The sequence below is a fragment of the Solanum lycopersicum genome, chromosome 5 (assembly GCF_036512215.1).
Source record: "Solanum lycopersicum chromosome 5, SLM_r2.1".
Lineage (NCBI taxonomy): Eukaryota > Viridiplantae > Streptophyta > Magnoliopsida > Solanales > Solanaceae > Solanum > Solanum lycopersicum.
The window spans coordinates 5,413,677-5,485,765 of NC_090804.1; the positions used below are offsets into that span (position 1 = coordinate 5,413,677).

Sequence of the window (72,089 nt, forward strand, 5' to 3'; positions counted from 1 at the left end):
TAAATTAACATGAAGAAGGTCAAAGATACTCTTAGAGTGAGTTGTACTATGAGTGAATGGTAGTCTGGTCTGTCTTGCCATTGGACATATGGTGCAAGTGAAGGGCTGTCTAGCAGAGAACTTAACAGGAATGGTGGGTATGGTTTTCATCTTCACAAAGGGTACATGGCCAAGTCTGTTATGCCACAGTAGATCCACATCATCCTTAAGAGATTCAAGAGAAGCACAATTACTCAACACATTTGTATTCTCAGTAGATGAACAAACAGGTCTTACAGGAAGTTTATTGGAATTATCCACAAATGAATCATTACAAACTGGACTTTGAAAGGGAATACTCCTACAAACATGAGTTATACAACTACAAACAAGATCAGTAGATTGAGTAGCATTTTTCAAGCACCTTCCACACATATAGTAAATGCCATCCTTGCTACTACCAATTGCCTTAGGCCTCTTCACTAAAAGGGCCTGTAATAGACAGGTTGTATCAGAAAAAGAGATTATACACTTCATTGAAGACACTAAGGACTGTACTAAAATGAGATTATGCTTGAAAGAAGGAACATGCAATACTTTGTTTAAGATCATTTTAGGTGTAATATGTACATCACCAAACTCTGTCACTTTGACCTTGTATCCATTTGGAAGTGAAATGGGTATAGGATAGGGTAATGTTTGAATGTTTGTTAATGAAGATTTATTGTATGTCATATGGTTTGAAGCTCCTGAGTCAATGATCCATAAGTCTATGCTTGATCTAGAATATTTGCATGAAATGGTACCAAAATCAATAGAAGAAGTGCATAATATTGTACCTGCAAACTTGCTAGACTCAACATTATTCTTGGAATCCTCTCCTGAACTATCAATTTGAAACTGCTGTAACAAGCTCATAATGTGACCATATTGTTCCTGTGTAATAACAGCATTTGATTTACTGTTTTCTTGTGAGCATTCTTTCCCATGTGCATTAGCCACAATCCTTCTTCCTCTGAAGTTTTGATTATTGTTCTGCCTGAACTGTTGTGGATTGAACTGTTGTGGATTGTTTACTCTATTATTAGGAGCATTACTCTTTGGAGGGTATCCATGTAGTTTATAACACTTCTCCTTAATATGACCTTGTTTCTTACAGAAATCACAGATCAAAACACTTCTGTTATTGTTGTTACTCAATTCACCATTACTTGAAAAAGTAGTTCTATATCCTCTTCCACCTTGTGATCCTCTGCCAGCATTTGCATTTAGTGATACTGACTCCATAGGTGTACGACTGGTAGGCCTGTATTCTCTTTGTTTTTCCTCTTGAATCAACAGAGAGAACGTCTGTGCAGTAGAAGGGAGAGGACTCATCATGAGTATGTTACCTCTAATCACAGTGTAAACTTCATTTAATCCCATAAGGAATTGTATCAATCGTCTATCCTGTTCTGATTTGTGCATTCTATCTTTGGCGCCACAAGTACATTTACATGTGCATATGCTTTTGGTGTTCAAAGTGTTTAATTCTTCCCACAGGTTCTTCAATTTTGTGTAATAGACAGTGATGTCTAGTGTTCCTTGTGTTAAATCATCAATCTCCTTTTGAATCTGATATAATTTTGCACCATTTGTCTGATCATATCTGTCTTCTAGCTCCTTCCAACGCTCACACGAATTGTTAACATATTCAACACTATCTGCAATCTCTTTGGTAAGAGAATTCAATATCCATGAAGTTACCATATCATCACATCTCTGCCATTGACGAGCTTGTGGTGAATTCTCAGCAGGTTTTGCACAACTTCCATCAATAAAACCTGTCTTGTTCTTCACAGATAAAGCTCGTAAGATACCTCTTCTCGATGATCTGTATCCAACTCCATCAAATTGAGCTGGAACAAGTGGTGATCCTGGATTGTCTGAAGGAACGTAGAACACACTATTCATATCAATTCTAGTAGCAGTTGTTTGGCTTGTGACTTCTCTCATGGCAAACTGATGAATTTGGATTAAGAACCAGGATCAAACACAGATCCTACAATGACAATAACGAAGGAATCTACCCCTGCTCTGATACCATAATAAGAACTCACTGATGCAGTGAGTCAAGAGCTCCAATGGCTCTAATGAACTCAATGATACAATTTGATAACTGCCATTGTCGAAAGGAAGAAGAAGAGAGAAGCAATCTGTTTTCCTTTCAATTGTGTTCTCTTTCATCTCTGACTTCCTTTACATTATATACATGTGATTTAGAATTGCAGAAAAAAAATGTGATTACATTAGCTAACAATATAACCAATTAACTAACTAACCACGTGACTTAACTAACTAACCATGTGACTAACAATTAATAGGAAAGTTAACTAACTCTCCTTGGTATCTAACAATTCTCAATAGAAATATACATACTTGAATATATAACGATAGTCAAAATATTTAGTTAATTCATAATGATTATCTTCTAGGGAGTGTAATATTTTGAAACCCTAAGATTAAATTTTAACAAATAAACACATAATGACAACTAAGTAAATATGAAAAGAAGATTTGCGCTCAAAGTCTGGATAATCCAATATCTTTTAAAAGGAATCGATGCACTAATTCATAAGACCAGTATATAACTATCAACATTAACAATGGTTTCCCTCTAATTTAAAAAACATATACCTTCATCATGATTGGCTAATCATATGGCTCCATATCATTAGCATATAACTATCCAATAATTGATTTTTGACCCTAGGTTTTAATGTCTAACATTATGCATTGAATATACGTATAAAACTGCTAGTGATTAAATAATTTCACTCTACTAAAATAATATAAAATATTAATTGATTGGTACCTATTTTCATATCACGTTGTGAACCAAAAACGATTGAAAATTTTACTTGGAAATTCTTTACTTCCTTTGTTCTCCTCGTCGACGCCGCACAAGGTAAGTCTTCTGCTCCTCTTTATTTTTATTTAATTATGTATTAATAAAAATAACTTTTTATTAATTTATTTTAATACTTTAGACTTGACTCATTATTTTTTAATAATAAACAAATTACCCATAAACTAATTAACTGTAGTTATATGACTATTCAAAATTATCAAAAATGATCTTTATATCATCCCCTTGCAAAAAGATTCAAATATTTCTTCTATGGAATTGATATCTTTGTGCTGAAGTCTTAAATTGTTTGAAAAATGCCACATAGAAATGAAAGTATTCTAAGGATTAAAGTAAACAAGTTTGGTTTTAAATGGCATATGAGTTGACAAAAGTCTAGGTGTAGTGAAAGATGCAAAATTAGGGACAAGACCATCAACATAGAGACTAATTTCCAAGAATGGAATAAGATCATGAGGGTTCTTAATGAGTGAAGGGTAATTTTGTTCAAAAACAAGATATTTCATTTGATTCACTAAAACAAATAAAAGAAATTTTAATCAAGTGATTCCTGATCTAGGAGATGTGACAATGATCAGGGATGGAGCCACGTAGGTTTCAGGGTGTCCAAAAAAACGCTATATATACACGTAAAATTTTGATTTAATATTTGTATATATATAAAAGCTGGACTTGTGAAATACCTAAGTGAGATGCAGTGGAGTTGGCAATAGGTGGCGCATCCTTACACTTAGCGGGGTTCAATTCCCCGCAGGGTGTATCATTTTTCTTTAATTATTTTTAACTTCTTGAATTTACTTAATTAAAAAGAGATGCGTGAATTCCCTTTAACACTAATTATTTTTTTCCAATTAAAATTGAATTGTTTCCTTAAATTTTAATATCTTTTCACTATGAAATAATATTTTCTAAAATTTAATACTTTTTCCTTTCTTTTGGTAGAGTTAAGAGCAATTCCTTACACTCATCACTAAGTTCATCCTCTTGTAAACTTGGAGGAATTTGGGGAGAAGTTTGAGATTTTGAACATGTTTTAAAGTGTATAGAGGAGTGTTTCCTTTAGTTTGTGTGATAACAATAAGTGGATATATATAGAGCGCTCTCTCTCTTATATATATATATATATATATATATATATATATGTTGAATGCCTTGAATCGGACCCGCTACAAACAGAAAGGACGGGGGTTTCGCTGCCCGGTCAGCGAGTCGGGGGGTCCAGGGGGGCGACGCGCCCCCTGGCCTGGGGGTCCGGGGGGGGGGGGGGGGGCGGAGACGCCCCCGGCCCGACGGTATACAATGTTGTTGTATTGGGCCCTTAATTTTCTGTTGATTCTGTATGTTGGGCCCAAGTCTGTTAGGGCGTAACTTAGCACTATATATAGACGCTATGGGAAACCCTATTCTGTAATTCTGTTTTTGCCTCTCCATAATAAAACTGCTCCCTCTCTTCCCGTGGACGTAGCCAATTTATTGGTGAACCACGTAAATCTGTTGTCTTGTTTTTCGCGTTTATATTTTCTCGTATTATCTCAAATTCCGCACAACAATATATATATATATATATATATATTAATCTTTTTTGGTTTACAGGGCCCATCCGGAGGTGACGCTCCTAACATAATTTTTTCCCCATACATCAACTCAAACTCGAGACATATGATTAAGGGTGAAACACTTCTATCAGTGCACTATAACCCATGTTGGTGCTATATATAATCAATTATATTATTGTTATCACATGACAGATGATTTAGCTCTCTCTCTCTATATATTCAATTATTGCTATTACATTGCTGGTGATTTAGCTTTATATATATATATATTCAATTATTTTTATCACATGGCCGGCGAATCTAATCCTAGGGCTTGTCTGACTTTAAGATTCTTATAATTTAATAAAATATAAAGTCGCTTAAACTTTATTAGATGAGAGTAAGGTTTGTATTATTTTATGGTATAAGATTACATCTTGCTCAAAAATACATTAACACATTAAAGAATAATAAAAAGTTTGAGACTGTTAGAAATAAAAATATAACTCTAAATTCAAAGTCAAGAATTCTATACATCGAATGCTATAAATATATATATATTTTTAAATTTACTATTAGGTTATCGATCAACTCGTTAAAAAAAAACTCAAACCGTTAAGAACCGATATTACAATAATAAAAAATAACCCATTAAAAAAAAATTCAAACCGTTAAAAATTGATATTTCAATAATAAAAAAAATAATACCTTTAAACTAATACCTTTTTTTTATATTTGAATTATCGATTTGAATTCAATATTAAACCGACAAAAAAAGTTGTTTGCAACCACCCTTTAAGCGCTAACTTGTACTCATCATTAACTTAATTTATTCAGGGCCAATTTCGTAATTTGTTATAATGCATTATTGTTTCACTAATCCTTCAAGATATGCCTTTTACAATCATTTGAAATTTGAAATTTATCCTTAAAAAAAAAATAGAACTTCAAAAAATCAATATGATATATAATTAAATGGTGTTTTGATTTATTCTTTTTTGAATAGAAGTGAAAGAAATTGGACAAAACATAAGCATAGTCTATTTTTAAAAAATGTATATGACGCTTTGATAAGAAGTGCTTCCTTCCAAATAAAGCTCCGCATGATACGAATCTAATTTAACATACTTCAATACGAATACTAGACACCCTTAAAATCGAAAAGGAAAATAACCGCACTGTGAAAAGCACTTGTTTGTAACCAAATAAAGAAATATGATTTTATACATAGTTTTCAACAATTGAAGTTGTGAACATATATCGTCGTATGATCTTAATGTTACAATATTAATCTCAAATACTTCAATTCAACACTGACTTTTAAAACAAACAATTGCATTTAGTTGACATATAGAATATTAATGCTTAGTCAGATATACAAAAACTTTATTTCGGACTCTTGAAATTTTTGTTCAATAATATCATTGAGTTTCTCACTCATTTCTCTAGTAAAATAATTCTTCCAATCCCCGATTTCTCCTTTACGAAAGAACACTTTATTTTCTGCTCCGTCTGACAATTTCCCATTTGTATTCACCTCCAAGTTGCTCAAATTCTCAAAGCTACACATTCTTAATATTTCATCCGTCACTCCACAATTTTCTTCCTCTATGGAAAATGGACATTCCAAAAATTCAGCCAAGTGTTTAAGTTGAAGTTTGGGTTGCGCTTTAATTTCTTCATACATCAAGAAAAGTACTTTTTTAGGCTTTTCTATACTTTGTTTCCAATAATCCGATACGTGATTCCAAAACGGACCATAAGGGCTCACCCCTTACAAAAAGATTCAAGTTTTTCTTCAATGGGATGCATATCTTTATGATGAAGTCTTAAATTGTTTGTAAAATGCCACAGAGAAATAAAGGTGTCCTTAGGATTCCTACACAAGTAAACAAGTTTGGTTTTTGAATCTTGGACAGATTTCGGCAATGAAGCAAAGGGCATATGAGTTGACAAGAGTCTAGGTGAAGTGAAGGATGCAAAATTAGGGACACGACCATCGACATAAAGACTAATTTCCAAGAATGGAATGAGCTCATGAGGGCTCTTAACAAGTAAAGGGTGATTTTGTTCAAAAACAGAATATTTCTTTCGGTTCACTAAAGCAAATAAAAGAGATTTTAACCAAGTGGTTCCTGATTTAGGAGGTGTAACAATGATGATATCACTATCTTGAGCATGAAATTGTTGTTGACATGCAATCACACCTTGAATTGTTCTGGGCGATGCCCAAAAACCTTGATAGTTATAAATATATGATCCCATCCATCCTTTTTCTTTTGGTAAGATTGAGAAAAAGTTCTTACCCTCTTCACTTAGGCCCTCTTGATCTTGTAAGTGTTTGGGAAGAGAAGTTGTCATGGTTTTGATTTTCGAAAGTTGAGTAATTTCTTCTAGTTTGTATGATGAAGGTTTACTCATAAGTGTATATATAAAGACAAGTAGACAAGAAACTTCAAATAGAGCTCTTGTTTTACATTATTATATTAATAAAGTTGTTGTGGGGTTAGGTTAGAAAACACTTCTTTTTCCCTACTAATAATTGAAAAGGCAAAGCAAGAGAACTAGACAAAACACTTCAGAGATAGCTCTTGATTAGGCATATCCATGGGTAAATATTTTAATAAAGAATTTTTTAAAATTCATATATAGTAGTACTTGTTAGTTGTCTCTTTAAAAATTTTATCAGGAAAACTCAATTGAATAAAATCTTGATTAGGGAGAAAATAGTACATCACATATTTTACTATTATTGATTAAAATATCACTTAATATCTCGAAAATGATACATTCTGATCTTATATATCAATTTCTCAATATTGAGGTCGATAATGCCTTGAGTAATGATTAATGAACATGTAAAACAGTACCAATATATTACTAGTAGAATTTTTGTGATATATATGTTGTTGTTACATTAATCTCAAATACATATACTCCATTATTATATTTCAAAATAAATAAAATAACTCTTAATCAAATGTATGAAAATTTCAGTCCAGATCCTTGAAATTTTTGTTCAATGATATTATTGAGTTTCTCACTCATCTCTCTAGTAAAATAATTCTTCCAATCTCCAATTTCTCCTCTACGAAAGAACACTTTATTTTCCTCTCCAGTAGACAACTTTCCAGTTGTATTCACCTCCAAATTGCTCAAACTCTTAAAGCTACACATTCTTAATATTTCATCTACAATTCCACAATTTTCTTCCTTTATAGAAAATGGACATTCCAAGAATTCAGCCAAACGCTTAAGATGCATTTTTGGTTGTTCTTTAATTTCTTCATACATCAAGAAAAGTACTTTATTAGGATTTTCTATGCTCTTTTTCCAATAATCTAACATGTGATCCCAAAATGGACCATAAACGCTCATCCCCTTACAAAAAAGATCAAACATTTCTTCAAGGGAATTTGTATCTTTGTGATGAAGTCTTAAGCTGTTTGCAAAATGCCACACAGAAATGAAAGTGTCTTTAGGATTCCTACATAAGTAAACAAGTTTGGTTTTTGAATCCTGAACAGATTTTGGTAATGAAGCAAAGGGCAAATGAGATGATAAGAGTCTAGGTGTGGTGAAGGATGAGAAATCAGGGACTTGTCCATCAACATAGAGTGTAAGTTCCAAGAAAGGAACAAGATCATGAGGGTTTTTGATAAGTAAAGGGTGATTTGGTTCAAACATAGGATGCTTCATTCGATTCACTAGAGCGAATATTAGTGATTTTAACCAAATAGTTCCTGATTTTGGATTTGTAACAAGAAAGATATCACTATCTTGAGCTTGAAATTGTTGTTGACACGCAATCGCACCTTGAAGCAATCTTGGTGATATCCAAAAACCTTGATAATTATAGATATATGATCCAATCCATCCTTTTTCTTTTGGTAGGATAGAGAGCAATTTCTTACACTCTTCACTTAGGCTATCCTCTTTTAAGTATCTCGGAGGAAAAGTTTGAGATGTTGTCATGATTTTGAGAATTGAATATTTTCTTCTAATATTTGCGGTTTTATAACAGATACACACAAATACACTTAAATATTATTTCATACAATTCATGTGAGCTCACAATTCATATTTTTCATGTCTTTCTACGAGTAATAATTACTCATTCAGCTTTTAATCATTTCATACATTTCATGTGAGCTCACAATTCATATTTTTCATGTCTTTCTACGAGTAATAATTACTTATTCATCTTTTAATCAAGAGTGCGTATTAACGTAAGTGTCAATACTTAGTGTGACAGTCAAACTTCACTTTAATTTGTCTTGTCCTCTTTGTTGAGAAATGATTTCAATCATAACTCTTTTTATTTATTTATTTGATATTTTCTCTTTTTTACTTGTTGTTTGAACACTGAAATGTGATCTTTAAAAAAATGTAGTTACAAAGTTTTAAACAATATATTTTAAAATTGAATTGCGTATGAATATGCATTTAAATTGATTTAAAAAAAAAAAAGAAAATGAAAGTAGATTTGCTTATACATTACTATCTTAGGCCCTATGTACGAAATTATAATGATATGCTGTTATTTTATGAATGTATACCAATGTTTTAAAAGGCGGGGAGACATGAGACGAGATAGAAAACACAATATAACAATGCGCTTTATATAGGCGATGAATCTTTACATAGTTTGATCATCTTGTGATCATTGTTTCCTACTCGATTACTATACTACTAAAAACACTAATGTATAATACATTCAACTTCAAACGCAAAGTCATGTCCTAAGTTAACTAGACGATTAAGTGAAACCTAAGTTAACCAGTCGACTGAGTCCTATGCTAACTCAAAGTCATATTCACTTACAAAATGTCAGAATCCTATGTTGATTAGTCCTTTGAGATTTGAGTCATATGTTAACTCACCGTCTTCAACACTTCCCCTCAAACTAGTGAGAGGAGGGTCATCCACTCCTCGCTTGTCTAAAATCCTGTACTTGGTTAGTGGCTAAGTGTGAATGTCTGTAATGATCCAAACCGTCGTTATTTAGAAAAAGCAAAACTTTGAGCCACTGTCCAGATGCAACTAGGCGGTGACGCCACAACGGGGTAAGTTGGCTGGCGCCTGAGCGTGATAGGGGAGGCAGAGTGTAAATAACGCAAAATCTTAATTTCTCCTTCTTTCTAAAATACCTAATTTTAGATGTAAACCACCCAAGAAACCTCCCCCCCCCCCTCCAAAAAAAAAAAAACCTGCTCTAAGCTTAGGAAGGAGGGAGAAAAAGATTTCTAGCATAAGGAGATCGATGGATTGTTGATTTCCGGTGAAGATTACCGTCACGGAGCTCGGGAACAAGAATCAAAGGCAAGAACTAAGCTGCTTAGCTCCCAGGTAGGCTAGGTTTATTAATTGAATAGTTATAAATTTGTCACTTAGTGTGTAATATCTTGATCTTGGCGGTAGAATTCATGCATAGGCATTTGTGTATGAAAGGAGAATGTTGTAATGGTAGCCTAGGGGTTACCTCAGAAGTATAACATATGGGGAAGTCCTAATCAATGAACTAGGGTTAGGTGATGGTTGTTATTTCATGTTGTGTGATGTATGTTTGTCCTTGCTTCATTACAATACATGTATGTATACGAATGTTACATAATTGGATGAATGATGAGTATCATGAATCATGACTTGATTGTATGTATATTTGAGAATATACTTATGATTGTGGCTTGTTGAATATATCGGGTGTTGCATTCCGACTCATTAACTTGGATCGATTGCCATATTGCGGCATAAACATGGAATCAATTGCCACGTTCCTGCATAAACATGGGATCGATTATCACATTATGACATAAGCATTAGATCGGATACCACGTTTCGATACGCTAACATTTTGGGTGTGAATTTCAAGAGAGGACCATTGACTTGACATAATTATATAGCTTTGAGAATGTGGAATTGTTCATTGATCTTGATGTATATTTGGTTGGTGCATTATTTATGGATTAATGTGTGGATTGCGGTGTGGTAAGCTAGTTGGATATACTATTCATGTAGGGGATTGGGAATGGTTAGGTTTCCAATCTGAATGTGATACGGCAGGTAGAGACAAGGGTCAAGTGTCATTAAGTGCTACATTAGGAAGGTAGTGTTGGATATTGTCATGGCGAGTTGGAGGTGGTGTTATGTTGTATTTTGTACTGATACTATTCTTGCCATGTCTTTTGACATAGTCTTGATGCAGGATCAGTGATGTCTCATAAGTGAAGACAAAGATAATCTCCAGCAGCTTCCATATTTCCTTCCGTGTGATGAAAGTTGTGTCATTTACTTTTGTTGCATCTTGTACTCTTAATAGCTCTGTTACTTGGTTAGACTAGATCCCTTGAGGTGCTGATTACTTTACATGTATTAACTAGAATTGTGTTACAACCTCTTACTTATAAATCTTCATGAATTTCTTTCTATTTTCAGTTTTCCTTAATCTTTCGCATGTTTTAAATGGTGGAAAATTGAGGGTTCTCCTACTTAGGTGTTAGAGTAGGTGCTTTACAACCCGATGGGTCGGATCGTAGCAATGCCAGTATGAGAAATGACTGAAATACCTTTATTAATCTAAGCATGCAGGTTGATGGAAATGAGAAAAGTCTTGTTGTCAGCGTCATCCTAAAAAATGACTTCTACAATGCATGAATCTGAATTCAACCGAGCTTCAATACTAGTATAGAATACCACTGGGAAACGAAAACAAACATAACATAGCGGAAACATTCATTTCCATCGACAAAAAAGTAATTTTAAAAGTAACACAAGTTTCAATCTAATGAATTTCTAAGAGAGTTTTGAAACTTCAACAAAATTTTACATTTGAATATGGAAGTTTATATGAATCTTCCTAAAATATAATATAATAGTAACGATCTAGGTTGTGATGCAATTGTTGTGACTCTTTTATCCTTAATCAAAAATGTTGAATTTGAGCTCGTGAAAATGAAAAAAAAAGAAGGTCTTGTTGGGACTTGAGAGCATCACCCGAAAAAAAAAACGCCATACAAATACATGAATGCAAATTTAATCAAGATACAATACGAGTCCCAAACATCAATGGAAAATTATTATAAGAATGTGAGTTTAGACCGTCATCCGTCGGAACAAAAATAATAATTCTGATAAAAAATGTTGATGCCCAGGGTCGAACTGGGGACCTTCAGTGTGTAAGACTGACGTGATAACCACTACACCACACCAACTTCATGCTATTAAAAATCTACAATTTTCTATTTAGATATCAAATAAACAAGAAAAAAATAAAAATTATATAATATGATATTATTAGATGTAAATAAAACTATTACTAAAATGTTGCAATTTCTGAGGATCATTATTATTAAGATATTGTTAACTTATTGCATAACTTTGTTCTTTGGGTGAAAATTATATTTTCCAAATATGCTGACATAGATTTATACAAATAAAATTGAAAGTAGAATTGCATACACATTATTTTCTCAGACATTATTTATGAAATTATTTTAAATATGTTATTATTTTGTGATATTTATTTGTGCACATAAAAAAATAAATTAAAACTTAATTAAAAGATACATTTATATATTAGGGAAAAGGGTCTGATATACCCCTCAACTTTGTCATTTAGAGCTGATATACCCCTCGTTATAAAAGTGGCTCATATATACCCCTGCTTGTAAACAAATGGCTCACATATACCCTTTTCCTCTAACGGAAATGAAAAAAATATTAATTTTAATTTAAATTTTTATTATCTTTTTCTAAAAAATATAATCCTATATGAGTAAATTTAATCCTCGTCAAACATATTTTTTTGACTTTTTTTTGTTTCAATGACTAATTTATAATTATTATTTTGATAATCAAATTTATTTATGTTTCACGAATATTCTTGTAAAACTTATTGTAGATGACCAAATTTTTTATTCGAATACGAAATTTAATTACAATACACAAAAAAATAGTTTAATTTTTTTTCTTTAAACTAAGGAATGAAAGAAAAAAACAAAATAAGAATAAGAAACTCAAATAATCATAATAAAAGAAGTCAAAAAATAATTTTTGTATGAAAAAAATTAAAATATACCTTGAACTTTGATTGAAGAATCATATACACCCCTAAATAATTTTTTTAAAAAAATTAGAAGTAACAAATATAAATTTAAAACTAATTTTTTAACTTCCGTTAAATGAAGGGTATATGTGAGCCATTTTGTAACGGCAGGGGTATATGTGAGCCGTTTGTATAACGGTAAGGGCATATATGAGCCACTTTTATAACGAGGGGTATATCAGCTCTAAATGACAAAGTTGAGGGGTATATCAGACCCTTTTCCCTATATATTATGTCATTATTATTTAGAGAGGATAAATAATTAATCCTCTTTGCCCAAAAAAAAAAAAAGGATAACTCTTTGGATTTACGAGGATCCCAATGTGTAAAGATGTAACGGATTTTGCTTCTATAAATTCAAAGATGAATTTTGCAAAAACACTTTCACTACCAAAAAAAAAAGTCTTGTGTATCTCTATTTTCTCCCTATTTTGATTTCTTGGTATGTTTTTTCTATATAGATTTATTTTGATTTTCTTTGTATGTGTTTTGAAAGAGCGAAGTTGATTTTTTGATCTATTAAATAAGTTCTGGTTGATGATTAACTTGTTTTTATTTCTTATTTTTTTTCTCTATAGAAAAGGATCAAACATGTCTCTAGACTATTACATTTTAGCTCATTTATATCTTTTGATTAACCATTAACGTTGAATGTTTTAGAAAAACTATATAAATTCACATAACATTTAATAAAATACAATTTTAAATTGACCTCTAAAGGTTGAAATTTTCAATTGTTTTTTAATGACAAAACAATCGATCTCCAGAGGCCGATTTGTATTCTTTCTTGGCTCTAAAAAAAAAATCTCTGGAGGTCAATTTTGTTAAAAATATTATTTTTGTTCGATCTTTGTTTGCATTTTCTTGAGGACTTATGCCAAAAAATCTACTACAGAGGTTGATTTTGTAAGAAAAATATTTTTGTGGAATCGACTTTCAAAGGTTTTTAGCAAAAAATAAATTTAAATAGTATAAATATATATTTTTTTTTTTTAAAAAAAAACAAAGTTTGATAAGAGTTAGGGTTGAGTAAATTTAAAATTGAGTGAGTGAATTTATTTAATTGGGATCGGAGTACCCCTATTGTTATATGTGCTTATTCAAGTTGTTGATATGTGAAACTCAAACAATTGGGAAGCTATATATGAAGAAGTGTAGATCGATACTTAGATTGAATTTTCAATTGAATTGTGTGGATTTAGATTATCTTTGTTAAATGTTGTTGAAATATTAATTTAAAAATGGAGTAGGAATTATATATTATTACTATAAGATTTGTTATTTAATATTTATTTAATACACGTCTAGTTAGAATTTATCTATACTAGTTCATATTATTATAGGGTTTCTAGTAAGATTTATGGAACTTAAGAATCGTAGAGTTTATGAATAAGATATTTCGTTTAAATATTTTTACGTATTTTATTTATTTTTTCTAGGCCAAAATGGAAAATGGGCATGCTCAAAGGTCAAAATATGAATGTCTTCTTTTTGGTATGTTATCTTTTTAAAATTTAATTAGCGTTTAATCACAGATTTTGAAATTTTATTTACAAATATTTATTTGATCATGAAACTTAATTAGATTTTGAAAACCTGACCTTTAAATATTTTTCAAATTCCCAAAAGCTAGTTTAGACCAGTTTTGGGAATCCACACACGACAAATTAAATATTTTTTCAAGTAAAATGCATGTTCGAACACAATTTCCAATTTAAGGAATCCAAATTTTTAAGTTTCAACTTCAAAATTTGCGACGAAGTTGACGTCAAATCCGACTTCTTCATTTATTTCATCTTATTTTTATTTCGAAATTTACAGATCTAGATGACACTCTCTACCCCCTTAGTATTGGTCTAGCTGTTGATGTCACCAAGAACATTGAAGGTATAATCACTTGACATGTAATTCAAAAGTTTTAAAATAATAATTATCTAATTATGTCTCTAATTTAGATATTAAATTGCATCTACAGATTTTATGGTTGAAAAGCTTGGTATAGAACAAAGCAAAATTGTTGAGTTGGGTAATTTATTGTACAAGAATTATGGAACCACAATGGCAGGCCTTAGGGTATTTTTTTTAAGCATTAAATTTTGATCATAGAAAGAAAGTTTGATTTTTGACAATTTTTTATTAACTCAATAAGACAACTTGTTTATTTTTTGTAGGCAATTGGCTACAAGTTTGACTATGATGAGTATCATAGGTGAGTATTTGGACTTGATTATAAACTCACACTAATGTTTTATATTATTGAATTTAATGTTTTGAATGAAATGTCCCATATCGGAACGAAATTTTAAAGACTTGGGTAATTCTTTTCTTTTTAAGCTATTATCTAAAATATGAGATCTCACATTCATTTAACGTGGTATACAATGTGTGGGCCTCTCGACCGTGTGAAAGTTGTGAATATACTCTTCATCCATGATTGTGTATGCTTCATCTAGATAGTTTGTAAGCATGGAGGTGTTGAAAGAAATGTCCCACATTAGACGGATGAAATCTTGAAACTTTTTATATAGTTTGATAATTCTTGTTTATTTGATTTAGATTCGAAATTCATTTGATGTTTGATGTGCAGTTTTGTCCATGGTGAATTGCCTTATGAGAAATTGAGGCCTGACCCTATTTTGAGAAGTCTTTTGCTAAGCCTATCAATCCGCAAAGTTGTAAGTCCATAAACACAATCCATAAGTGTAAATATTATGTTTTTGTGAATTTTTTATTTGAACCATCTCGTATTTGTATTTTTAATCTGAACTATTATTCACTTTTTTTTTTTATCAAAACACACCTCAAATTAATAAATTCAGTATTCATGTGAACGAAATTTTGTGGGCAAATTAACTTGATTGTCACATGTTTTTTAGCTTCTACTTAGCTTGAAGGTGTGTTTTGATTAATGATTAGTGAATAGCGATAGTTCAAATAGAGAACGTAAATACCTAATAGTTCAGGTTGTAAACTAACAAAAATGTGAAACTTGAGGTGTGTTTTTGACGTTTCTAAATTATTATTTTTAATTTTCTTTTTGTGTAACAGATCTTTACTAATGCTGATGAGGTCCATGCTCTCAAAGTTCTTAATAAACTTGGATTGGAAGATTGTTTTGAAAGGATAATATGCTTTGAGACTCTTAATCCAATTGACAAGAGCAACGCTACTACTACTTATGGCTCTAATGAGATCTTTGATATTATTGGACATTTTTCTCAACCTAAGGCTAACTCAATGTTGCCAAAAACACCAACTCTTTGCAAACCTTCACAAGTTGCCATTGAAAGGGCATTAGAGCTTGCCAACATCATTAATCCACACACAACTGTAAGAGTTTTACATTCTGTCTGACTAAGTTTCTAAAATCAACTTATTTTAAAAAATACTTTTTTTGTTGTTAAAGTGAGACGATGTTTGTGTTTGACCAATAAATTTTAAATTGAGTTACTAAAAGTGTTTCTAAGAGTATTTTTCTCAAAAATATTACTATTGGGAAAAAACTAGAGTATATTCTCTAGAAACACTTGTTTTTTTTTTTGCAATAGTCTGGTCAAACATCTTGCTTTTTGAAGGAAAAAAAATACATACTTTTGACTTTTAAAAAACTTGTTCGAATAAACTATTAATATATATTCATCTCGAAGGATTTCTATTTTTCAGCTTTTCTTTGAAGATAGTGTGTGTAACGTTCAAGCTGGCAAACGTGTAGGTCTTGATACAGTTCTAGTAAGTACTTCTACTTTATCTGTTTTATTTTATATGATTTTTTTATTTTTTTTAATCTGTTTCATAAATAACAACACAATATTTATATATACAGAAATCCTTTTAACTTATCAATTTTATTTTTTTATCATTAACACAAGACACTCTTATAACCACAAAAAATCATGCTACCGTCAAAGTTGTAAGGTTTTTATATGATACGTAAATAAAAATTAATCTTTCTTAAATTACGTATCAAGTCTCATATGTTATATTGTTGGTTATAATTTTCAGGTTGGGAAGTCCCAAAAAGTTGTAGGTGCAGATTATGCAGTAGAAAGTATCCACAACATAAAGGAAATATTACCACAACTTTGGGAAGTTGAGAAGGTGGCTGAAGTTACCTACTCTGGTGTTGCTGTGGAGACATCTGTCATAGCTTAGATATATATATATATATATATATATATATATATATATATATATATATATATTCCAAATTTATTGTCAAATTGATTTAAATGATTATGTTGATGTTTTGTTGTCATTATTATCAGTTAATTAGTCTTGAATTCTATTTGGTTGAATTTTGTTAAATTCTTGTATTGTTATTTTTTATTTACTTTGCGTGTAATTATGTGCTAGTTAATCCTCGATGAACTTTCCGCACCACAAGAATTGCACACCAATAACTCAGAGAATGTTTTCTAAGAAGGGCTTGAAAGAAGAAAATGAAATAGGAACAATCGTGCTGGTCGTAATAAATCGACTTTCATGCTAGTTCTTGCTCCAGCATAAAAGTTTCATTTCAGGAAAGGACGACGTACTATGATACTTTCCGTTTTGAGTTTGCTTCACTTCCTGAGCCCTCGCCACTTACTGCGACAGCTAAATTAATATCAAATATCAAAACAAATAATTGCATTAATTTTATTGGCATATGGCATATTGATGCCTAATCAAATGTAAAGAAAACTTAATCCAAATTCTTGGAACTTTTGTTTAATAACATGATTGAGTTTCTCACTCATTTCTTTAGTGAAGTAATTCTTTCAATCTTCAACTTTTCTTCCTCGAAAAAAGACTTTACTTTCCTCTCCAAATGACAATTTTCCATTTCTATTCACCTCTAAATTACTTTAATTATCAAAACTACACATTCTTAATATTTCATCATTCACTCCACATTTTTCTTTCTTGTATGGAAAATTCACCTTTCAAAAATTCAGTCAAGCGTTTAAGCTGAAGTTTGGATTGCGCTTTAATTTCTTCATACATAAAGAAAAGTACTTTATGTGAATTGATGTAGATTGAGAGTATGAAGAAGAAGAAGTAGTATATTAACAGTAATCTAGAAGCCTTCCAGATTGAAGACTACAGCTGAATTAAGAAGAAAACAGAATTCCCTCTTTCTCTCCCTTCCTATCTACATATATATACATATAAGAGAATAGACTAACAAATTAACTAACTCCTAACTAACTTGTTTACTAATTACAATTATACCCTATTATTCAAGTAACACCTTCTTTAATACTCCCCCTCAAGTTTGAAGGCATGAACAAGTTCATCACTCCAAACTTGGATAACAAGTATTCATGTTGAGATTTTCCTAATCCTTTAGTTAGCATATCGGCTTCTTGATCCTTTGTATGTAGATACTTTGTCTCGACTAAACCTTGTTGAATCTTCTCACGTATGAAATGACAATCTAACTCAATGTGTTTTGTTATTTCATGTAACACTGGATTAGCAGCAATTTGTATTGCTGATTTACTATCACTGTAAACACTGATTGGAGTTTGAATCTTAGCTCCCAACTCTTTGAACAATTTAACTATCCATGTAATCTCTGCTATAGCACTAGCCATACTTCTATACTCAGCTTCAGCTGAGCTTCTAGAGACTGTGGCCTGTTTCTTTGATTTCCAAGAGATCAAAGATTCTCCCATCTTCACCATAAATCCTGAGACTGATCTTCTAGTGTGTAAACAAGCTCCCCAATCTGCATCACAGTAAACTTTTAACTGTTTGGAGCTCTTACTGGACAGTAATACTCCTTGTCCTGCTTGGTTTTTAATGTATCTTACAACTTTGAGAGCAGCATTTAAATGGGATTGTTTTGGCTGATGAAGAAATTGACTAAGTGTTTGTGTAGCAAAAGCAATATCTGGTCTTGTAACATTCAGATATAATAACTTGTCAACTAATCTTCTGTACATTATTGCATCTTCTAGTAACTTGTCTTCTTTATTCTCTCCATTCACATCATCATACTCTTTAGTGGTTAGTTTAACATATGGATCTAATGGTGTACTAACTGGTTTAGCAGCACCCAATCCTACTTCAGAAATGATTTCTAAAGTATACTTCCTTTGATGCATTACAATGCCTTCTTGTGACCTGGCAAACTCAATTCCAAGAAAGTATCTTAGATCTCCCAAATCCTTCATCTTGAAAGTATCCAGTAGTATTCTCTTTGTATCCTTTATCAAACTCAGATCATTTCCAGTAATCATCGTGTCATCTACATATACCAGAATTACCACCAAAGATACACCAGTCCTTTTTGTAAACAATGAGTAATCTAGATGACTTTGAACAAAACCAAGATTAGACAGTGCCTCTGTGAGTTTTACATTCCACTGTCTAGGTGCCTGTTTCAAACTATACAAAGATTTAATGAGCTTACACACTGGTTTCTCCCCCTGCACATTAAAGCCTTTAGGAGTTTGAAAACCTTGAGGTAGTGTCATATACACTTCTTCTAGCAGATCACCCTGAAGAAATGCATTTGAAACATCCATTTGATGAACATGCCATTTCTCAGTAGCTGCAAGTGCTAATACACTTCTGATAGTGACCATTTTTACTACTGGAGAGAAGGTTTCTTGATAATCAATACCTTCTCTTTGATTGAATCCTTTGGCAACTAATCGAGCTTTAAACTTATCCACTTCACCTGAAGCTAAATACTTGATTTTGAACACCCATTTGCATCCAATAGCCTTCTTTCCTGGAGGCAATGAAACAATAGTCCAGGTGTTGTTAGCATCCAAGGCTGAAATTTCAGAAGTCATAGCTTCTACCCACCTCTGATCAGAACATGCTTCTTCAAATGTTGATGGCTCAACATTATTTCCAAACTTAGACAGAAATGTTTGGTATGATATAGGTAAGTGATCATAAGCAACATATTTATCAATAGAGTAAGCTGGCTTGTCTCCAGACTTAAGTTTTGCAGTAGCTACATAGTCTTTCGTCCATAGAGCAGCTTTACTATTCCTTGTAGACCTTCTTTGTTCTGTAATGGACACATCTACTGTAGGCATATTAGGTCCATCCTCAATTGTAGTTGACTTTGTAGAATCAGTAACCACATCTGCTGAGAATGTGGTAGGAAATAATTGCCATGCTGTAGAAGATGGGATTGCAAAAGGAAATGTAGATTCTCTGAACAATACATCTCTGCTAAGAAAAAAATACTTGTTCTTCAGATCATATAGTATATACCCTTTAGTGTTTTCACTATAACCCATATGAACAGCAACTACACTTCTTGGTTGGAACTTATCCTGAATATACATATTCTTGGCAAAACATAAGCAACCTAATACTCTCAAATGTAGAAGTGAGGATTGTTGCTTATGAAACTTTTCATAAGGTGATTTACCATGTAACACTTGTGTAGGTAGTCTGTTTATAATATATGCAACACTTAAGACACAGTGTCCCCAAAATTTTATAGGAATATGACCTTGGTACTTTATTGCTCTAGCTACCTCCAAGATGTGTTTGTGTTTTCTCTCAGCTATGCCATTCTGTTGAGGTGTATGAATACAAGTTCTTTGATGTACAATCCCTAGACTGGTAAACAACTTGTTGCATTTTGCATTCACAAACTCTGAACCATTATCAGTTCTGATGACCTGAACTTTGGAATGAAACTGAGTTTGCACTAAACAAAAGAAATTTTGTAGCACAACACAAACATAACTTTTCAACTTGATTAGGAATAACCACAGCATTCTTGTACAATCATCAACAATTGTTACAAAGAATCTATTACCATCATATGTAGCAGTATTGAATGGCCCCCATACATCAATATGTAGTAGTTGAAAGACTTGAGTAGACATAGAACTACTATGAACAAAAGGTAATCTATGTTGTTTAGCTAGTGGACAGATTGTGCAAGTATTTTGTTGTGCGGAATTTGAGATAATACGAGAAAATATAAACGCAAAAACAAGACAACAGATTTACGTGATTCACCAATAAATTGGCTACGTCCACGGGAAGAGAGGGAGCAGTTTTATTATGGAGAGGCAAAAACAGAATTACAGAATAGGGTTTCCCATAGCGTCTATATATAGTGCTAAGCTACGCCCTAACAGGCTTGGGCCCAACATACAGAATCAACAGAAAATTAAGGGCCCAATACAACAACATTGTATACCGTCGGGCCGGTCCTTTCTGTTTGTAGCGGGTCCGATTCAAGGCATTCAACAAATCTCCACCTTGACTTGAATTCTCCGAACAGATTCTTCAGACACACTATGATAGTGCCAGGACTCCCCCTCTTCCTCAGAGTTGCCCCGCAGGGCAATTAACAGCTTCTGATGTTGAGCAAGTCCAAACAGTGTTGAAACTTGCTCTGTGGAACCGGCTTTGTAAACATATCAGCAGGATTATCAGCAGTTCCTACTTTCTTCACCTTGATTCTCTTCTCACTTCTCAGAAAATGATACCTTACGTCAATATGCTTGGTTCTCTCATGATGGACTTGATCCTTGGCTAGACAAATTGCGCTCAAACTGTCACAATACACCGTAGCCTGATCATGATGCAGACCAAGATCACTAACCAGCCCTTTCAACCAAATCCCTTCTTTTGCAGCCTCTGTCAAGGCCATGTACTCCGCTTCCGTAGTAGACAAAGTCACTGTAGGTTGCAAAGTTGCCTTCCAACTGACGACAGATCCTCCAAGGGTAAACACATAGCCAGTCATCGATCTTCTTGTGTCAACATCTCCAGCATAGTCTGAATCAGAATAGCCAGTAACTAAGCACTGAATATCACCTCCATAAATGAGACCAACGTCAGATGTACCTCTAAGGTACCGGAAAATTCTCTTCACAGCCTGCCAATGTTCTCTCCCTGGTTGCCCCATGAATCTGCTCACTACACTGACTGCATGTGCTAAATCTGGCCTTGTACAGACCATAGCATACATTAAACTTCCTACGGCACTGGCATAGGGGACTCGTGACATATACTCCTTCTCTTCTTCTGACTGTGGAGCGAACATGGCAGTGAGATGGATATTGGCAGCACTGGGGGTATCAATGGGCTTAGATGAAGACATGCCAAACCTCGCCAAGACCTTCTGAATGTAGCTTCTCTGTGACAAGAAAAGTTTCCTTCTCTCTCTGTCTCTAATGATCTCCATCCCTAAAATCTTCCGAGCGGCTCCCAGATCCTTCATCTCAAACTCAGCACTAAGTAAACCCTTCAGCTTCTGAATGTCATACTTCTTCTTTGCAGCTATCAACATATCATCTACATAAAGCACCAGATAGATGAATGAATCATCATTGAGCCTATTGTAGTAGACACAACAATCATATGAGCTCCGAGTATAGCCCAACTTCACCATATAGCTGTCAAACCTTTTATACCACTGCCTTGGAGACTGCTTAAGTCCATATAAGGACTTCTTCAACTTGCAGACGTGATTTTCCTTCCCTGGAACTTGGAAACCATCCGGTTGAGTCATGTATATCTCTTCCTCCAACTCTCCATGTAGAAACGCTGTCTTCACATCAAGTTGTTCAAGCTCCAGATTCTGATGTGCAACTATCGCTAGTAACACTCGGATGGAAGTATGTCTGACCACTGGTGAGAAGATCTCATTGTAGTCCACTCCCTCTCTTTGGTTGAAACCTCTGGCAACAACCCTAGCTTTATACTTGACTCCTTCTGCTGGTGATATCCCTTCCTTCTTCTTGAAAACCCATTTGCAAGTAATAATCTTTCTCCCCGAAGGCTGTATGACCAGATCCCATGTCTGATTCTTGTGTAGGGACTCCATCTCATCTCCCATAGCGGCAAACCATTTTTCAGAATCAGAACTTAAAATGGATTCTTTGTAAGTAGACGGCTCAGATGTATCTACCTCTTCAGCAACCTGCAGTGCATAACCCACCATGTCCTCAAAACCATACCTCGTAGGTGGCCGAACTCCAACCCTCCTTGGCCGATCTTGAGCTATACTCTGATGGATATCTGATGGCATAGATTCTGGAATATCAGTTTCTGTCTGTGGCTCTTGATCCTCCTCTTCAGGATCCTTTAAATCTCTCTCGTTCTGAATGACTTGAAACTCCACCTGTTTGTCAAGACTCCCAGTTTCTGACGTAGTTGTAGGCTTCACAATGGTTCTAAGCAGAGAACTTTCATCAAAGACAACGTTCCTGCTCATAATAACCCTCTTTTCTGCTGGAGACCAGATTCTGAAACCTTTCACTCCATCTCCGTAGCCCACAAATACTCCCCTTTTAGCTCTTGGTTCTAACTTACCTTCACTGACGTGATAGTAAGCCGTAGAACCAAAAGCTTTCAGATTTGAATAATCAGCAGCTTTTCGTGACCACATCTCCATAGGTGTCTTGCACTGTATGCCTGTATGTGGTCCGCGGTTAATCAAGTAGCAAGCTGTACTAACAGCTTCTGCCCAGAATCTTCTATCTAGCCCAGCATTAGAGAGCATGCACCTTGCTCTCTCCAGAAGTGTTTGATTCATCCGCTCAGCTACACCGTTCTGCTGTGGTGTATTTCTGACTGTACGATGTCGAGCAATCCCTTCATCCTTACAGAATTGATCAAATTCAGACCAACAGAATTCCAGCCCATTATCAGTTCGCAACCTCTTGATCTTCTTCCCTGTTTGATTTTCCATCAAAATTTTCCACTCCTTGAACTTCTGGAAGGCTTCACTTTTATGCTTCATCATGTACACCCAAGTCATCCTTGAGTAGTCATCAATAATGGACACAAAAAATCTGCAGCCTCCCAAAGACTCAACACGGCATGGACCCCAGCAATCAGAATGGATATAATCAAGTGTGCCTTTTGTTCTATGAATGGCCTTTGGAAACTTGTTGCGATGTAGTTTTCCAAAAACACAATGTTCACAAAACTCTAGGCTCTTAACCTTATGACCAGCAAGTAAATCCTCCTTTGACAGAATTTGCATCCCTCTTTCACCCATATGACCAAGTCTCATGTGCCATAACTTAGTCATATCCTTCTGGTGAAATTCTGACGATGCAACATGGGCTGAACCTGTAACCGTGGAACCTTGTAGAAAATACAAAGTACCACGCATGACACCTTTCAGAATCAAATTTGAACCCTTCCGGACCCGCAAGACTCCATCTTTTCCCGACCAGCTGAATCCCTTGCTGTCCAAAAGACTGAGAGATATCAGATTTTTCGTCATCAATGGAACGTGCCTGACCTCGTTCAATGTGCAGAAGCTACCATCATGTGTCCTTATCTTGATCGAGCCTGTCCCAACCACCTTGCAGACAGAACTGTTGGCCATCGAGATGCTGCCTCCGTCTACCTGCTCATAAGTCGTGAACCACTCTCTCCTAGGACAGATGTGATAGGATGCCCCAGAATCGAGAACCCACACATCTGAATGATGAGTGTGCTCATCCGCAACTAGGGCAATATCTTCTTCAGAATTGGTGTCTTCTTCAGCAACAGCAGCAGACACTGATTGTTTTTCCGATTGCTTCTTCTTCTTCGGACAATCAAATTTCCAATGTCCCTTCTCCTTGCAGTAATTACAAACATCATCCGGCTTTGCACCCTTCGACATCGGCTTATTTTTCTTTCCGCCGTTTTTCCTTCCCTTTCCGCTACTGGTGAACAGACCGGAAGGCTGTATGTCCGTACTTGTGCCGTTAGCCTTATGCCGTAATTCCCTGCTATGAAGGGCCGATCTGACTTCTTCCAGTGACACAGTATCTTTCCCAACAATGAACGATTGAACAAAATTCTCAAACGACATTGGGAGAGATACTAACAGAATCAGGGCAGCATCTTCATCCTCGATCTTCACATCGATATTACGCAATTCTAATAACAAAGTATTCAATTGCTCTAAGTGTTCCCTGAGTTGTGTACCTTCAGCCATTCGTAAACCGAATAGACGTTGTTTCAGAAGCAGCTTGTTGGTTAGAGATTTTGTCATGTACAAACTCTCCAGCTTCAACCACAGACCAGCAGCAGTCTCTTCATCCGAGACCTCCGTGATGACGTCATCCGCGAGACACAGCATGATCGTCGAGTGCGCCTTTTCCTCCAGAATCGCCATCTCAGGAGTAACGACGGCGTTCTTGTCTTTCGACAACGGCGCCCAGAAGCCTTGTTGTTTCAACAAGGCCCGCATCTTGATCTGCCATAAACTGAAACTGTTCCTCCCTGTGAATTTGTCGATTTTCACGTTCAAAGCAGACATCTCGAATTCTCCAAGAACACCGATTAACCGAGAGGCTCTGATACCAATTTGTTGTGCGGAATTTGAGATAATACGAGAAAATATAAACGCAAAAACAAGACAACAGATTTACGTGGTTTACCAATAAATTGGCTACGTCCACGGGAAGAGAGGGAGCAATTTTATTATGGAGAGGCAAAAACAGAATTACAGAATAGGGTTTCCCATAGCGTCTATATATAGTGCTAAGCTACGCCCTAACAGGCTTGGGCCCAACATAAGCGAGACCCCCGTCCTTTCTGTTTGTAGCGGGTCCGATTCAAGGCATTCAACATATTTATTTCCTTGGAACATTGAGTAACTAAGAATTTGAGAGCTTGTGTTAAGACACTAGGTGAAGTGTGGCCTAATCTTTGGTGCCATAGTAGAACTTTTGAATCCGATATGGATGAGGAAGTTTGAGTTTCTTTATCCTCTTCTGCTGTAAAAGACTGACTTTTTGCTTTGCCTCTACTTACTTTGTGAATAGGTAGATGATAGAGACCTGCATTTTCTCTACCAATCCCCCTCACCTGCCCACTGTAGAGGTCCTGAAATATGACAAAGTCAGGAAAGAAGGAAACAACACAATTTAGATCCTTTGTAAGCTTTGAGACTGACAGCAGATTAAACTTGAAATCAGGAATTAATAGCACATTTTCTATAGTGTCTTGTGAAGTCAAATGGCAAGATCCTGTGTGAGTAACTTTGACATTGTTTCCATTTGGCAAATATACTCTTCTAGGTCTATCTGATAACACTTGCTGTTGATAATCAAGTATAGTAGGTAAGGATGTCATATGATTAGTAGCTCCTGAGTCAATAATCCACCCCTGTTGTTTATTCCCTACTGTAAGAGCAATGTCATTACCTATTGAGGATGAATAATCTGAACTAGATTAGCATTTCCAGCATTGTTAGACTGTGAACTTGATCCTTCTGCTCTTCCTTTAGAATTTGTATGTCCAAGCATTTGAAGTATCTGACTGTACTGATCTTGGATAACACTCATTCCTCTACTATAATCACTACTGGCTACCTTTCCATTGTGACCTTGACTATAAGAGTTGTTGCTTGATCTTTCCTCTCTATTAGAACTATACTCTTCAGTGTATTTTTGTTCTTGATCATTACTAACTGCATTATGAGCTGTATGAAACTGCCTTTTGTCATTTTGATTTCTTCCTCTTCCATACACTAATCCTTTCTTTCTTCTTTCAAGACCAGGAGGATATCCATGAAGTTGAAAACAAACAGCTCGAGTATGTCCTGTTCTATTACAATAATCACAATACACATTTGGATCATAGCTAGGAACATTAGAAGGTCTTTGTTTGGGTAGAGATGAGTTTCTGGCAGTAAACATCGCATGCAATTCCACCTGCTCACTACTAGTGGTTTGAGTGATTCTACGTTGGCTTTCTCTTTCAATCAACATTGAGTAAGCCTTATTAAGTGAGGGAAGGGGTATCATCATCAAGATCTGGCCTCTAGCTTGATCATAAGACTCATTTAGGCCCATAAGAAATTTCAACAACTTTTGATTGTGCATAAACGTAATGAAATTTCTAGAACCAGGACACTCATAACTAGACATAGGGACCAAGCTATCATACTCTACTCACAGCTCCCTCAATCTAGAGAAATATACAGATATAGTGCCCATACCTTGACTGATTGTAGCAATTTCTTTGTGTAATTGATATATTCGACTCCCATCCACTTTATCAAATCTTTCACACAGTTCCTTCCATACCTCTGCTGCATTAGTTGAGTAAACAATTCCACTAAGCAACTCTTTTGATACACAATTCATAATCCATGATAGAACAATGGCATTGCACCGTTCCCACAGATTCTTTAAGTTTTCTCCATACGCTTCTTTCTTGCAAGATCCATCGATGAATCTTAACTTGTTCCTTCCTAGAATGGCTATTTTCATAGCTCTGCTCCATACTGAGAAGTTTTCTGATCCAGATAGCTGGATCGAAATCAACATAACACCTGAGTTATCAATGTTATTCAAGAACAATGGATGATTATGACTCAATTTTTCTGGGAGTTCATTGTCAACGACGACTGCCATTGTTGCTTCTTCAATCTTCCCAATCTTCCAGATCTAATTTGAACCAGCTTTGGTTGAATCTACAGCTAGCTCTGATACCATGTGAATTGATGTAGATTGAGAGTATGAAGAAGAAGAAGTAGTATATTAACAGTAATCTAGAAGCCTTTCAGATTGAAGACTAAAACTGAATTAAGAAGAAAACAGAATTCCCTCTTTCTCTCCCTTCCTATCTACATATATATACATATAAGAGAATAGACTAACAAATTAACTAACTCCTAACTAACTTGTTTACTAATTACAATTATACCCTATTATTCAAGTAACACCTTCTTTAATACTTTGTTGTTAAGTTTTTCTATGCGTTCTTTCCAATAGTCCAACACGTGATTCAAAACGGACCATAAGAGTTCACCCTCTTGCTAAAAAGATCAAAACATTCTTCAATGGACTTGATGTTAATTTGATCAGGTTTTAAATTGTTTGTAAAATGTCACATAGAAATAAAAACGTCCCTAGGATTCCTACATAAATAAACAAGTTTGATTTCTCTTGAATCTTGGATAGATTTTGGCAATGAACCAAAGGACATATGAGTTGCCAAGAGTCTAGGTGAAGTGAATGACGAAAAATCAGGGACTTGACCATCAATATAGAGTTTGAGTTCCAAAAATGGAACAAGATCATGTGGGTTCTTAACGAGTAAAGTGTGATCTTGTTTAAAAATAGGACATTTCTTTCGATTCACTAAAGTAAATAAAAGTGATTTTACCCAACTGGAGATATTGGGTATTTGAATCTAAAGAGAAATTAAGAAAAATAATCGAATTTAGGCGAATTGAAGTTGGATAACGAAGAAGGAAAAAGTCGGGCAGGTTTTGACACACAAGTCCGTGTCACGGGCTTGTTTTCTAGTGCACAAAAACCACCTCTGCTTTGTGTAGAGGACGCGGAATCCTCTGTTTCTAAATTAATTTCGCGATAAAATATTTAAATACATATTTGCATCGCGGACTTGCTCTTAGACAGTGATTTCTTAATCATTTCTCATGTTAAACTATCTAAAACACATTCTTAAATGTCACGAAATCTTTCACAATCACTAATCATAACCTGGAATTCATAATTCATGATTCAAATTCAAGGTAGAATCTTCAAGTCATTTTAAAAAGTCTTACAAATTCTTTAAACTTGTTTTAAGTCTTAAGCATTGAGTTCAGTAAGAGTAAGAGCAAAGTTCATTTCTTCAAAAAAATATATGAGAACAAAGTATTTTCAAGAGTTAAAATGTTTTCACATTTAAACAGAAAAGGAAACATCGATTTTCAAGAGAGATTTCAAGCTAGGTTTTTTAGTCTCCGTAAACCATGTAGTCATTGTGGGTACAACAGGTCATATATTTTAGATGATTCCTTGATTCTTTTTGGCATAGACTAGTAGATCCACTTAGTTGAGGCGTTCTATATCTCGACAATTTATAGGACAATTTTTGCAGCGTGAGCGAGACGTTGTAATACAAAAAATAGAAAATGAAAATTTGTTTTTAACTATTTCGATGATAATTGATTTTCTACCATGTGTTTTTCTAGTAAACTGATTCATGATTCAGTAAAAAATAAATGAAAAATATAAGTTCCATGACATAAATTTTTCACTCATTCGTAATAAGAAAAATCTTTATTTTTAACTGTGAGTTAAAAGTAAGCACTATTAATTAACTTATAATAATAACACCAAAACATCTAACATCATTCAAATCAATTTACAGGAAATTTGGAATATCCCATAACCATTCATGATTATTTTTCCTCCAACAGCAGCTAGTAAATAAGCACCTATATATATAAATATATATTCTAATTTCTGAGCTAACAAACTCGATACGTGATTTAAGAAAGATTAACTTCATATAATAACGTTACAACTTGATGTTGCCATGTTTTTTATGTGGTTATAAGTATCTCGTCAAAGATTAAAATACAATAATGTTAAGTGTTGTATCTGAAACTGAGATGCAATGTATAGCTGGGACGTTGAATAATGCATTTAAAATTGAAACACAATATATTAAAATATTTTGATATATATGCGAATTTTGCCAAATTTAAGAAAACTTTAGAATTTTAAAAGATTATAATATAATTGGCTTTTAATTCTATGAAATTTGCAAAAAAACAAAATATGTATAATAAATGAAAACCTCTATATTTTTGCTTTTAAAAAGAGAGATTCTTGAAGTATTAAAAATGGTACAATATCTTTCATCCACTTATTGACTTCAAAATACCCTTTTCATCCACCTATTGACTTCAAAATACCCTTCTCATCCATCTTTGAATTCAAAATTAACCACTTATTTAACGATTATATATTTAAACTATTTAAATAATTTTTTTAATACATGATACTCAACTATTATTATAATTTAATTTATTAATATAATTTATAAATTAATCTATCCCCCGTTACTAATTAAATCACACGCAATAACCCACCCCATTGTGATGCAGGGAAAAGTATAAAATAACCCCTGAAGTATTAGAAAGGTCACAAAGGAAATAGCCATTGAGAAAATGAGTGGGGCATATCCAAACAAATAGAAGTATGTAGTATTATAATATTCTAATTCAATTTTTAAAACTGGTATTTACGACATAAAAAGTCATCAAAAATTATGAAAGCTCATTTGTTTTCATGTGTGTGTAACACGCGTAAAATTAGCATAATTCTATTTGTCTATTTTTATTTGTTATGTTATATTTTTTAAAAGTCAATTTAACTAATTTTTTAAAATTTTAAAAATAATTAACATTGAAGTATCAAAATAAGGCAATTGAAAATGGACTAGCTTGAATCAAATTTAATTCAATTTCAAAAAAATAACTCATGAAATATAAATTATTCAAAATTAATACGTAATGAGATAATATATACTCTAGTTAATTTCCTTTAAGTTACGTGGGACACTTGACAAGATAAAAAAAAAGATTCCCATTTGAGAAAATAAGAATATATACTACAAAATTTGAATAATTGAGTGGAAAGCTAAAAAATTTGTAGCAAAATTCCAAGATTTGGTTTTGTGGCCATGGATGATTTGGGAGCTAGTTTTTTCTTTTTTTTTCTCTTGTTATTTTATGCTTGGTCCATATTATCTAACATGAGAAATATTTACAAATAAGCTTGGAAAATTTAATTTAATCTGAGTAGTATTGGAAAAAAATGAGTAATAAATTTATCTAAAATAGACAAGTAAAATGAGTATTCAAACAATATTTTATGTAACATAAATGTTATAATGTTGAATATTACAAATATTTTTTTCCATAAAGTCATAGTAGTATAGTGTCACAAGTTGCAATAATGCGTTTCATATCTAGCGAAGCAATCACAACATTCATGCCCTGAATAAAACGGTCGATGTATGCGGTGGCGGATTCAGAATTTTTATAAAGGACTTTTGGGAAAAAAAAGTAGTACTTAAGATTTGAGGTTCGAATTTCTTAATCAGTAAGTCAATCTCTAATCTTATATTCATGAGGTTCAAAATCAATATATAAACATAAAAAATTGTTAAAAATACCTTAAATATACAACTTAATTTTTTAACGAGGGGATTCGGATGAACCCCCTTTGCAAACTCTAAGTTCGCCCCTAGGTGTATAGTGTCATAGTAGGATAGTGTTAGACAGTTATTTTATATGTTATCACTTGTGTAAACCTCCCATATATTCTGAGTGAATTAGTTTATTTGTCTCTATATTTGTACTCTCATATTTGTATATTAGATCGCTCATCTCCTTTGTGGACGTAGGTATATTGACCGAACCACGTTAAATTTTTATGTTTTTTGATGTATTTCACATTTGTTTTCTTACTCATAATCTTTCAAAATTTGTTTTGCTAAGTTTCCTCATTCCATCTAATTATTTCGATTCTAACAAGTGATATCACATTCGAAAACATTTAATTTCCAAAAAAAAAAACATGCTTAAAATAACAAGAGAACAAAGAAGGACAAGCTTAATATATGAAAATAGCTCCCCAATCATCCATGACCACAAAACCAAATCTTGGAATCTTACTACAAATTTGTAGCTTTCCCCTCAATTATTCAAATTTTGTTTGTAGGTCACATTGTTATTTTATCAAACAAAGAATCTTTCTATTATCTTGTCAAATGTCTCACGTTAGTAATTATTAAAGGAAATGAACTATATATTATCTCTTTACATATTAATTTTGAATCATCTTTATTTCATGAGTTATCCTTTTTGAAATTGAATTGAATTTACTTAGAGGATTAGACTTAATTAAACATCGTTAATTTTTTTTATTTACTTTAGATGTGATTATGTGATAGTTAACCTCCATGATTAAGAAAAAAATCTTAAGTAAAAAAATTAATTTATATTTTATCATATTTTTATTTTTTTTTATTTTTATGTGTGTCAATTACTTTTCTAATTTTGATTAAGTTTCTTAGTGAAAATTTTGTCTTAAAATCTATCTAGAGTGAAGCAATATTAATCCAACACCTAACTCACATTAATCCAATTATACGTAACACACATCGAATCATATAATTAAAGGGACTACAATCACCTAACACTTTTTTAAATAATGTTAAATTCTTTTTAAATAGTGTATTTTGAAGAATGACTTAAAGTATCTTAATATTTTTGAAAAGGTTTAAGTCATCTGCGGCCCCTTAAAGTTGTCCACATAATTTACTTAGACACCTGAACTAGGACTTATACCTATTAAACACCTAAATTGTTCAAGACATGTGCCTATTAAACACAAAACGCTGATTTGGCAAAATAAGTGTACCTCACTTATTATTAGGCGCGTGAATAGATTCAAATAACATTTTAGTTTTATTTATTTTAAAAAAAATTGTACTTTTTTTGTTTTATCAAACACTTGACGTTAAAATTACTAAAAAAAATTGTTTAAAATTAATTTTTTTATAAAGAAAAGAAATTGACTCCACTTCCGGTCAAACTCTTCTTCCCTAACCTTTCTGCATTTCTTTAAAGAAATTGACTCCACTTCCAGCCATAATCTTGTTCGCCCAAACTTTCTGCATTTCTTTTTCTTTGTTATTTCATTTCTTTTCATATATATATATACTAATTGATAAAAAAGTTTGTTGCCCTCCGTCCATCTCTATTTTTGGCATTCTAAACAGACATTATCAGTCAAATTAAAATGTAAACTAATAAGTTTATTGTGAAAAACGATATCATAAATTCCATAGAATTAATTTGAATATTTTAGATTTCTCTTCGCTGATAATTTCAAAAAGATTCATGTCGATTTATTTTTCACAAGCATTTCAAAAATTACTTTGCTATGCACACAAATTGTAGGAGTAATAAAAAGAAAAGAAAAAAAGATGGTCCGCCGGAACAATCGAGAGCGATGAGTGGCGAGAAGAAGAACGACAAGGGTTTCAGTAGGTAGGATTAGATTAATTAGGGCTGGAAATTATTTTTATCTTTCAAAATTAAAAATTCATTTCTTAAGGTTAGATTGAGTTATTGACCACGTGTGACAATTTTATTGGTAACTTTATCAAAGTACTGCGTGTGAGTTACATCAATAATGTCTTTTATGTTGATTATCATTTTGTGTTCAATAGACACACATTTGTTAATATTAAAGTGTCTAATAGGTATTAAGTCTGGTTGAGGTGTCTAAATGAATAATGAAGACAACTTTAAGGGGCCGCGGATGACTTTGGCGTATTGAAAAATCCAATTAATTTTAACCCATGGCACCAACTCATATATGACGTTTGTGTGTATTGGTGAGCAATATTTTCTTATTTAACGTTTTATTTGACTAAATTGACATGTGATTTTATATGTGAGTATGAAAATTTATTAGTCTTAATTTATATTGATTAACCTATATATTATTATTGATTATGAAAACAAAAAAAAATTATTATTATTGATTCAAATTCACTGATAGTATAAAAGAACTTTTATTGTATGCAATGAAAGTCCCCTCTCTCTATATATAAATACACCCTCATGAGTAAGCCTTCATTATAAAAACAAAAAAGGAAACACACAATCCTCAAAAATCATGACAAAATCTCAAACCTCTTCACCAACTCCTCATAAATATTTACAAGAAGATGATGTAAGTGAAGATTGTAAGAAATTGCTTTCTACCCTACCAAAAGAAAGAGGATGGGTTGGATCTTATGTGTATAATTATCAAGGCTTTTGGGCATTACCAAGACTTATCCAAGGGGTGATTGCATGTCAACGACAATATCAAGCTCAAGATAATGATATCATTCTCGTTACGGCTCCAAAATCAGGAACCACTTGGTTAAAAGCACTTTTATTTTCTTTAGTGAATCGAAAAAAATATCCTGTTTTTGAAAAAAATCATCCGTTACTTGTCAAGAACCCTCATGATCTTGTTCCATTATTAGAACAAGATCTATATGTTGATGGTCAAGTTCCTGATTTTTCCTTGTTCACTTCACCTACACTCATAGCAACTCATGTTCCCTTTGCTTCATTGCCAAAATCAGTTCAAAACTCAAGAACCAAACTTGTTTACTTATGTAGAAATCCAAGGGACACTTTTATTTCTATGTGGCAGTTTACAAATAACTTAAGACTTGATAGTCATAGAGATACCAATTCTATTGAAGAAATGTTTGATCATTTTTGTAAGGGCGTGGGTCTTTATGGACCATTTTGGGATCATGTGTTGGGTTATTGGAAAGAAAGTATAGAAAATTCTGATAAAGTACTTTTCTTGATGTATGAAGAAATTAAAAAGCAACCTAAAATTCAACTTAAACGCTTGGCTGAATTCTTGGACTGTCCATTTTCCATAGAGGAAGAAGATTGTAGGGTTGTGGATGAAATATTAAGAATGTGTAGCTTTGGAAATTTGAGGAATTTGGAGGTGAATGTAAATGGGAACATGTCGGCTGGAATGGCAAATAAAAATTTCTTTCGTCGAGGAGAAGTTGGAGATTGGAAGAATTATTTTACTGTTGAGATGAATGATCGACTCAATCATATCATTGAACAAAAATTTCATGGATCTGGATTGAAGTTTGTGTATATTTGATTAGGCATTGATATGTTAAATGCAATGCCATATGTTAATTGAATGCAATTATTTATTTTGAAAATCAATATTGGGAGTAGTTTTATTGAGATTAATCTGTTTTAAAAGTTCACCTGTTAGAAAATTAATACGTACAATGACATATTTTATATTTTGAAAGTCAAATAGTTTAAGTTTGATTAGAAATTTGTGTATGAAATTTTCAATTTTTTTTGAAATGAAATTTATATATTTGTAAACTACGTAAAAAGTATTATGAGTCACAATAATTGATAACTCAAAATGTTTAAAAAATGTATGAAAAATTACTGTCAAAGATAAACTTGTTTGACTATTGAAATTTAAAAAATGACATATAAAATGGAACGGAGGTAATAATAAATTAATATTTTATTTATTGTGTCATGAACAAGTAATTTTTTAAATAAATATTTCACACCAAATCCCTCCTACTATAGTAGTACTGAAAATGAGCTTGGTTTTTATTTATTTATTTTGATTTTAAGTCCAACAATTATGGCTATAAATGTCAAATAAAAAATTGAATGCTCAAGAATTTACAAAATTGATCAGAATGAGTTTTCTTAAATATCTATAGAAGGGTGATTTTTTCTCTTTTTTTTTTTTTTTGCCACCATTATCAATATATCATTCTTGTGCAAAATTTTTGTTATTAGGAAATAAAGAAGAATGGCTTATGGCCTTTCTTATGAGAAGTATATGTACAATTCAAGTTCGAAAAATATTCAGTTACCTATAAATCAAATATATTTATTTAATTATTTTATTGCAAGTTTGTACATAGTTATAATGTAGATTTAAATGTAGTAATTTTAATCTTTATGAGGTAAATGTTCTATTATAAATTTTAGAAATAATTGTGTTAATTTCTTATTGGATTTTGATAATTCTTACAAGCTTGAAGAATACGTTATTATTAGTTATGTATCAAATGTGTAACTCTTTTTAAAATTAAATTGTAGCAAGTTTGTGTGTAGTTATAGTGTAATTGAAATAAGACTTGAAGAATACTTAAACAATAGCTGTATTTTGTTACTATATTTTAATTAATTTGTTGCAAGTTAATTTTAGGAATAATTATGTTAATTTCATATTGATTTTTTTGGATGATTTTGTACATGCTTCCGTAACAAATGAAATACTTTTAGAAAATATGGATATCTCTTTCATCTCAAAATAATTTATATATAATTAAAAATAGGCAAAAGAAGATGATGTGGAACTTTTCTTTGCCCGATAATTTTATTAATCTTTTTATTTATTTTTCTTAATTATTTTATTTTAATGATTCACTTTATCTCTATGGTTTGCCTAGTTTTTTAAAATCATAATCTAACTTTACTATTTGAGAGAGAATTATAACAAACTTTGAAAGTGCGTTGTTAAGAATTTTCAAAAAAGTTTTAACTTATGAAATCTTGATGGATAAATCAGTATCATTCATAAATCACAAGTATTTTAATTTCTTTGACTCATTTATTAACCTAACAGTTTTATTCTTTCTCCTACGAAAATAGAGTTTTAATATTATAGCAAGCCACACTTTAATATATCATTTAAAGAATTTTCAAAACAAGCAATGTTATAATTTATAATAACTATAGTAGTGAATCAAATTTTAAATTAATAATGAATTAATCAAAATGAGTCATCGCACTGCATGAAGCGCAGTCAAATTTACTGATAATAAAATAAGGGCAATCATATGTAAAGGAAATTGTCATGGTCTACTATTTGTAGATGATGAAGTATTAATTGAAGATATATAGAAAAATATTAATGATAGACTGGAGGTTTAAAGATAGTACCTAGGATTCGATAGTTGAAGATGAGTAGGACAAAAGCGAAGTTCTTAGAAGATAAGTTTAGTGAAGTAACTGACGAGACAAATGTGGAGATGATTATTAATATACAACTCATTCTCAAATAAGCAAAATTTCAAGTATTTTGGTCAAAGAAAATATGAAGATCAATGATGATGTTATACATGGTATTGGAGTAGAGTGATATGGATGAAATGGAGGATTAGCGAAAATGAGATGGATGCATGAGCATACTTGTTGGAGAGATAAAACTAGAAATGAAGGACGAAGTGAAATGACCCTCGTGGTTAATGTCACGACCAATTCACCCGGTTATAGGGGCATCTACCCTAACACTTAAGTAAGGGAAACCTCGTAACCCAATAGTTAAAAACATGCGAAAATTTAAAATAAACTGAGACTAAAGAGATTTTCAAGATTTATAAGTAAAACATTAAGAATTTTGAATTAAGACTGGTAAAGTAATTAAAAAATATCACGCTTCGACCTATATCCTGGACGTGGCTGGCACTCGAGAACCATTGTTGGCTCCAAATGAAGCCTTGACCTGGCTTACTTATTTAGCGAAAGACTCATTTAAGATAAATACTTTTAAAAAAAGTAAACCGTACTGCTCAAAATATAACCTAGAAAGTATTATAATAACATTCACTGTCAAAGTGGCAACTCAAGTCTCAATTTAACTGAAAAGAAAAGTAAAGACATATAAATTAAACATCAACTAACTCTGTCGATGAAGCCTCTAACTGTGTGGGATGTCGGGAAGATCCCCGATCATCGTAACAACTGAAACAAGCAAGCAATAGAATAAAACATAACCAACAAGATCCTCTGGAAAGCAAAGAGGCTCACCAACTGACTATGAGTGCTCCACTTGATTAACAAAGAGCTGGATGTTGATCCTGGTTATATGTATTTGCATCATAAGATGATGCAGGCGAACTAGTATCAATACAATAAATGTAAGAGTATGCGAGTGGAAATGCTAAATATAACATATGCTTGAAAAGAATCTGAAGAACTAACCTAACTGAACTCATTTCAATATATATTTTTTTTTTAAAATCAAATGCAATATAAAAAAAATTGTTTAAAACATGATGTCAACTTTTTTATGTATGCAAAGATATATAAAAACTCTGAAATGTATGTAAAAATACAAATAAATAGTGTATATAAGAATACAATTATTTCTATAGTAGTTTCTCTAATCGACAACTGCCACTTAAGAGCTATTGTGATGATACAATGTTTTGTCTCACACTATCAGAGTCGTCCTATACCTTGCCGAGGGTATAGAACATAAACTACTAAGTAGATCCACTAGTCTATCCTAAAAAACACTAAAGGAATCATCTAAAAGTATGATCTTTTCTACCAACGGTGGATAAATGGTTTATGGCGGCTCGGAGTTATCTGAACCCCATATCAGTGCTCAATACTACTCCCAAAATATACTAGTTCTTAATGTTTAAAATAACTTCTTTCTGTGATTTGAGATAATTATTCAAAATTTAGCTCAAACCCTATCTTGAAAGTCAGTTTCCTCTCTTACAAATTGTGAAAGCATTACTCTTTACTGAAAACTAGCCCAAATGCTCTTTTGAAAATCTCAGTTTTCTTTCTTGTTTAAATGTGAAAACATGTACTCTTTACTGAAAACTAGCTCAAAGGCTCTTTTGGAAATCTCAATTTTCTTTCTTGTTTAAATGTAAAAACATTTACTATTTGAGAATACATAGTCCCGATATACTCTTTTGAAAAGACTTCAATCTTTACTCTTTAGTCAACTCAAAAGTTAAGTCTTAAAACAAAGTTAAAACATTTATAAAAAAAAATTGAAAACTTTATGAACTTCTCTCGACTTAACTCTTAACTTCTTTTGACTTGACTCTTTACTTACCTTGAATTGTATTTATGGATTCAAGGATCATGATTTGTGATAGGAAAAATCTCATGATGTTTTGCAATAATTTTAGATAGTTAACCAGGAGAAACGATCAAGAAATCACTAAAAAGTTGCTCCGCGATGCGGAGGTGTATCTAAATTTTGATCGCGAAAATACTTTTTCAGGTAGCACAATCCGTGACTACTCCACGACGCGAAATGATTTTTTTCAAAACTGTGGGGTGGGTCCGCAACGCAGCATGCGACACCAAATTTGCCTGATTTTTTTATCTTCTTTTTCCAACCTAAATTCTACTACTATTCTCAAGTTCTCTTTATATTAAGATACCCACTATATATCCACACGAATCTAATTCAAACAACTCAAAAAAATAGTATTTAAACCATAAGAAACTCCTCAATCTCAACCTGACTCAAGAACGAAGATCAATTATAAGAACGACATTTAAGATTCATCAACTTTCAAATTTCTAAAACAAATTTCGCTGAAATAAACGTGATTGGCACGGGGGTGAATGAATCCAACTCTATGAAGAACTCACATACTTGTAGGGATTACTGATTGTTGAAATCTACAAGCGTTTCTTGAAGATCTTAACGATTCAGACTCTTTCTCCTATTTTCTCCTCTTTTTTTTCTCTTCTTCAAAAACCCTAACTAAGTTCCAAAAGATTAAATTGAATCCTATTAGTTTAGACCCCAAATTAATTACCAAAAACAAAAATTATTAATTGGGTGGTGAAAAGACCATAATGCCCTTTAAAAATTCGGATCGGACTTTCCTTATTGAACATCCAACTTCCAATGGGCATAACTTACTCATACGAACTCGAAATCGCGTAAACTCAAAGGCGTTGTAAAGATTATTCAAAGGTATTTTCTACCAAAATTTGGAAGTGCTCCTAACTCATCTTGAAGAAGTTATAGACATTTGTAATTGACCAGAAACTTAATTTTTCGTAATCTAAATGAATTTTCATATTTTCATTATTTCCAAAAATGACTATTTCACGTGCTTAGCTTCTTCCTAACTATTTCAAGTTGCGAGATGTTACATGAACACTCCAGGGATCTACTCTAAACAGGTACAAGAGCTACTAAGAGTACAACGCAAGATATGATAATGAAAAGACAAAACTGTTGGGTTTTAGCAAGTGTGAATGGGAAAAGAAAAGAGCAAATATCAAAAGTGAGGGAACTACTTTGGAGAGAAAATGAAAAGTCATTTGCAAAGTGCAAATGAAAAGTCATTTCTTATAAATTTGCAGGTAACGGTAACATTCCGAAAAGTTGTTACTCTTTCCGAAAAGTCATTACTTTTTGAAAAGTCGTTACTTTCCAAAAAGTAGTTATTTTCCTAACAGACACAATTTTTTGAAAAGTTGTTATTTTTTCCAAAGACACAACTTTCTGGATAAAATGGTCTGAACAGATTTCACTGATCAGACATGTTCCTTGCTGAAAATGGCTATAAAAGGAAGTCAATTTTTGATTTTTTAATCACTGAAAAAAAATTTCTTTCTCTACATTTATTTTTCTCTCAAATAAAATCAAAGTGTCGATCGACTGAGTCTGTGTGACTTGTTGTTGTTCTTAAGTTCGTTGAAGTTAAAGAAGTTTGAGGTACCGCTATTTCTTTAACAGGTTTAATCTGTTTTATCTTAGGAGAAATTAATCCATAACCTTGGGTACAGTGAGGGGATTAAATTTCTTAAGGACACACAGTAGTTTCTGTGGACTCGGATTAATTCTTCTATTTTAAATTTTTTCTGCTTCATCTTGTTTCTGTTTCTGTTTCTGTTCATTAACTTCATAAATACAAGTTATTGTAAGAATAACAATTTTATAACAATCTTAAGAAATTTAACAGTTTCTGTATTTGAGGTTTCTGGAGATTAAAACCTTTATGGTTTTCTACTCTGCTTGAATTTTTAAAATTCATTCGATTAACGATTAAAAGAACATAAAAACTTTATCGTTAAATCAGAAACAGTTTGTGTAAAGATTTGTTCTTTACTGTTAGTATTTTAAATACTTAATTTATCTGCCATTTGTGACAGAAAAAAATGACTAATTCAAGTCAAACAAATGTTGGAACAGTAAGTGCTGCAACAACAACGGTTGCACATAATCGTTCAAATGCTGCCTTAGCACCGGCTGAGAAACCTGCAAAGTTTTCTGGAGTCGACTTTAAGAGATGGCAGCAAAAGATATTCTTCTATCTCACTACGTTGAGTCTGCAGAAGTTCATCAATGAGAATGTTCCTGTTATGTCAGATGAAACTCCGGCTGATGAACGATTCTTGGTAACAGAAGCATGGACACACTCAGATTTTTTGTGTAAAAATTATATTTTGAGTGGTCTGCAAGATGATTTGTACAATGTGTACAGCAATGCAAAAACCTCAAAAGAACTCTGGGATGCTTTAGAAAAGAAGTACAAAACAGAAGATGCCGGAATGAAGAAATTCATTGTGGCAAAATTTCTGGACTTTAAGATGATAGACAGTAAGACTGTCGTCACCCAAGTTCAAGAATTGCAGGTCATAATCCATGATCTCCTTGCTGAAGGATTAATTGTGAATGATGCTTTTCAAGTGGCTGCAATTATTGAAAAGTTACCTCCATTGTGGAAGGACTTTAAAAACTACTTGAAACACAAACACAAGGAGATGACTATTGAAGATCTCATAGTAAGGTTGAGAATCGAAGAGGATAATAAGGCTGCAGAAAAGAGGTCACGTGGTAATTCAACAATATCTGGAGTAAATTTTGTTGAAGAAGATTCCACAAAATTAAAGAAAAGAAAGAAATCATTTGGTCCAAAAAGCAATCCTCCTAAGAAGAAATTCAATGGAAACTGCTTTAATTGTGGTAAACATGGTCATAGGGCTAATGAATGCCGGGATCCTAAGAAGGACAAGAAAAAGAAGGATCAAGCAAACTTGGCTGAATCCAAAGGAGAAATGGATGATCTATGTGCAATGCTTTCAGAATGTAACTTGGTTGGAAATTCAAGAGAATGGTGGATAGATTCTGGTGCCTCATGTCATGTTTGTGCCAACAAAGAATTATTTTCATCATATACTCCAGCACTTACAGATGAAAAATTATTTATGGCAAACTCCGTTGTTGCAAAGGTGGAAGGAACTGGCAAAGCCCTATTAAAGATGACATCAGACAAGGTGGTGACTTTGAATAGGGTCTCATATGTTCCAGAATTGAGAAAGAATTTAGTTTCAATTCCAGTTCTGACCAAGAATGGATTTAAATGTGTATTTGTTTCTGATAAAGTAGTAGTAAGCAAAAATGATATGTATGTAGGAAAAGGCTACCTTAGTGATGGCCTTTTCAAACTCAATGTAATTGCAGTTGATATGAATAAAGATTTTGCTTCTTCTTACTTGCTTGAGTCTAAATGTTTATGGCATGAACGTTTGAGACACGTTAATAACAAAACCTTGCGAAAACTGATTAACTTAAATATTTTGCCAAAATTTGAGTGCAATAAATCAAAATGTCAAATTTGTGTTGAATCTAAGTATGCTAAGCATTCTTATAAATCTGTTGAAAGGAATTCAAATCCTTTAGAATTGATTCACACTGATATTTGTGACATGAAGTCAACACCATCACGTGGTGGGAAACCGTATTTCATAACTTTTATTGACGATTGCACTAGATATTGTTATGTCTATTTGCTAAATAGTAAGGATGAAGCAATAGATGCATTTAGGCAATATAAAACTGAAGTTGAAAATCAGTTAGATAAAAAGATCAAAATGATCAGAAGTGATAAAGGTGGAGAATATGAATCTCCATTTGCAGAAATATGTTTAGAAAATGGAATAATCCATCAAACTACTGCTCCCAACACTCCTCAGTCTAATGGAATTGCAGAAAGAAAAAATCGAACTTTAAAAGAAATGATGAATGCATTACTTATAAGTTCAGGTTTACCACAGAACTTGTGGGGGGAAGCTATCCTTACAGCAAATCAGATACTTAATAGAGTGTCTCACTCAAAGACAAATGTAATTCCATATGAGAAATGGAAAGGCAGAAAACTCAATTTGAAATATTTCAAAGTGTGGGGATGTCTAGCCAAAGTCCAAGTTCCTATACCTAAGAGGGTAAAAATGGGACCTAAGACTGTGGATTGTGTATTCATTGGATATGCCGCAAACAGTAAGGCATGTCGGTTTTTGGTTCATAAGTCAGAACATTCGGATATTCATGATAATACGGTAATGGAATCAGATAGTGCTGAATTTTTTGAACATATCTATCCGTATAAAACTAGACTTGAGTCATCTAGTGGGTGATCTAAACAACCCATAGAAGAACCAAAAGAGAATGAACAAAATGAAGAAAGTCCAAGACGCAGTAAACGTCAAAAGACATCTACTGTATTTGGATCAGATTTTGTAACATTTCTTCTTGAAAGTGAGCCTCAAACATTCAAGGAAGCAATGTTGTCTAGCGACTCAACCTCTTGGAAGGAGGCTGTTAATAGTGAAATTGAATCAATCTTAAGCAATCATACTTGGGAGTTGGTTGATCTTCCTCCAGGGAACAAACCGTTGGGTTCAAAATGGATCTTTAAAAGGAAGATCAAAGACGATGGAACTATTGACAAATATAAAGCAAGACTTGTTGTCAAAGGCTTTAGACAAAAAGAAGGTGTTGATTATTTTGACACATATTCGCCAGTGACTAGGATTACGTCAATTCGGATGTTAATTGCACTAGCTGCAGTATACGGTCTTGAAATTCATCAAATGGATGTGAAAACAGCCTTCTTAAATGGAGAGCTTGAAGAGGAAATTTACATAGAACAACCTGAGGGTTTTGTAGTTCCTGGTAAAGAAAAGAAAGTGTGCAAACTTATTAAGTCACTTTATGGGCTAAAACAAGCACCAAAACAATGGCATGCAAAGTTTGATCAAACCATGTTGGCAAATGGATTTAAGATCAATGAATGTGATAAATGTGTTTACATTAAAGATACTCCAAAATCAGGAAGTTATTTTATGCCTATATGTAGATGATATGCTTATAATGAGCAAAGACATTGCTAATATAAAAGCTACAAAGCGTATGCTTGCTAGTAAGTTTGATATGAAAGATTTAGGAGTTGCTGATGTGATATTAGGAATTAAAATTCTAAAAACTCCTAACGGTCTAGCATTGTCTCAAACTCATTATATTCAAAAGATACTTGAAAAATTCAAATTTTTGAATTTTAAAAGGGCAAAGACTCCAATTGATGTAAATCTTCATCTTGCAAAAAATAAAGGCGAAAGTCAGTCTCAATTGGACTATGCTAGCGTATTGGGAAGCTTAATGTATGTCATGAATTGTACACGACCAGACATAGCTTGCGCTATCAGTAAACTGAGTCGATACACAAGTAATCCTAATCATAATCATTGGTTGGCAATGAAGAGAGTTTTGGGATACTTAGATTACACTCAAAACTATGCTTTACGTTACAACAGATATCCAGCCGTTCTTGAAGGATATAGTGATGCAAATTGGATTACTGGGTCAACTGAAACAAAATCCACAAGTGGATACGTTTTTACTCTTGCTGGAGGAGCAATATCTTGGAAATCATCCAAAAAAACATGTATAGCTCGCTCTACAATGGAGTCTGAATTCATTGCTTTAGACAAGGCAAGTGAAGAAGCTGAATGGCTCCGGAATTTCTTAGAAGATATTCCATTTTGGCCCAAACCAATGGCCCCTATATGCATACATTGTGATAGTCAAGCTGCAATAGGAAGGGCTGGAAGCATTATGTATAACGGCAAGTCTCGTCACATAAGACGAAGACATAACTCTGTGAGACAACTACTCTTTAGTGGAATTATCACAATTAACTATGTGAAATCAAAAGATAATGTGTCAGATCCACTTACAAAAGGCCTAAATAGAGAGGGAGTTGAGAAATCATCGACGGGAATGGGACTATGGCCGAGAACAAGTCATCGTGGCGGTAACTCTACCTAGAAGACTGGAGATCCCAAGATCTAGGTTCAAGGAGATAAAACAAAGTCATTGATGACGGTTCAACATTGTCAAAGGAAAAAATAAAATAAAATATTATTATTATTTTATGGTCCATTCTCATGATGAGACAATGTTTAGTAACTAGGATAAAGACATAAGGACTTTTTAATGGTTTCTAAGTTTGATACAAGGAATATCAAATGGTGTATCTATGGGATAACACATTTAGAAATCACCTATGTAAGTGTGAAGTGTAAGCCGCTTCAAGGAGAATCCGGTAAGGCCAGTTCTTTAAGCACTTACTATCCAAGATGTGTTCATGGCTGAAACGAACAAAACAATGAGAACTAAGAATAGTTCAAGGGTTGATTGTGTGACATATGTTGTCTAGGTATACACCAAAGCTCGACGGTTCAAAGATATCAAATCTACCGATTGACCGAGTATATCCGATATATGTTCACTACGGAAAGTTTAAAGGGAAACCTACTTATCCAGATGCAATTAACCTTTACCTACAAGACACACAAGTTTTTTCATGCATATGTTTTAACAATAGCCTTCCCCATTCATGTGGGGGATTGTTGGGTTTTAGCAAGTGTGAATGGGAAAAGAAAAGAGCAAATATCAAAAGTGAGGGAACTACTTTGGAGAGAAAATGAAAAGTCATTTGCAAAGTGCAAATGAAAAGTCATTTCTTATAAATTTGCAGGTAACGGTAACATTCCGAAAAGTTGTTACTCTTTCCGAAAAGTCATTACTTTTTGAAAAGTCGTTACTTTCCAAAAAGTAGTTATTTTCCTAACAGACACAATTTTTTGAAAAGTTGTTATTTTTTCCAAAAGACACAACTTTCTGGACAAAATGGGTCTGAACAGATTTCACTGATCAGACATGTTCCTTGCTGAAAATGGCTATAAAAGGAAGTCAATTTTTGATTTTTTAATCACTGGAAAAAAAAATTTCTTTCTCTGCATTTATTTTTCTCTCAAATAAAATCAAAGTGTCGATCGACTGAGTCTGTGTGACTTGTTGCTATTCTTAAATTCGTTGAAGTTAAAGAAGTTTGAGGTACCGCTATTTCTTTAACAGGTTTAATCCGTTTTATCTTGGGAGAAATTAATTCATAACCTTGGGTACAGTGAGGGGATTAAATTTCTTAAGGACACACAGTAGTTTCTGTGGACTCGGATTAATTCTTCTATTTTAAATTTTTTCTGCTTCATCTTGTTTCTGTTTCTGTTCATTAACTTCATAAATACAAGTTATTGTAAGAATAACAATTTTATAACAAAAACTCCCATCACATGGAAGGAAAGGTAGAAGTTGCTGGAAATTATCTTCGTCTTCACCTACGAGACATCACTGATCCTGCATTCAAACTATGCCTTAAAAGGCATAACAGAAATAGTATCAGTATAACCACATATACTGATAGCCATCATCGATCAACTAAATACCCACCGCATAATATACAAAATCAATTGGCGACACATGCAATAAGAGAAATTATTTCTCCACCTTATATTCCCTACCATATCAAAGTTCTAACCATACTTGTTTCGCTCTTGGTCATACCTAGTCATTATATCCCTTTTAAAGGCCTTCCACAAATAAATAGCACCAACCCGGTCAACACCCATGACAACCTATCCTTCACTCTCATATCTCTTCAACTTGTAATCTAGTATTTCACCTATCAAGGATTATTATTCCCAACTTTAACAACAATAAACCACGGCTACATTCTATCTAACAATGATTGCACCAGAACCCTTAACTTTTCCTTACCCGATTTGGTTCTCTACCATTCACAATTTCTTTGTACAACCGGATGCCTCCAATTCACCTCAACATCGCAACCCCCACATAATAGAACATAAGTAAGTAAATAAAATATTATAAACATGCAACATACCGAACGTATACCATATCGATTATCTCATTCTCAACAATATGCATTTATATATCAAAAATTCATTAGTTCTATCATGAAATTCAAATTCATAGTGTTAGTATACCGGAGCGTGATATTCGATTCAATGTTTATGTCAGAACAAGGCAATCGATCTCATATTTATGTCAGAACGTGACAACCCATCCAAGTTGGTGTGTTGGAACGCAACATTTGATGCATTCAACAAGCCATAATAACAATCACAAGTATATTCTCAATAATCATATATTCAAGAAGTGATCCAACGCATATAGTTATTCGTTCATACTCATTACAATTAGTGTGATCAATAACTCAACATTCGCATACATGCTTGCATCATAATGAAGAAAATACAAGCATACATCATACAATCATAAAATCATAACTATCACCTACACCCTATTCCACAAACTAAGGTTTTCTCCCACAATATACGTCGAATGTACCACTTAAGGATATACACATAATCAACCCTCGTTCGGCTGATGAAGGCCTAAGAATGAACTTTACGCAGTGAATAATAGATTTTTAACTACTCAATTAATAAACTTAGCCTACCTGGGCGCAAGAAATTCATAAAGAGATTGCAAATAACTTTTCTAATTTCGAGACGGCGGGACGGTGCATTTGATCGGAGATTCCCCAACTACTGCCATTCCGTTAGAAGTCTCATCCTCTTCTTCTCTCGAGATTAGAGCAACTTTAAGAGAGTTTATGGGGTGATTTACGTCAAAAATAAGTATTTTAGAAAGAAAGAGAAAATAGGATTTTGTGTTATTTACATTTTGTCTCGCCTATCTCACTCTGGAGCCTACTTACCCCGTCGTGGCGCCATCGCTCTAGCGGCATCTGGCCCGCCCTGGTGGGACCCAGTCAATTTTCCAAAGTTTTGTTTTTCCTGAATAACGATGGTTGGGGTCGTTACAGTTAATAAGATGAGGGAATCGAGATTGAGATGGTTGAACATGTCACTACATCAAAAGTGATCTTTAACGGCAATTAATTAGAAATTGCCGCTAAATATGTATTTTTGGTGGCAATTGACATTATTTGTATATGTACCTAAAGGATTTAAAGACATTGTATCTAATGACACTTAACTAATGTCCATAAAGATTTTAGCACTCTTTAATAATGTGTCTATTTATTACCGCTAAAAGTTATTTTTGTTGTAGTATGTGAAGATGAGATGGACATGTGACCTAGTGAGGAGGTGTGAGAGCTTGACTATGGTGGATTTAAGAAAAGGTAAAGGTAGGTCAAAAGAATACTGTTGAAATGTGATTAGACAAGACATGACAGACATGAAGCTTATAATTATTATTATTATTATTATTATTATTATTATTATTATTATTATTATATAATTACTATCATGCTATATAATTCTTATATTTGATTATTATATGTTGTTTATTTGCTTCGGTTATCCTACTACTTTTTTTTCATATTATCCTTTTCCCCATTGTTTTAATATAACTTCTTCATTACTCATGTATTTTATTTCATACCTAATTTTATATGCTTTAACCTAAGATTTATATAAAAAAATATGTATTTACCTTCACAAGATCAAAAGGATAAGGTTATATATAACTACTCTTTCTAATACCCTTTATCAAATTATCGTGAAAATAATGTTATTATTGTATTATTTTCACGTTCATCTCTAAATTCTTTTTTCTTTTTAATATTGGATAACAAGATGCAACACCTTCTTCCTAAGGCTCTTTCAATTTTCATTTCACATTACTAGCTACTTATCACTTTTATATTACTCTTTTTGTTTAACGTGACATAGTTTGATTGGATAATAAATTTTTTAAAAATATATAATTCAAAAATTATAAAATAAATTATAAATTTGAATAGGATAACATCTTGGCACACTAATTATTGTAAGACACTCACATTAATAATGCCACTCCTGAGTCTTCATAAAGAATAATAAGAAAAGTTAATTAAAAGTTGTTTGTAGAAAGACATGAAAAGCGTGAAGTAGAGAGCTCACATTTAGTGTATGATTAAGTATTCACATGAATAATAAGTGTATATGTGTGTATATATGTTATATAAATCTCAAATTTGTAGAAAACACTCAATTCAAAACAATGACAACATCTCAAATTTCTCCTCCCAAATATTTACAAGAGGAGCCAAGTGAAGAGTGGAAGAAATTTTTCTCTACCCTACCTAAAGAAAAAGGATGGATAGAATCAACTATATACAATTATCAAGGTTTTTGGTCATCATCACGATCAATTCAAGGTGTGATTGCATTTCAACAACAATTCCAAGCTCAAGATAGTGATATCATTCTCGTTACAAGTCCAAAATCAGGAAGTGTTTGGCTAAAATCACTTCTATTTGCGTTAGTGAATCGAAAAAATAATCCTATTTCTCAACAAGATCACCCTTTACTTGTCAAGAACCCTCATGATCTAGTTTTGTTCTTGGAACTTGATCTATATGCTGATGATCAAGTTCCTGATTTTTCCTTGTTCACTTCACCTAGACTTATGGCAACTCATGTTCCCTTTGCTTCATTGCCAAAATCAGTCCAAAACTCAAGAACCAAACTTGTTTACTTATGTAGGAATCCAAAGGACGCATTTATTTCTATGTGGCAATTTGCAAATAATTTAAGACTTGATAATCACAAAGATACCAATTCCATTGAAGAAATGTTTGATCATTTTTGTAAGGGTGTGAGTATTTATGGACCATTTTGGGATCATGTGTTGGGTTATTGGAAAGAAAGTAAAGAAAATCCTGATAAAGTATTTTTCTTGATGTATGAAGAAATTAAAAAGCAACCTAAAATTTATCTTAAACGCTTAGCTGAATTCTTGAAATGTCCATTTTCCAAAGAGGAAGAAAATTGTGGAGTTGTGGATGAAATATTAAGATTGTGTAGTTTTGGAAATTTGAGGAATTTGGAGGTGAATGTCAATGGAAAAATGTTGACTGGAATAGCAAATAAAAATTTCTTTCGTCAAGGAGAAGTTGGAGATTGGAAAAATTATTTTACTGTTGAGATGAATGATAAACTCAATCATATCATTGAACAAAAGTTTCAAAGATGTGGATTAAAATTTTTGTATATTTGATTAGACATTAATATGTTATAATGTGAACTTTTGGATATCGTTTATTTATTTTCAAAATCAATGTAAGAGTAGTTGTGTTTAGGAGTAATGTAACAAGAACATGCAACAAAACCTATATTGTTGCATTAATATATAACAGTATACATATCCGCACGTCACATAAAAAAAATCAACTTATGATTAATTTTATTTCATAAAATATTAAATAGTTCAATTATTTTTACATATTTATCCTTTATTACTTTTATGATGTATTAATACATTAACGTTTTCTCCATGTTAACAATTTATAAATTTTTACTTTTCGCATGAAATATTAAATATCATAAGATTAAGTGACATGATGATTCATTTTAAATATGTTTTTTTTGGCCTAAAAATTTTCAAATGTCTTTTGAAAGTTAAATTTATATAAAATTATAAATAATTTAATAACAATACAAAAATGTACAGAAAATTCAATACGTAAATTTAATTTATATAATTTCTTATTAATTATTAAATTAATCAAACATAAATAGTGAATTAATTACTTGTCGTATTATCTTTAAATTATTAATTTAGATATGTAATTTTTCATAGAAGAAAATAATAATTTATGTCTTTAACAATGATTAAATGTCGAGGAAACTTATCAACTTTTAGTATTCTAATTTAACAAATAATGGGTAAATTACTTTTATGACTATTATAAGATTTTCCATTGATTTTAGTACTTATACTTATTGTTTTAATAATATGTTTAATCTCTAGTTATTATTAGTTTTGGACTTGGTTAATCACAGAAAGATAATACTTACTACAAATCCATTTTTATTATTAATGGAAAGATATTGAGCGCGCATAATAATTCCTAATGTTCTATAAATAATAATGACAAAAAAAATTATGATACTTCTACAGTAAAGTAATTTTATAAATTTGAATAGATCTTATTCTTTTTTTTATTATCGTAGACATTGAGATTTTGTGGGAATATACAAGATGCGTTCAATTCGAATTGAGATTCTATATACTGTGTTCAAATCAGATAAGGATTTCATGGAGACTATTCAACCCTAAATCCTAGTTTATGCCTATATAAAAGGTACTAGATTCCCTTAAAAGACATCTCAAAAATTTCATAAAGAGAACAAGATCTCGAATACTCCACAAATTGATGGTTTATTAAGAGATCAAAATCTATATCATGAATTAGTGGCCCTCAAATCATGGATAAATCCTAGGAGAGTAGAATTTCTTCATATTTTAATTATATGATTTATTTATTTTCCATACGTTTAAAATTTGTTGCAAACAATTACTATCATCATTATTGTTATTATTTGATTTTGTTGTTGCTATATTACCACAAGAATTCTAAATAATTTGCCATATGATGTAATAGTTTTTTATTTCATAATACCGATAATCTAGTCATTTTAACGTTGAAAGTTATATTTGATAGAATTTTATTTTTAAAAATAATTAGATCTCTTAATAAAAACATGTTTTGGTACTTTTATTTATGAAATCGAAAAGGGGACAAATAGAATGTAGTATCCATTAAATAATTTATTTGATTATAATTTCAAAAATATTTTTAATTCAAATTGAAATAATACTTATTTTGTAATTGTAATTATTGAAATTACACATGATGTTTAATTTCTACTGCACTTCCTTTCAAAAAAAAATTTAGTGGATATTTAATTAGCTACACTTACAAAAAGTGAGAAGACATTTTTTTTTGATAAATTTATATTAATCATATACTTTTGCATTCAATCAAATAATTTAGAAGAAAAAAAATTCTGTTGGTTTGAATCTAAACATTACAAAATATCAGTTGGCTATAAATACAATACTTTGGGTTTGACAATTGACATTTGTTAGAAAAAGTTTTTACCATTATAATTTTAGAACAGTTTCATCTTAAATTCAAATAAATTTGTCTTTATTTATTTTATTATATATTGTAATTTTAAATTAGCTTGAATTTCAACTTCAAAATCAAAATGATCAAGTGATTTATTCCTACGTTGTCACTTGCCTTAATGAAAATGCATTTTCCTATCCTTTAAATTATACAAAATTGATAATACTTTTTTGGATGAAAAAATTTCTAAAGTAAATTTAGGAATTCACCAGTTATCTCAAAATTCAAAAAGATAATTGCATTTACATATATTTAAACTAACCGCACTAATTTAAAAGTATTAAAAATAATTAGAATGACAAACAAAAAACTTAATTAATTAATTTGAAAATCGTAGGAGAGAAAAACTAATCTTATAAATGTCAGTAAAAGGTAAAATAAATGTGATTCGATTTTAGTTATATCCTCTTTTTGTGAGTTTGCATATTCATCCATTTTAAAATTTAAAATACAAATTAAAAATAGTTTTCATGGAAATTTTATCTGATTTGCAATTCAAGTATATTATTATCCAAATTATTGTTTTTTTGAGTAGTACTGAGTACCGATATGGGGACGCGAGTTCATATTAACTCGAGCCCCCTTAATCCATGTAACCAACATGGATCGAAAAACTATAATACTTCATATATAAGTAAAGTTGAGTTTGTTATTGAATTTTTTTAACGAACTAAGTGTTTTCATTGTTTTACAAGCTTTTATATATTGCATGTGTTTTATTGCTTTATATTAAGTCACGTTATTCATGGGTTGAACAGAGTCAATATAAGTGTTCCTTCTTACTCTTTTTCAAGCTTAAGTTGTTAGCATTCCAACTTGCATACTCATGTGCCTTTTGCTTCATTGCCAAAATCAATCATGAATTCGAAAATCAAACTTATTTACTTATGTAGGAATTCTAAGGACATTTTTATTTTTCTACGGCATTTTGTAAACAATTTAAGATTTCATCACAAAGATACCAATTTCATTCATGAAATGTCTGATCTTTTTTGTGAGGGGTTGAACCTTTATGATCCGCTTTGGAATCATGTGTTGGTTAACTGAAAATGAAGCATAGAAAATTCTAACTAAGTACTTTTCTTGATGTATGAAAAAATTAAGGAGAAACCAATAATTCAGCTTAAACAATTGGCTGAATTTTCGGAATGTTAAAGAAAATTTAGTGTGGTGGATGAAATATTAAGAATGTGCAGCTTTGAGAATTTGAGAAATTTGGAGATGAATACTAATGGAAAACTATCAACTTTAGAGGGAAATAAGGTGTTCTTTCGTCAAGGAGAAATTATTTTGCTACAGAAATGAGTGATAAACTCAATCATATCATTGAAGAAAAGTTTCAAGGATATGGATTAAATTTTTCTTATGTTTGATTAAGCTATAATATGTTATTATATTGTCAATTGAATGCAATTATATATTTTGAAAATTAATGTTATAGGAGTTGTGTTCGCGAGTAATGTAATAAATATAGACAATAAAAATTCTAATGTTAGTATCAATACTATTTTAAACGTTCATTACTCAAATGTGTTGCAAATTTTGTAGTAAATTCCAAGTATTTCTTTGTTTTTTTACAAGAAGTCATGTTTTTGTTAATACTATAATAGTGTCAATGAGGTTAGAGACATTTTTTTTTTTGAATTGGAGATTATTTAATTCCACACAAATTACTAAAAATGTCAAATCATCAATTTAGGACTCAAATATGATGGTCTTTAGTTTTTGTTAAGATGTCCAAAAATATGTGTAAATTTATCCAATTGCTATTTTCTCATAATAATTCTATATAAATATAAAAAAATTTAACCAAATCTTGTTTTAAATGAAATCAAATTAAAGAAAATGAAGGGTTTTTCTTTTTCTTTTTTTTGGATTTGGAATTACCCTAAATGTTCGTGAAAGAAAGAGAATTGGGTCGAATTTATGAACAAAACTACATCAATTACACTAAATGGGCCGGCGTCTATATTGGGCCTTCAAAGTCATTGCGATAAAGTTGCACAAATAGCACTTCTACTTTATTTAATTTGTACACGTGTTTTAAAAGACTGTTGGAACTTGTTTCGGGGCTCGCTCTGAGGTGGGACTTTAGCAAAATGCCTTGAGACTCAAGTGTGAGATTTAGTTCTATAAGACTTACGCTCTAAGAATGCCTAACGTCAATGCTCGGGGCTCGCCTAACAGATCTTATACAAATTATATGTTAAAATCTTTAGTTCACACTGTTGACCCACATAATTTTTGAATAACTGATGATACTTCAAGAAAAATTTAATCTATAGAGATAAGAACATTGAGTGTAACTCAAATAACAAGTTGTTGCATCACATCTTTACTATTTGATAATATCGTGAAAGTGATTATACATTACGTAACAGTTCTTTTAAAAATATATAATGAAATTTTACTTTTTCACTTATCATTGTTCTTCATGGTTTTATCATAAATCTCAAAAGTTATCATATTTTATTTAGCTATTTGAAAGTGATTTTATTTTTATTCATCATTGAGTGATGTTTTTATTATAATATTGATAAGTTTTATTTGTTATTTCTTTTAGGGGGATGAATTGTATAGTATGATAAAAAAAATATTTTTGAAAATAATGGTTCTTTGATTATTAAAAAGTTAAGATATAAATTATTTATACTTGTATATTCATGTTAAAAGTTTTATTTTCTATGAGTTTCATTAATTATGTTTGTAATTATTTCAATTTTTGATGCATTTTTATAATTTTGTATTATTATACTATATTATAAATTAAAATTTAAAAAATTTATAGGACTTATGTCCCACGTCGTGAGGCTTATATCTCGCCCTAAACTAAGTAAAACTCCTCGCCTTACTCCCCGCCTTTTAAAACACTGATTTTTACATATTTTTGAACAAATTCTTTTAAACATTTATCACCTAAGAATATATGTTTTTTCATAATAAAAAAAAAGACACTAAAATGCTTGAACTTTACCTAAACTTTAATCACATGTATTTTCATTACAATAAACTTCACTCACATGACTAAAGTTGTTTAGACTTATTTTTGATAAATTTATTAACTTAAATAGTAATCTCAAAATTGAATAAATATCAAAGAAGTTATTCTCTCCCAAAAATCCATGATAATATATAGGAAAATTATTTTAAAAATAAATTCTATATTATCTTCCTTCCTATTGTGTGACTGGCATGAAAGTGAAATCCCATATGGAAAGAAAAATTCCAAAGAGAGGAATAAAGGTATGGTGAAGATCTTCTTGTATTAATATGAATCTTAGATTTTGTGGGGACTAAAAGGGAAAGGGGAGGGTGAATAAATATATTCGTCAAATAAGGCTCATTCGTTTTTTATTCAGATTCGTTATTTATAATAAATTAATAAATATATGATCAGTGGCAAAATTAAAAATTTTAATAAGATAATTTAAATTGTTATAAAGAATTTTGAACTATCTCTAATACTGTAATGAAAATTCCACTTGTGTCGATGAGATTCAAATATCTGTATATGTATCAAAATATGTTTTATGTCCTCTAATTTATGTGACAGCAATTTTTTATCAAGAAAATTCAAATGCACGATTTATACAAACCTACCTCAATAATAATTATCGCTCCACCGTTATTTATAATTTTTGTTCACACACATATATATAGAGTTTTATTATTTGATTATGATTAATGAATATATACTTCGAAGTGTTTGATTTGGAGGGTACTTTACATTTTTTAGCTAGTCAACATATTTATCTATGAAAAAAATTAACTTAAAACTTTTAAAAATGACTTTTTAGCGAAAGTAAAAAAAAATAAAATTTCATAAATAGTATATCAATCTTATATATTATATCTCGCACCTCTGAACATCTTGTGATACCCTCCTACCACCCCACCCAACCCACCCTCTCATCTCACTCATGTGTCCACACGTCGAACCCTAACCCTCGACCTCACTTCCCTTTACCCTTTATATTTATTCGCTCTATTTTTATAATATTTATCTAAATTACACGTATAAACATATTTATTTTTGTATACTTTTGATAAATGTCACTCTCAATACTCCACAGAAGAAGAAGGTAACCACATTCCCTTTTCCTACTTTATAGTATACTATTAAAATTTGGCAGGAATTAAATTCTGTTATGTATTTATTAGAGGGACACAAAAGGGATTCTCATCAGATTTTGTCTATCATTTCCTATTTATGTAACAACCACACAAATCTAGGGGGAACAAGAACTAGTACATTCCTTCTATTATTACTTTCTCACAATATCTAACTCATATGTTTGTTGCTTGAAATTACTCTCTCCGGTTGTCTTTACTTGTTCATATTTAATTTCGTACGTGTTTTTTAGGAAACAACACAGAAAACGATAATTTTACTGAATTACGTTCTACTCATTTGAAAAATAAGTAGAAAATAGTTCAGTTATAAATTATTTTTTAATTTTCTAAACTGAAACAAATATTAAACCTTTATATCGTGTACAAGACATATTTTTCATGATGACTAGTATGTATTATTATACATAAGTAAAACTTACGAAATATGCAAATGTTTATTAGTGCATGGATATCATGATATATATTTATAAGTGTTAGAAATTACACGTACAATACACACCTTTGCCTAACTTATAACAAAAGTTTCCTCATATAATCCCATATAATAGATGATGAAATTATTTATTTCATATTTAGCTAGCTATTTTTCTTGAAAAGGAAATAAATCGTTGCTATAAATTATGATATATTTATCTAAACTTAATTTAGACGAAATTGATATATAAAATCATATCTTTCAAATTGAGCATTATATACTTAAACATTTTCTTGAAAGTCGAAATGTATATTTGATTGGTTGATCAAAATAATTATAGCTAGCTAAAATATAATCTTAGCTAGCGTTTGGCTATAGATTTCCAAATATTCTTGGCAAATATTATTTGAGTGAAAATTTGGGTGAAATTTCACCATGTGTTTGGCCATAAAATTTGGGAAATATATTTCACCTTTTTAGAAAAATATGATTTATACACACAAGTTTTAAAAACTATCAAAACTAACTAAAAGTTTGTATTACAAGTCAATTGAATGTTAGTTACAACAATAATGTCCATGACAATGAAGCAATGTGTTAATTTGGAGTGAGTGCAACAAGAATTATTCCATACATCGTAAAGTAGATAAAGTACATGATTTTGTTACTTAAAGCCAATTTTTAATAATTTTCATTAACAATCATATCATTATTTAATATTCACTAAATATTTCATCACTATTTTGGTGTTCACGTAAAAAATGATGTAATACAACGCAAGCAACTACTAGAGAGGGTGTTTTTGTAAAAGATAAAAGATTGGGGTAAAATTTTAATTTTTAAAATATCCCAAATAATGATATTTGGTCCAAATACTAGAAAAAACTAGTATTTGGAAATTTGGGATATTTGTCAAAAAAATTTGCCAAATAATGACAAATTGTATGGACAAACATTATTTGCCAAATTTATACCTATAAATATAAAAAAAATGGATTCAAAAGAAATTCACAATATGTTAATAATTGAATTACTCCGCAAATCGTAATCATAGCCTATATTTGATCAAATTTTAAAAAGTCAATAATATTTAATTTTTCTTGAAATAAATTAATCAAATAAGATCCACTACTTTCTTTAAAAATATTTTTTGAATTTTCATAATTTGTGGCTTTCGTTTAAAGCAAGGTAAACATTCTTCAAAGAGAAAAAGATTATGTCAGAAATTATAGACAAAGACACGTCATTTTTAGATTTCTGACGTGGATGATGAGCTGGCAGACAAATCTAAAATGTCCCTTGACTAGTACGAACAGGCAAAAAAAAAAAGAATAATTAATTAATTTTGAAGAAAAGTTAAAAAGAATAAAATGGTCCATAATATAATAACGTGAAAACTTAATATAAAGTTCTGCTCAAAATACTGCCACAAGTCACGTGTGTTAGTGTGATTTTCAAGATCTAGCATGAGTAACTGTTTTTTCGTAATAATATTTACTCACTCCGCTCAAAAATCTCAAATTATCTATCGTATTTTTTTTATATCGGAATTTCAAATTATTTATCGTATTTTCTAGAATCTCAAATTATCTATTATATTTTTTTTATATCGGGATTTCAAATTATCTAGCGTGTTTTTCTTTATATGTTTGATTAAGAAAATAATATTGTTATTGTCAATTTCACTTTTTGTCACGATCCAAATCGGGCCGCGACTGGCACCCACACTTACCCTCCTATGTGAGCGAACCAACCAATCTAAACCTTAACATTTCAATATAATATCAACAGAAAGTAATGCGGAAGACTTAAACTCATTAATAAAATCAATTCAATAACTATTATTATCCCCAAAATCTGAAAGTCATCACCATAAGAACATCTATGATCAATTTACTAAACTAAGAGTATTCTAATAAGCTAAAAATACATAAAAGCTAGTCCATGCCGGAACTTCAAGGCATCAAGACATGAGGAAGAAGATTCCAAGCTAGAAACATTAGCTCACCCTGAAGATCCGATGTGACGAAGACTGACTAGAGTTACTGTTGAGTCGAAGATGACGGCACGTTTGCTGCACTCCACAATTAAACAAGAAGAAAACAATAAAAGTAGGGGTCAGTACAAAACACGGGTACTGAGTAGATATCATCGGCCAACTCAAAATAGAAAACAATATATACCAAGTAATATCATAAAATCAACTATGATACTCAACATGTAGCAACAACAAGTACTATATCATTAACAATTACCGTCAAGTTCACACATGAGAACTCAAGCCTCAATACCATACTCATTTGGGAATTATGTTCATTAGATTGAGTATATTAACATCTTTCAAGATTCATTATCTTTATTTCTCTTGTGTCGGTACGTGACACTCCGCTCCCTCATATTCATTAATCCTCTCGTGTCGATACGTGACACTCCGATCCCCTACTACTATGTGTCGGAACGTGACACTCCGATCCCCTAAATCTACGTGTCGGTTCGTGACACCCGATCCCCTAAATCTACGTGTCAGTTTGTGACACCCGATCCCCTAAATCTACGTGTTGGTTCGTGACACCCGATCCCCTAAATCTATGTGTCGGTTCGTGACACCCGATCCCCTAAATCTACGTGTCGATTCGTGACACCCGATCCCCTAATCTCATTCTATCAAATCATCAAGTCTTCTCCCTTACCAAGGCATCATCAATCTCATCACTTTAGTTCATCAAGCCTTCTCCCTTACCAAGGCATCATCATTAAAAAGAGATTAGGTTTTTATCAAGATTTGGGATTCAATAACTTCATCATGCTTAATATAATCTCAATTATATAATCACGTTCATGCATGCATACAATTAAGCACATAGCAGGGTTTACAATACTAATCAATACATATCATTCTCTATTAAGAGTTTACTATGAAAGCATGAAAACCATAACCTACATCCACCGAAGATTTCGTGATCAAGCAAGCAATTCCTCAAGCTTTGTTCTCTTCTTTCTCTTCTTTCTCGTTCGACTTTCTCCCTCTTTCTCTTGTTCTTTCTATTTTCTTTATTCAAACCCTCTTTCTTTTATCCTAATTAGTATATAATTAAGAATAAAAGATGGCAATAATAACACACTAATTAACTTAAGGTTACCTCTTTTATCCCCCAAGAAATTGAGTTATTAATATAAACCCACGAACTTTATAATTAAGGCAGGAATAGTCAAAAACGTCCCTTAAAATGTGCAAAGAAATTCGACCCAAACTAGGATTACACAGCCTACGACGGCCCGTCGTGCCTGCGACGGTCCGTCCTGCAGGTCGTCACAAGGGTCAGAGACTCAATTTCCACTGAAAAATCTGTGACGGTCCATCACGCCTGTGACGGTCCGTCCTGCCATTCCGTTACGAAGTTCAGAGAGTCGATTTTCAGTACCCAATTTCAGATTTTCTAAGTGTTTTGAAATGAGACCATGCGACGGTCCGTCGAGCCCATGACGGTCCGTCGTGGGGTCCGTCGTCTCAGCCTGTTTTTCCAGAATTAAAATTTGCTGCTCAAAACGACTAAATAGGTCATTACAATAGATACCAATTTACCCATCGTTCGTCCCCGAACAATCACAAGAAGGAAAACAAGGGCGAAAAGGAGTACATGAATCTGTAAACAGATGTGGATATCTTTCTTGCATATTGGCCTCCTTTTCCCAAGTGGCTTCTTCAACGGGTCGATTCTTCCATTGAACTTTGATGGATGCAATCTCCCTTGACCTCAACTTGCGAACTTCTCTATCTAAAATAGCAATAGGCTCCTCCTCATAAGACAAATTTTCATCAAGCAGAACTGCATCCCAACGAATGATGTAGTTTCCATCCCCATGGTATCTTTTCAACATAGACACATGGAATACCGAATGCACTACGGACAGCCCTGGAGGCAAGGCTAACTCATAAGCCACCTCCCCTACTCGCTTAAGTACTTCAAATGGTCCAATATACCTTGGACTTAGCTTACCCCTTTTACCAAACCGCATCACCCCTTTCATTGGCGAAACTTTCAACAAGACTTGTTCACCCTCCATGAACTCTAAGTCTCTAACCTTTCGATCTGCATATTCTTTTTGCCTACTTTGCGCCACTAGAAGCTTTTCTTGAATAGATTTCACTTTCTCTATCGAATCCCTCAAAAGATCAGTACCCCAAGGTCTAACCTCGAATGCATCAAACCAACCAATGGGGGACCTACATCTCCTACCATACAATGCTTCAAATGGAGCCATATCAATGCTTGAGTGATAGCTATTATTGTATGAAAAACTCCGCTAAGGGTAAGAAGCTATCCCAATGGCCACCAAACTCTATCACACATGCGCGAAGCATATCCTCCAACACTTGAATCGTTCTCTCAGACTGACCATCGGTCTGAGGATGGAACGCAGTACTAAGGTCCAACCTAGTACCCAATTCCGCGTGCAACGTTTTCCAAAACTTAGAAGTAAACTGCGTACCTCTATCTGATATAATGGAGAGTGGAACCCCATGCAATCGCACCACTTCCGAGATGTAAAGTTTGGCCAACTTCTCTGCATTGTAAGTCACCTTGACCGGAATAAAGTGAGCAGACTTAGTTAACCTATCAACAATCACCCAAATGGAATCAAACTTTCCCAATGTCTTTGGAAGACCAACCACGAAGTCCATTGCAATCCTTTCCCACTTCCATTCAGGAACGGGCATTCTCTGAAGTGTTCCTCCGGGCCTCTGGTGTTCATACTTTACTTGCTGACAGTTTGGACATTTGGCAATAAAATCCACAGTATCACGCTTCATTCTACTCCACCAAAAGTGTTGCTTTAGGTCACGGTACATCTTGGTTGCACCCGGATGTATCGAATACTTTGAACTATGAGCCTCTGTAAGAACGGTTTTGATCAAATCATCGACACGGGGTACACACACCCTTCCCTTAATCCTCAAAACACCTTCCTCATCGATCATCGCTTCTTTAGCCTCTTCTTGCAACACTTTATCTTGGATTCTGCGCAGTTTCTCATCATCAAACTGTCTTCCCTTAATCTTGTCAAGAAAGGAAGAACTTGCCTCCACACAAGCCAACAATCCTCCCTTCTCATTTACTTCTAATCTCATTAATTTTTAGCCAGAGTCTGAACCTCTCTAGCCAATGGACGTCTAGAAACTTGCAAGTGAGCTAGACTTCCCATGCTCCCTGCCTTTCTACTTAAGGCATCTATCACAACATTAGCATTTCCCGGATGATACAAGATAGTGATATCGTAGTCCTTTAGTAGCTCCATCCATCTCCTCTGTCTCAAGTTCAAATCTTTCTGAGTAAAGACATACTGAAGGCTACGATGATCCGTGTAGACCTCACACTTAACCCCATATAAATAGTGTCTCCATAGCTTTAATGCAAACAATACCGCAGCCAATTCCAAATCATGAGTTGGATAGTTACGTTCATGCACTTTTAATTGCCTCGAAGCATAAGCAATCACATTCTTCTCTTGCATCAGTACTGCACCTAAACTAGAATAGGAGGCATCACAATAAACAATGAAGTTCTTACCCTCTACGGGCAAGGTGAGAATGGGTGCGGTAGTCAACAAAGTCTTGAGCTTCTGAAAGCTTTCCTCACACTCATCCGACCATACAAATGGAACGTTTTGCTTAGTCAAGTTCGTTAGTTGGGAAGCAATAGAAGAGAATCCCTTGACGAATCGGCGGTAGTAGCTAGCTAACCCAACAAAGCTCCTTATTTCTGACACATTAGTAGGTCTTACCCAATTCTTCACTGTCTCAATCTTAGAAGGATCCACCATCACTCCATCCTTGGAAACCACGTGCCCCAAGAAGGACACTACATCTAGCCGAAACTCACACTTAGAGAACTTGGCATAAAACTTTTTCTCCCTCAATATTTCCAATACCATTCTCAAATGCTCCTCATGTTCCTCCTTACTTTTAGAGTATATCAGTATATCATCAATAAATACGATCACAAAAAGATCCAAATATGGCTTAAAAATCCCATTCATCAAACTCATGAATGCAGCAGGGGCATTCGTAAGACCAAAAGACATCACTACAAATTCGTAATGCCCATACCTGGTTCTAAAAGCAGTCTTTGGCACATCTGTTGCCCGTATTTTCAATTGATGATAACCGGATCTCAAGTCAATCTTAGAGAAGACACAAGCACCTTGTAACTGATCGAACAAGTCATCAATGCGAGGAAGAGGATACTTGTTCTTTATGGTTACCTTGTTCAACTGCCGGTAGTCTATGCACATCCGAAAACTCCCATCCTTCTTCTTCACAAACAAAACCGAAGCACCCCAAGGAGATGCACTTGGTCTAATGAAGCCTTTGCTCAACAACTCTTGAAGTTGGGCTTTTAACTCTCTTAACTCCGCGGGAGCCATTCTATAAGGGGGTATAGAAATGGGGCGAGTACCCGGTTCAAGATCAATACAGAAGTCAATATCCCTATCTGGTGGCATACCAGGAAGATCTGCAGGGAACACATCCAGAAACTCACGGACCACCGAAACCGACTCAATCGAAGGTACTTGGGTAGTGTCATCCTTGAGATGTGCCAAGAAAGCTAAATACCCTTTACTAACCATTTTCTTAGCACGAAGAAAGGAGATGATACGCACCGGATTGGAAGTGTAGTCACCCTCCTACACTAACGGATCTGTCCCAGGCTTGGCTAACGTCACAGTTTTAGCATTACAATCCAAGATCGCAAAATTCGAAGAAAGCCAAGTCATACCCAGAATTACATCAAAATCATCCATTTCTAAGATAACCAAATCTACATAAGTGTTGCTCCCCACAAAGTTCACCAAACAAGACCTATATACTTTTTCAACTACCACAGACTCACCCACCGGAGTAGAAACACGAATAGGCATATCAAGTAATTCACAATGTAAATTTAGAACATTAGCAAATGAAGAAGATACATAAGAAAATGTGGATCCAGGATCAAACAATACAGAAGCCATGCAATCACAAACCAGAAGATTACCTGTGATGACAGCATCAGATGCCTCCGCTTCAGACCGCCAACGGAAAGCGTAACAATGGGCCCTATCGTTTGTCTTTCCATTGCCCCTACCATGTTGTGATGTAGTGACTCCAGTTTGCCCATCACCTCGACCATTTTGGTGACCACCATTACCTCGACCACCACGTCCTCCAGAATAACGGCCTCTACCATGACCACCTCTACCTCTAGCTATTGGGGGTCTATAACTCTGTTTGGGACAATTCCTCCTAATATGTCCAGTCTCCCCACATCCATAACACTCTCTAGAGTCAAGCATAGGTCTCTCAGAGAAGTGTTGACCGGTCTGAGGTGGACCCCCAACTACAATCTGTAGTAAAGACTGAATGGGTCGAACCGAGAAACCTCCGGAACCCTGTCCTCTCGAGTAAGAACCATTAAACTCACCTCCCTTTCGAAACCTCTTTGATGTCGATGCCATGGTGAATTCATCTAGCTTCACTCCTTCCACCTCTACCACAAAATCTACCACTTCTTGGAAGGATTTTGCCGTAGCCGCTACTTGTAAGACTGAAATCCGCAACTCTGACCTCAACCCCTTCACAAAATGACGAATCCGCTCTTGTGGACTGAAACAAAGTTGAGTGGCATATCTGGATAGTGCACGAAACTTAGCCTCATATGCATTGACCGACATCCTACCTTGCTCTAGGCTCAAGAACTCATCCCTTTTCCTATCTCTCAAAGTCCGGGGGATATACTTCTCCATAAACAAACTAGAGAATGAGGCTCAAGTCATAGGTAGTGCCTCTGTTGGTTGACACTCAATATGTGACCGCCACCACATTTTGGCGTTCCCTTGAAAATGATAACTCACGAACTCAACACCAAACCGTTCTACTATACCCATCTTGTGTAGTAGCTCATAACAGTCAACCAGAAAATCATAAGCATCCTCAGATTCGGCACCCTTGAAGACCGGAGGTTTCAATTTCAAGAACTTACTGAAAAGTTCGTGCTGATCATTTGTCATTATAGGCCCAGTAGTCAGACGTGGAAACGTGCCTATATCCAATGAGGTATCCATACGAGGAGCCATAGTGGCTGCATGTTGTACCTCTGAAACCGGAGGTGTTGGTGCAGAAAACACTGGAGGTGCCTGACCCTGATAAGACAACCCACCAAGATAAGCGAGCACCTGATTTATCATCTCTGGGGTAGGCTGGGGTGGCAATCCCTCATTCTGCACTTGTTCATTTTCCCCATCCTCCCCTTCTCTTATCACCTCCTCAGTCGGTGGAGGAGTCACTGCCCTAGTATTAGATGGGCTAGGTGCTCGTCCTCTTCCCCTAGAGGACGTCTTCCCACGACCTCTACCACGGCCTCTTGCCGCTGCTCTTCCTCGAGCTACAGCCCCAGTGGCTGGCTCAGACGCACCCTGTCCCGCCGGTGCTGGTGTTGGTATTGGCGTAGTCGTTGCTCTAGTTCTAACCATTTGCGAAAGAGAGTGAAGATGGTCAGATACCAATTTGTATCACCTAGATACCAATTGGATTCAAGTAGTAGCACGAAAGAAATAAAGAAAGAATGGAATTTTCCTAAAGTCCTATAGCCTCTCAAAGAAAAGTAAAGGCGTCCCCCTACCGTTCCTTAAGACTCTACTAGACTCGTTCTTGTGCGATGAGACCAACGAACCTAAGGCTCTGATACCAAGTTTGTCACGACCCAAATCGGGCCGCGACTGGCACCCACACTTACCCTCCTATGTGAGCGAACCAACCAATCTAAACCTTAACATTTCAATATAATATCAACAGAAAGTAATGCGGAAGACTTAAACTCATTAATAAAATCAATTCAATAACTATTATTATCCCCAAAATTTGGAAGTCATCACCACAAGAACATCTATGATCAATTTACTAAACTAAGAGTATTCTAAAAAGCTAAAAATACATAAAAGCTAGTTCATGTCGGAACTTCAAGGCATCAAGACATGAGGAAGAAGATCCAGTCCAAGCTAGAAACATTAGCTCACCCTGAAGATCCGATATGACGAAGACTGGCTAGAGTTACTGTTGAGTCGAAGATGACGGCACGTTTGCTGCACTCCACAATTAAACAAGAAGAAAACAATAAAAGTAGGGGTCAGTACAAAACACGGGTACTGAGTAGATATCATCGGCCAACTCAAAATAGAAAACAATATATACCAAGTAATATCATAAAATCAACTATGATACTCAACATGTAGCAACAACAAGTACTATATCATTAACAATTACCGTCAAGTTCACACATGAGAACTCAAGCCTCAATACCATACTCATTTGGGAATTATGTTCATTAGATTGAGTATATTAACATCTTTCAAGATTCATTATCTTTATTTCTCTTGTGTCGGTACGTGACACTCCGCTCCCTCATATTCATTAATCCTCTTGTGTCGATACGTGACACTCCGATCCCCTACTACTATGTGTCGGAATGTGACACTCCGATCCCCTAAATCTACGTGTCGGTTCGTAACACCTGATCCCCTAAATCTACGTGTCGGTTCGTGACACCCGATCCCCTAAATCTACGTGTCGGTTCATGACACCCGATCCCCTAAATCTACATGTCGGTTCGTGACACCCGATCTCCTAAATCTACGTGTCAGTTCGTGACACCCGTTCCCCTAAATCTACGTGTCGGTTCGTGACACCCGATCCCCTAATCTCATTCTATCAACTCATCAAGCCTTCTCCCTTACCAAGGCATCATCAATCTCATTACTTTAGTTCATCAAGCCTTCTCCCTTACTAAGGCATCATCATTAAAAAGAGATTAGGTTTTTATCAAGATTTGGGATTCAATAACTTCATCATGCTTAATATAATCTCAATTATATAATCACGTTCATGCATGCATACAATCAAGCACATAGCAGGGTTTACAATACTAATCAATACATATCATTCTCTATTAAGAGTTTACTATGAAAGCATGAAAACCATAACCTACATCCACCGAAGACTTCGTGATCAAGCAAGCAATTCCTCAAGCTTTGTTCTCTTCTTTCTCTTCTTTCTCGTTCGACTTTCTCCCTCTTTCTCTTGTTCTTTCTATTTTCTTTATTCAAACCCTCTTTCTTTTACCCTAATTAGTATATAATTAAGAATAAAAGATGGCAATAATAACCTACTAATTAACTTAAGGTTACCTCTTTTATCCCCCAAGAAATTGAGTTATTAATATAAATCCACGAACTTTATAATTAAGGCAGGAATAGTCAAAAACGTCCCTTAAAACGTGCAAAAAAATCCGACCCAGACTGGGATTACGCAGCCTGCGACGGCCCGTCGTGCCTGCGACGGTCCATACTGCAGGTCGTCGCAAGGGTCAGAGACTCAATTTCCACTGAAGAATCTGTGACGGTCCGTCACGCCTGTGACGGTCCGTCCTGCCATTCCGTTACGAAGTTCAGAGAGTCGATTTTCAGTACCTAATTTTAGATTTTCTAAGTGTTTTGAAACGAGACCCTGCGACGGTCCGTCGAGGGGTCCGTCGTCTCAGCCTGTTTTTTCAGAATTAAAATCTGCTGCTCAAAACGACTAAACAGGTCGTTACACTTTTTGATATTTAAATTATATCAATTTTAATCAACATTATATATTCTTATTATATTAAAATAGAAATATATAATTTATAGTATAAATTTTGAATATTAAATTAATGTAATAGTATAAAGAATTAAAATGTATAATTTCTCTTTAATAGTGATAGATCTTACGATGTAAAATTAAAATAGTGTAATAAATATAGGGGAAAAGGATAATTATACTCCTAAATTATCGTAAATAATATTCAGATATTCTCTGTCGTACTATTTGGACATTGATATCCTTATCATTCAAAAAACTAGATTATATATATCCTTTACTCTAACAGAAGACAATAAATGTTTTACTTATATATCATTCAAAAACTAGATCATATATAGGGACACGTGGCGCAATCTTATCCAGATACTAATAAATGTTGAATCAGTGAATAAGATTATGACATATGTATATCCGTCAGTATAAAAAGTATATATGCTCTAGTTTTTGAACGGTAGAAGCATCAATGTCCCAAAATATGAAAGATGATATTTGCATTCCATTTACGCTAGTTTGAAATATATTTGTCATTTTTCTAAAAATATAATATAATAGTAATTTTAGCTTACATTTCTATATTTGATATTTCTTTTGAATTTCGAGTAATCTAATAATAATGTAATAGGGCTTTGACCTAGCTAGACAAATGTACTTTTATTATTTTCAAGATGGAACTTAGACAAATATTTAAATTAAAGTTTCTTTTTAATTAGGAGTTTATTATGAATATCTCTTGGTTAATGGTTTGGTAAGAGACCCTTTTTAAGTCTAAAACAGACAAATTTAGGGTAGACTATGATCTACGCTAGGTCCCTTTTCTAAATACTAAGTTAGTTAAAGTTAAATATTTAATAACTTTTTCTTTTCTTATCCTTTTGAAAGTTATATTGCATTTTCTTGAAAATTTATTCGTTTTGTCATGCAAATTTCTCAACAATTTATGTCAAAAAGTTTGAAATATTCATAATATTCTATATATATTACTTCAATTATGAGGCAAGAGACCAGTAATAAGTATTTTTTAATTTTTAAGATGAGATTTTATATTTGGTCTAAATCATCTTTATTCGTAAACATTTTATTTTTAAAGTAAAATTTTTTAATATAAATATAAATTCAGTCGAACCTCAATACAAATATCGAATATGAAAAACTTTATATTTAACTAAATAAATTTGTCGTGCTACTTTTTCTGTTTTTTTATGTCCTAGACATGCCTAAAAGCCAAGGTTGATTAGGAATATCACTTGAAAGTTGTGATCTTATTATATATATAAAAAATAAAAGACAAATTAACTGACCAGAAAAAGAACTCCTTGAACTAAAAACATTACTTTGCATCCTCAAATACTTATTTAAATTTACTAAAAGTGAAAACAGTTCAAAAAAAATTATTTTTCTCCATGTGCAACCTCACTGCAAAATATAAAAATAATTAGCTATGAAATTTATCGTTAAATAAAATAATTCGTAGCTAACATGTCATTTTGTAACTGTTACTAATCTGTCATTAATTATATAATTAATGATTATTGTTTGTGTAGTGATTGTTGATTGTTGTAAAAGGCGATTAAAAAAGAGTATCGACTTATTTAAGAAGAGCGAAAAGCAACGGATATTGTGAATAAAAATAGTACAAATTGGTGCAACATTTCCACATTAATTTTTTTTTATGACTTTCGAATTTCTGCTAGCTTTGTTGCATGTACATTTCAACTAATTTCTTGAGATACTTGTATTTTCACCAACAACAGTTCACCAAATAACTTTGTCGATAAGAGGCACCTTCTAAAGTGTTCATTCCTCGACTAGTTCAGCGGAATATCTGTCTTCTATTAATAATAGATATCGTATAATTTTATTTATGAGAGACATTTGAAAGTGCTTATTATGATATAAATAAATAAAATGTATGTCTAACTCTATTATTGACAATTATTCCAAGTAGGTGGAAAACAACTCTTCTCCATATGTATATATCCACTTTTAATTTTATTTCCTTCCATTATATTAAGGAGAATAATTCAAATACCAATGGTGAATGGAAGGCAAAGTATCATGTTTTCTTGTGGGACTTATTGTGTTTTTTTTTTTTTTGGTTGTGTGTATATATATATTTCATGTGTCTTACATATACCTTGAGCTTTACAAATCTACTTTATAATATAATGGAAATGTTTTTTTTCTCTTTTTTCCAAATATTATAAGGTCAACTCTTTTTAAGGATAAATTGTTAGTTTGTCTAAAGAATCTTTGTCTACACTTCATATGTTGTACACTAGACATGTTTTGTTGGGAGGGAGGATTTTCAGTAACTAATGTCTTGCTTCTAGTGGGGAAATTTCTAATAATAAAGTACTATATATTTACTGATTAAAAATAAATTGAGGAAAAAATGTTTTGTTTTGTTATGCCCCTATTAGACCATATAGCAAAAAAATAAAAATGGTGTGTAAATTTGAAAATCAAGGGGAAAAGATAAAAATTTAAAATAAGAAAAATGGAAAAGAATTGATAAAAATGTTTTTAAACCGTGTGAATTTAAACAAAAATGTCATATATCAATATATAGTTTAATATAAAATATTCTTATTGTAATTTAATCAAACACGATCGAGCATAGAGGCAGAATATCATGTATTAGTTATTGCTTCATCAAGAGAGATTGGATGCTCACCACCTCTCTTCCCATTTTTTAGTGTAATAGTCTTAGTGTCAGCACTAACTTAATTAATCGCTAATTTTATTTTTCATTATTAAACGTTAGAGATTTGAGATGGTTTTGAATCAAACTATTAGCGAAAGACATTTTTATTCGATTTCAACATAATTTAAAGATATCTTTAACTTTTTTTTGTTTAGAGAAAAAGGGATAATATAACGTAAAAGTATTCAACAAAAACATCATAGTGCAACGGTAATGAAACCTTCGTTCTTAACTAGATCAAGATCTCGCATTTTAAGCTCCATGAATAAATTCATTTTTAATGGAAAGCAATTCTACACTTTCCAATAGAATTCAGATTAATTGACTTCAAATACACTATCAACACCGAATAGAAAACAAAAAAGGAAAAGGAATGGGATTAAACCATTGTCTTCCCCTCTACAAGATAACAAAAATAATATATATGTAACAACTTGAAGAAAATTGATATACAAATCTATATTCATAGAATCTAAGATTTTGTTCTTTCTAAAAATATATATATATTGAAAGTAACTACTCAAGCTATAGCTAGAAATTGTCCAAAAGTAGTTCATGGACCATAAAATCTAAAAAATTCAATTTTTAAAATAAACCTACATATGAAACAAATAATGAATAAGACAACTTCTCTGATTTACTAGCATCCCCATACCTTCAAAAATTTAAATATTTCGATAATGAAACCCTAGATGCTTGTGTGTAAGTTCTATCCCATATATATGTTTTAGATTTTCTCCATAATTAAATTGTTTAAAATTTTGTAATTTACACATATATTGCACCTATACACATATACATTATTCATAGTATTGATAAGGTCGATATGAATTTTTATTTTATTTTAATTTTTTGCCACATTTTGCATAAAAAATTGAAGGAAGATAGTACATCAAGTTATTCGTCAGTCCTCACTATAAGTACATTAATTAAATATAAACCAAATCTCACTTGTTGTCATGTATATTTTAATTTAGCCACAAAATATGTAACAACATATATGTAATAATAAAGTGTCAGCTACAATATACGTACTAACAAACAAAGAGTAAAATTGTAATCGACCAACAAGGGTTAGCTATTTGATTGTGGTAAAGTGATAAATATTCCTCTAGTCTTAATTAAAAGTTTCAAGTTCGAACTGTGTGACAGATACAAAATCGCTTTTGATTGTTAGATAGAGTTACATTTTTATCTGAGCTTCGTTCATTCTTGTATTTTTCACAAATTTGTTTTAAAAGCATAAAAGGATTCATCAAAAACAACTTTTTTGAACTTCTCTGAAAATTCACCATTGTTCATAACAACGACGCTATTAACAAAATAATTCATTTACAAAAGCTCAAAATAAAAATATTCGAGTTAAAACGAAGAGATCTTGAAACCATCTCACTCCACCCCACAACTCATGTTGGTGAGAATCCAGGAACTTCAATCTACCTACGTATAGACACTTTATTATAGGTACATATATTTCTCATACCAATAAAATAAGAGTCCGGAGCTTAAAGGGTATAAAACATTAACAAAAAATTCAAAACGGTATATAAAATTTTATATTAATCAAAACGGCAAAATCGCTGGAACAACAACGATTTCCTCCACCGAAAAAAGTAAAATGCTGCTACTGCAGCGATTTTGCAAAATGTGATTTTTTTTTTAAAAAAAATTAAATCGCTACCTAGGCAGCGATTTTCAATTTTTTTTTTTAAATGGAAGGCAGCTATTTTCTAAAAAAAATATTTTTTTTGTAAAAAAAATGGACAATCTCTTATATGCATATAGAAAATAAAAATATATTTTTAAAAAATCTATAATAAAATAAAGAATACGAATAAGATAGCAAATTCACCAATGAAGCTAATGATCGGTGATGAAAAAAATATGAAGATTAACATTATATGACATTGTGAAAATATGAATAAAAGAGGTTAAAAAGTTAGAATTCTATTTGAACACAAACATCATTTAAATTTAAATTCAGTATAATATTTTTTTTTAGAAAGAAAATATTTTTGTTACCTTACTTATTCTTAATTTTTTTAAACAATGCATATTTTCTTATAAGCTATATATTTGAATTTTAAAAAAATATTTGAAAATCAATAAAATTTGTTTTTCCTACGATTTTCTTAAAAAAAATTCTTAAAAAATGATAGGCAGCGATTTTCTTAAATTTTATTTTTTTTGGAAATTACTGCCTAAGGAGCGATTTGAATTTTTTTTTTAAAAAAATAAAATTGAAAATCGCCGCCTAGGTAGCGATTAGAACTTTTTTTAAAAAAAAAAATCACATTTTGCAAAATCGCTGCAGTAACAGTGATTTTGCTTTTTCGGTGGAGGAAATCGATGTTGTTCCAACGATTTTTTTCATTTTGATTAATATAAAATTTTATATATCATTTTAAAATTTTTTATTAATATTTTATACCTTATATACTACGGACTCAACAAAATAAAAATATATATAAAAAAAAATAATGTGGGGTGGAGGTGGGTGGGGTGGGGGCAGAATGGGTAAAGAAAAAGGCATGTGCAAGGGGAGACAATAAGGGCAAGAAGCATGACCCTTAAGACATGCTTATTTGCAGTCACTTTGCTTCCATTATATTCACCTACTGTTTAAACCATGTGCTTGCACTCAAACCCATTCTAACATTTTTTATTTATTTAACTTATTGATATTTAATTTCGTTAACCCGATCAATTTAAATTTTATTTTTTTAAAAAAAAAGTACTTATCAATCACTCTTTGACTATATATCTTTATAAGTAGTAATTGTTTGATTCGAATTATAAATTTCAGAAGTAGAATTTCAATCTCTTGGGTATTCTCTTGATATTTTGAATTTCAATATATTGATTTTTTTAGATTTAAACAAGTTATGTAATCGCTAATTTTTATTATACATTTACTTCAGAAAAAAAATGCTCCATATAAGAAATTTCATCATTTCATAACTTGCTCTAATCAAGACTTTGATGGAGAGTCGAGAGTCTCACTCATCCCGTCACATTTCATGATAGTTCATCAGTTATTTATAGGTGATTAGGTCAATTTTACAGGACCACCAAGAATTGTTGTATGGGACGAATAGAGTATGAGGTGAAACTAGATTGTCAGTTACGTGATTAATTATTTGAACTTAATAGTTTTTATTCAAATTTTATATTTATCTTGAAAATTATTTAATATGTACATATTATTAATTTAGAATTCTTAAATTAAAAAAAATAAAAATTCCATAACGCATAGATACTTCAAATTTTAACTCTGCATACGAAATAATCTTACAAGTATTCTTAATTAGATGTCTTAAATTTAAATTCTCAAATTAAATTTCTTTATTAAAAAATAATTAATTTTTCCTTTAATAGATTTTAAATAATATTATTTTAAATTAACTGTAACTCTAATACAAATATCGCATACCGAAAATGACCAAAAGGGGTGCCAATGAAATAGGAGAAACAC

General features: G+C 32.6%; 5 protein-coding genes and 1 non-coding gene across 6 annotated transcripts; 3 read left to right on the forward strand and 3 right to left on the reverse strand.

Moving 5' to 3' along the window:
* Window positions 1–7,398: 7,398 nt before the first annotated feature.
* LOC101259934 (cytosolic sulfotransferase 12-like) lies at window positions 7,399–8,397 on the reverse strand. Its single transcript, XM_004239405.4, has one exon. The coding sequence runs from the start codon at window positions 8,395–8,397 to the stop codon at window positions 7,399–7,401; it is 999 nt and encodes a 332-aa protein (XP_004239453.1).
* Window positions 8,398–11,560: 3,163 nt separating this feature from the next.
* On the reverse strand, window positions 11,561–11,633 carry TRNAV-UAC (transfer RNA valine (anticodon UAC)). The gene has a single exon. It is a non-coding gene; the product is annotated as a tRNA-Val (tRNA).
* Window positions 11,634–14,890: 3,257 nt separating this feature from the next.
* LOC101260229 (uncharacterized protein C24B11.05-like) lies at window positions 14,891–16,800 on the forward strand. The gene is made up of 4 exons (XM_019213902.3): window positions 14,891–15,201; window positions 15,575–15,856; window positions 16,190–16,255; window positions 16,529–16,800. Exons 1-4 carry the CDS (start codon window positions 15,106–15,108, stop codon window positions 16,676–16,678), a joined length of 594 nt encoding a protein of 197 aa, XP_019069447.3. The 5' UTR covers window positions 14,891–15,105; the 3' UTR covers window positions 16,679–16,800.
* A 9,606-nt stretch (window positions 16,801–26,406) lies between these two features.
* Window positions 26,407–26,871, reverse strand: LOC138348460 (uncharacterized). The gene has a single exon (XM_069297658.1). The coding sequence runs from the start codon at window positions 26,869–26,871 to the stop codon at window positions 26,407–26,409; it is 465 nt and encodes a 154-aa protein (XP_069153759.1).
* Window positions 26,872–32,952: 6,081 nt separating this feature from the next.
* Window positions 32,953–33,963, forward strand: LOC101259437 (cytosolic sulfotransferase 12-like). The gene has a single exon (XM_004238972.5). The coding sequence runs from the start codon at window positions 32,953–32,955 to the stop codon at window positions 33,961–33,963; it is 1,011 nt and encodes a 336-aa protein (XP_004239020.1).
* Window positions 33,964–47,576: 13,613 nt separating this feature from the next.
* LOC101260818 (cytosolic sulfotransferase 12-like) lies at window positions 47,577–48,968 on the forward strand. The gene has a single exon (XM_004239407.4). The coding sequence runs from the start codon at window positions 47,707–47,709 to the stop codon at window positions 48,778–48,780; it is 1,074 nt and encodes a 357-aa protein (XP_004239455.2). The 5' UTR covers window positions 47,577–47,706; the 3' UTR covers window positions 48,781–48,968.
* Window positions 48,969–72,089: the final 23,121 nt, after the last annotated feature.

Coding starts and splice junctions, on each gene's coding strand:
- LOC101259934 (XM_004239405.4), bottom strand. CDS start 8,397: ATGACAACATCTCAAACTTTTCCTCCGAGATACTTAAAAGAGGATAGC.
- LOC138348460 (XM_069297658.1), bottom strand. CDS start 26,871: ATGGCAGTCGTCGTTGACAATGAACTCCCAGAAAAATTGAGTCATAAT.
- LOC101260818 (XM_004239407.4), top strand. CDS start 47,707: ATGAATAATAAGTGTATATGTGTGTATATATGTTATATAAATCTCAAA.
- LOC101260229 (XM_019213902.3), top strand. CDS start 15,106: ATGTGCAGTTTTGTCCATGGTGAATTGCCTTATGAGAAATTGAGGCCT. Junction 15,202..15,574: donor GCCTATCAATCCGCAAAGTT/GTAAGTCCATAA, acceptor TTTGTGTAACAG/ATCTTTACTAATGCTGATGA. Junction 16,256..16,528: donor TAGGTCTTGATACAGTTCTA/GTAAGTACTTCT, acceptor TATAATTTTCAG/GTTGGGAAGTCCCAAAAAGT.
- LOC101259437 (XM_004238972.5), top strand. CDS start 32,953: ATGACAAAATCTCAAACCTCTTCACCAACTCCTCATAAATATTTACAA.